We start from the raw sequence: 72,089 nt of genomic DNA, 5'->3' as shown, positions 1-72,089 counted from the left end.
CTTCACAGAACCAGTGTGGATTTGTTCAACAAGGCCATTGAGTGTGTGGATGATAATGGGGAAAGAGGACTTTGCAGGGAAAGAGGAAGCCTACATCAGTAAGGATGGTTATCGCTATGCAAGATAAGCATAGTTTCTAGATAAGGTTGTGTGATGTTTGCAGTACACATTTCTAGTGACAAGGGTAAGGACGTTGAGGATGCGGATGTTTTAAACAGATACCTAGTTTTGCAGTTGTTTCAGGATGTATTTCCTGAGGACATTACAGAGTTTACACCTCACAAGGAGGTAGACTTTTCTATTGTGTTGGTGTCAGGGGCAGCCCCAACATCAAAAGAACCTTATTGGATGAGCACACCTGAGTTGGTTGAGTTAAAGTTGCAGTTGAAGGAAATGTTGGACAAGGGGTACATTAGGCCGAGTGTATTGCCTTAGGGTGCACCATTGTTGTTCGTGAAGAAGAAAAATGTTACTCTTATATTGTGCATTGACTATATGTAGCTATACAAAGTAATGATAAAAAAACATGTACCCTTTGTTTAGGAATGATGATTTGCTTGATCAGTTGAAGGGAGCAACAATGTTCTCTAAGATCTACTTCACATTAGGACACCATCAAGTACGCATCAAGGAAGAGGATATCTTCAAGACTGAGTTTAGGACCAAGTATGGGCATTATGAGTTTTTTGTTGTTTGATTCGGTTTTAATGCTCCAACTACATTTATGTGTTTGATGAAAGTGTGTTGCATCCTTATTTGGACAAGTTTGTTATCGTATTCATTAAAAACATACTGGTATATTCTAAGAATGAGGAATAACATGCCAATGCATTTAGCAACATTGTTGATGTTGCTAAGAGATCATCAGTTGTATTCTAAACTTAGCAAGATAAACTTCTTTCGGATGGAGGTACCTTATTTGGGGCATGTTGTCCCCAAGGATGGAATATTAGTGGATTTAGAAAGATAAGGGATATTATGGAGTGGGTAGATCCTAAGAATGTGGATGAAGTGAGATCTTTAATGGGATTGGTAGCCTACTAGAGGAGGTTCATCAGGAACTTCTCACGCATTGCATATCCTATCACATCATTGCAGTGAAAAGGTAAGAAGTTCGAATGGACAAAAGAATGTGAGGCTAGTTTTGATTAGCTTAAGCAGTTGTTGACCCATGCACGAGTGCTAAACATTTCAGATCCGGACAAGGAGTTTGTAGTGTGTACAAATGCTTGCAAGAGAGGACTTGTTGGAGTTCTCATGCAATAAGGGCAGTTAGTGAGCTATGAGTCACGAAAGTTGAATGAGCATGAGCAGAATTTTCCAACGCATGATCTTGAGCTAGCAACGATTATACACGCAATTAAGATGTGGAGGCACTATCTTCTTGGCAGGAGGTTTACATTGAGAAGCGATCACAGTGGGTTGAGATATTTGTTTGATCAATAGAGTCTGAATGCCAGGCAAGCTATATGGTTGGCTACCCTGAGTGAGTTCGACTTCGAGATCAGATACATCAAAGGGAAAGAGAACCGGGTTGCAGACACTCTTAGTGGGAAGGTACAGGTAAATCATATAGAAATTATGAGCTCTTATGGGAGAGAGTTACAGGATATTATCTTGCAGGCAAGATACCGAGATGACAAATACATGGATATTATGCACAGGTTACAACAGAGCACAGGTACAGTTACAGGTGCAGGTACAAGTGATCAAGATCCAGAACATTGTCTCACGACAGATGGTTTGGTGAGATTTAGAGATAGGATCCATGTGTCGAATTGCAGTGAGCTCAAGAAGCTTATCTAGAGGGTGTTTCACACCGAGCCATACTTGGGTCATCCATGATATCAGAAGACATTGCCGGCAGTGAAGAAATTCTACTATTAACCAAATTTGAAGAAGGAAGGGGCAGAGTTCATGTCTAGATGTTTAGATTGTCAGTAGGTCAAGGCAGAATGTAAGCATCCAGGTGGTTTACTACAACTTATAGCAATTCCGGAATGGAAATGGGAGGCCGTTTCCATTGATTTCATCATAGGTCTTCCGAGGACAATAAAGAAGCATTGAGTAGATTAAGCAAGCTAGCTCACTTCATTCAAGTAAAGAGTACATATTCATCCAATGAGGTAGCACGGGTGTTCATCAGAGAGATAGTGAGACTGCCTGGTGTTCCAAAGAAGATTTTGTCAAACAGGGATGTAAATTTCACTTCCAAGTTTTGGAAGGAGCTATTTGCAGGCTTGGGCACAAAGTTGCCCTTTAGTACAGCTTATCATCCACAGACTGATGGACAAATAGAGAGGGTCAATAGGATCTTAGATGATATGTTAAGGATGTACATGATGCACTAGTAGAAGAAATGGGAGGAGGATCTTCCATTGGTTGAGTTCACATACAACAATGGTTATCAAGAATCATTTAGGATGAGTCCTTTCAAGACATTATATGGATGAAGTTTTAACACTCCCATTAGCTGGAGTGATTGAGTGAATCGGGTACTTATTGGACTAGACATGTTGGCAGACATGAAGCATGAAATGCGGGTTATAAAGAAGAATCTAAAGGTATCACATGGTAGATATAAGAGTTATGCAGATCAACACATGGTGTTCAAGGAGTTTCAAGTTGGGGAGCATGTGTATTTGCGCATCAAGCCTAAGAAAATCTCTTTAAGGATTGGTTCATATGCCAAGTTGGCACCACGATATTGTCGGCCTTTTGAGATCCTTGGGAGGATTGGACCAGTGGGATATCGACTTACACAACCTCCAATAGTGAATGTCCATGATGTTTTCCATATTTCATTGCTTAAGAAGTATATAAAGGATGTTGATCATGTTATTGATTGGTCTGTATTGCAGGTGGAGCAAGAAGGAGAGTTCCAGCCAGAGTCTCAGTGTGTATTGCAGCAGAAACATCTCATGCTCTAGAACAGAGCCATAGAGAAAGTTAAAGTGTAGTCGAAGCACTTTGGGACTGAAGAAGCTACATGGGATATGGCGGATTAGATGCGGGCCCTGTATCCTTCATTATTTGCCAGTTGAGGCAAAGCAGTTTCGGTTTGATGTTGGTATATGTTTGGCAAATGTTTTTTTGATGTTTTGGTATATGTATGTATATGTATATGCATGTAAATACTGCAATGAGCTAAGTTATAAAGCTCCAAGAAGCGGTATGGTTGTTATATTGTCATGTTGTCATGATGTTTTGCTTTTGCGGAGGTTTTTCATTGTAAATACTGCAACAAGCTAAGTTATAAAGCTCCATGGGCAGTATGTTGGGTTTTCAACAATTTTACTGATGTCATGGTGTGGTTTAACACTGAGGATGGTGTTCCCGAAGGGGGGGGATTCTGTCACAACCCTGGTAAAAAATTCATGTAATAAAAGATAATAAAGGCAAAATAAGACCACTATTATAGGACACTTATTCCAAGCTTAATGTTGGGTAAAGATATCTTAGTGGGCACCACTAGATGTGTGTTTTGGTAAGGAAAATTAGCAAAGGCAAAGGCAAAGGCATTAAAAGGCAAAAAAGTATGTTTGGCACATTTATTTATGAAAATAAAGGAAAATAGGAGACAAAGGAACTTAAAACGTCACAGGTTGCATGTGAGGAGGAAATTGAAGGAAAACAATGGAAAATGAAGAAAATAGAGGCCTCATTAATAAAAAGGCTTATAAGGATCAATTGGTAACCTATGAACAGTTCAAGTTTGGAGCTCTCTCATTATTCTCTCTCTCTCTCTCTCTCACTCTTGGGTCACTTAGAGTTTTCTTGTAGCACTCTAGCTTTGGCTCAAGGAAGGAAAAGCAAGCAAAGGAAAATGAAGGAAAAGCAAAAAAAGGGAAAGGAAGGAAAGCAAGGATCAAGGAAGGAGGGAAGGATCAAGCAACTTCAGTAGGAATACTTGCACGTAACCTTTTGCATCTGTGATTTCCCAGCTTGTTTGGACATGCGTGGCTTTGCATGTTGGTGTATGGTTCTCTTGTTGTTGGTGGCATGGTTTTGTTGGGTTATGATAGTGGTTTTCAGCCTAGACTTGCCTTTTTTTGGATGCCATGGTGTTTGGATGTTTATTTCAATTTTGAGCTTTAGTTTGATGGATGGATTTCGTAATCCGGGGCAGAGGTGGTCTCAATGTTCATTCCCAAAGGCCTAGGAATCCCTTAATCGATTTTGGCGAGATACACCGTAAAGCCTGAGGGAGAAGTCTCGGTTTAGGGCCTAATGATCTGAGTTTAGATTATAGTAAAGCCTGAGAGATTGGTCTCGGTTTAGGGCCTGGTGATCCGGGATTGGATTGCGGTAAAGCCTAAGAGACAAGGAGATGAAAAATTCCTCAAGGATAGCGATGGATTCTGGATGACATTCCAAGTTCTGTTCGGTTGTGATTAGAGCAACGGTTTTGTTGTGATCATGGTTTGGTGAGGGTGGAGGTGGTTTAACATATGGATTCCCTTGGTTTTTCTTGAGTTAGTTGTTCTATGAGATCCCACATTCATGCTTGGAATATGGCACAGGGATGACTGGATGAAAGAGAGATATGGGTCAACCATGTATATGGTCGGGTGGTACATGGAAGTCTCAAACTTGGTCGAATTTGCCTATGATTAATAAAAGTTAAGCTCTCTTACTTTTGTATTGTTTATATGTGGATTTAATGGTTGTCATATCTATGATATTTATATGATTTAATGTTGGTTATAAGCATGGTTATGTGACTGGTTCATGTCATGGATATTTCATGTATTTACTTGTAATTGCTAAATGGATGGATGCAAGACCTAATTGATGATATAATAGTCCAATGGAGTAGGCGTTTATCATTCTGCTTATGTTTCATAAGTTCTTTCAGTGATTTATGCTATGTCTTGTATCCTAGACCTGTAGGTTGCATTGAGGCCAAGTGTTTGACAGGATGTCAGTCCCGGTAAGGGATGCTCAAGCCTAGTCCTGAGGTTGATTTTGATTTATCAACATTGTTATCATCTCTTTGATGGATTCTGAAGGTTGTAGCAAGTTTGGGGTAGTGGCCGAGATTCTGGGCTATAAAAGTGGCTCAAATCTAAGGGTCATTGGCACAGGTCTGCTGAGAAAAGTCTATAGTCGCTGACATAGAGGCCTATGACAGTGACTTTTAGTGGACTTGGGAGGTGTTGCAAAAACTACGATGACCATGATCGAGGAGAATGTTCTCAAGTGCAGTTCGATCTGTGAAGAGGATCTTGGTATGATTAACACCTTAAGGGAATAATTGTGTGTCCATGGTAAAAAGGTCGACTCCTTTGGGAAACACCTGCCATGAAAATTCTTGGAGCAATCATGCGCTTATAAGGCACGAAACAACAACGAATTTTGGATCTAAGATCTAAGAGATAACATGAGAAACATCATTACCAATGTATCTTGCCCTGCTTGCCATCGCTAGCACATCTTAATCACAATCTAGACTATTGTTGGTAATGATGGAATTCAAAAATTGTGGCAGACTGTGAAGATAATTATTCTCTCGTGAATTGGGCATGGCATCTTAGATTTGGACGTGATATATGATCGAGCACTGTTGTTGTTTGTATTCACAGTGATACCCAGGTTTTGAAAAAGAATAATATGTGTCAATAATAAAGACTAGGTCGAGTGGAGGATCCACTAAGAAGGATCCACCATTTGCATAGGAATTCTTTCTTCAAGAGACAAGATCAATGATCGATTCACCATCATAAAGGCATTTTTCAATTTCTTAAGAAAATAATTAAATAAAAGTGAAGGTAAATGTAGATCTTTTCCATGGTGTTATTTCTTTTGGCATAAAGAAGAGCCAATGGTAATTTTGAATGGTGGATTGGTTGAAAGCATTGAGAATGCTAATGGTCAAAGAAAGAGGTAATTGTCGATCTTTAAAGAAGGATTTTGGTCTGGTGATATAAGTAAAATACATTGTTGTATATTTGAGTGGTTTTTATATTTAATGAGTGATGTGTAAAGTGATTTTATCCGTTTGTAAAATTATTTTGGTTTGTAGAAGAGAGAGAGAGAGAGAGAGATGCAGAACCACAAAGAACAAACTAACTATCGAACAGGATAATGTGACCCGTCATGCTCAAGGAGAATTAATTACAGGGAGTTCTTAATAAGATTAAGTTGGTGTGACCCATCGTGCTCCAAAAGTGTCAGTACATGTTATTTTATACAATGTCAAGTTGTAGAATTGTCTGTTGAAGACATCTTGTACCGAGAATGTTATCCTAGATAACTGATGAAGCCTACGTAGGGTCATGGATTCAACAAATGGAGGTAGTTCCATAGGATGGTTCAGTATTGAGATTGACTTGTTATGCTCCAGGAGGTCCATAAGCATCAATTCTACAAAGTACATCAACATTGGTCTAAAGCGGTTATGTCTTAAATGGATTAACTGGGAATTTTGCAAGTGTGGTGAAGAAAAGAGCGAAAATAATGATATTTTAGAGTAATCCCAACTTTTCAAGGGCGACAAATGTTCACTTTCATATGTTTCACCATATTAGACAAATGTGACAAATGTGACAACATTTCATTTATTATTGTAATGTGTGTTTTCTATATCTTTTACATGTATGCATTAAGGGAGGGTATTGTAAGTAATGTTTCCATGTGTTCCAGGTTGTCATTAGTTGTAATTGTGAGTTCCTAGGTTATTATTTGTATTAGCTATTTTTAGTAATTTAGATCCACTATTCTCAGATCTAGAAGTTTCATGCGTTCTTATATATGCAAGCTTTGTGAGATCAATAAAATGCAATGTGTGATTCGTTGTGTGCAGAATCTATCTTTGCTCTTCCTTTTTTTCCTTCTATCAGTTCCCTAGTTGGAATCCTAGTAGGTAATTCGAGGTTTGCCTATCTTTAATATTTAGGCATGGGTGTGCACTACTAGGAACACACACACATTCTTATGGGTGTGCATTCCTAATGACCCCATTTCCACTTTTGGGGCTATCATTATCATGGGAGCACCCATCTATGTCTTGACTAATGTAGATAACAAAATAAGCATAACTCTATGGTAGACCTGGGTGTTGGTCAACTTCATAAATCCATTATAGTAAAAGAATTTGTCACCTTAGTGACACTAAGAAGTTTGAAGATGAAAATTCATTTTCTTTTAAATTGTCCATCCTATACTAAACTATATTGAAATTTAAAAAAAAATCACGTTATTGACCTTTTTAACCTTTTAAGTTAGCATATTATGATGATTATGAAATACTTTTCTTATAATTTTTGAAGTATAATTAAACAAAGCATTTTCTATTTTAGTAAATATTAGTCATCATAAAAAATAATTTATTCAAATAATAATTTTAATTTAATTGTAAATTACTTTTAATATTTATTCAAATAATATTTTTTGGGGGAGAAAGTTCAGGGGGGGAGAAAGTTCAGGGGAGATTAGAGAAGATATCATGGCCTTTTCCCCAGTTGCCGCCGCTCCAAGGTCTATTGGCCCCTTCCCCTGCCCTCGAAGTGCTGATGTCGGCTCGAATGGCCGTCGTTGCAGGCCCAACGAAGTCGCCTGGTGGTTTATGGACGCGTCGTTAATGTCTGCCGTTGTTCGTGGCCCGGTGGCTCACGCGGGCTCATGAAGACAGCCACCACTGAGATCTGCGGAAGGTCCCTGATGGACTCTGCGTCGAGGGGTTTAAAGAAGGAAGAAGAAGGCGGCCTCATCGAAAGGGTCATCCCGTGTAGAAGGGCAAGCCGGTTTTTACGAAAATGCTCAGATTGGAGTGATGGCATCCCTGTTGCAGCGGCCAGCATGGTCCAAAGGGAAAGAAGCGGGAGTGTGAGAGACTTAAGAAGCTTGGACATCCAACACCAGGTCCGGTTACCTCTTCTTTTCAGAACCAAGGAGGATGCGGGGCAACTGTTTGACAAAATGCCCCACCGAGTCGTATTCCCTGTTAGGAGCCTGTTTTCACTCTCAGCTCATAAGGAATGTGTTGAAAGGGTTTTAGGTGTCCGGTATAACCCTCAAGACTCTGTGGAGGAATGGCCTATGCACAGAGGCGCGTACACCAGTCCTCTCGGACAGCAGGGTCACAGCGGAAAGCAGAGAACAACTATCTCAGAACCCTTTCAGATTTTGGTAGTACTCATCTCAGGTAAATCAATGCTGCAATGGGTGAGATCCTCAGATCATGTGTAGAACCTCAAGCTACTCCTGGAAGATAAGGCGGGGATTCCCACAATCCATCAGCGTCTCCTCTATGAAGGTAAACAAATGGAGGATTCCTGTCCCTTATCCTTTTATAATATTCAAAGAAATGCATCCATTACCTTATCCCTGCGTCTTAGAGGGGGAGCTGTTGGACAGTCCTCCACAGCTGCAGCCTTTTCTTATAAAGATGCAGTCCATTCTCAGAAACCCAAGGAAAAAGCTCCACCAGGGGGAGCTGCACGACAAACATCCTCATCCAAGGCATTTTCATACAAAGATGCTGTCCATGCATAGAGGCAGGAGAAGACAGCTCCACCAGTTCAGGCTCCCAAACCTTTTCTGGTGGATAAAATGGAGGATACCCCCTCCATTGAAATAGAGCACCCATCGCTGGATGAGCAATCCCAAAAGTTTGCGGAGCATGGCATTATTTGCAGATTCAATGGGCTATGGCCACGCACAGCAGACCTCTACCAGTGGATTCACTCTAACTGGACCAACAATTGTAAGGTCTTGCTATGCTCAAAGGGCTTTTTCATTACAGTGTTTGCTTTTGAGGAGGACTACCAAAGAGCCTTAAAAGCAGGGCCATGGTTTTGGGGGTCAGCAGGTCTCTTCCTCACCCCCTGGTTCCCAGACTTCGATCCATCTACAGCAATCATCACCAAGCTCCCAATTTGGGTCAGACTTCCTAATCTCCCGGCGCATCTATGGCACTTTGCTGTATTCCAAGGGATCGGCAATACTCTAGGCCGCCTTCTAGACACAAACACTTCTAGAGGGGAAAAGGGCCTATACACCTTTGCCAGAATCTGTGCAGAAATAGACATGAGCAAAGGTCTCCCTGACAAGATCAATCTCAAAATTGGAGACTTCCATTGGACTCAGAACTTGGATTATGAGAACACAGCCTTTCGCTACCGCAACTGCCATCACACAGGGCACCTTCAGAGCTCTTGTCCCTCGATGCCTGCCCAAAAGAAGAGAGCCAATCCTAAACAGAAATCCAAAAGCTGGAAGCCTCATGACCCTCCCCCCATGGACGACTTTGATTTCAGCTCGGATGAAGAGGAGGAGAATGAGGAAGACGTGGAAGCAAAGATGGAACATGATCCGCCCTCGGTTGAGCCTGAGGATTTGTATGTCCAGCCAAACTTTCAGAAAAGGAATCATGAATCCTCCACCTCGGATTCAGATAAGGAAACCTCTCAGTCAGCATAGCTCAGTCTGCAAATCATTCCAGCTCAGCAGGGCCCTCCTGAATGGATCAAAGTCAGTAAAAAGAAAGGGAAAAAATGCCGAATAGTTGATTCCTCCCATGTTGGGTAGAATCCTATGCTGTTTTTGCTCCTCGGTTCTTCTAGTTACATCCTGCTCTCTTCTACTCTCTTCTCGTTTCTTCTAGGAGCTGAGGTGGATAGCCTATCCTTTCCGGCTGCCTGTGTTCTTGCTTCTCGTGGCTGTAACTTCATTCTGTACTATACGTTCTCTTAATAGATTTAGTTTTTACCGAGAAAAAAAAAATATTTATTCAAATAATAATTTTAAATTAAATGTAAATTACTTTTAATTCCATTATGTAGCAAGGGAATTTTATAGAAAGATCACATTTTTCTTCAACATAAATATAATAAAAACAAAAGATAAATGTAAACACTAGGTTCTGATCCCAAACTTACATGTGAATAGGCATCTCATCATCCACGTAAGTTTATAGCCAAAAAATATTTTAAAATAAAAAATTGTGTGTACATTCCTAGCACTAAATTGTGCATTTGTTCCTAGTGCTAGGAATGCATGTGTGTTGTTGTAACTAGGAAATTTAACACATGTAAAACGGTTGATGTAGGGTTGAGGGAGAGTGGAAGGGTGAAAGAGGGAGCGATATAAGGACCAACAAAGATAATTGAAATGGGTGGGGGGAGAGAATGAGAGGGTGGCTAAGGGGAAAAGATGGGGTGGGAGAGGGGAGAGTGAGTTAGTGAGAGTTGAAAAGTGAGTGAGAGAGGGAAAGAGGGTGGGGAAGGGAGAGAGGGAGAGTGAGGGATAGAGAAAGTTGTGGGAGACATAGGGAGGAGAGAGATAGAGTTGGAGAGGGCATTTTTATGAAGGAGGGATAGAGAGAGAGGGAGAGGGAGGAGAGAGAGCATGAGTGAATGAGTTAATGAGAGTGGACGCGGGTGGGGGGGAAGAAAGGGAGGGATAAAAAGGAGGGGGAAGAGAGTAGAAGAGTGAGAGAGGGAGAGAGAAGGATAGAGGGAAGGAGATAGAGACAAAGTTATACGGTAGAGAGGGAGAGAGGGGGAAGAGAGAGAAAGAGTTGAAATTTGCAGGGGGTTAGTATGAAGGAAATAGGGAGGGAGGAGGAGAGACAATGAGACAAAGGGAGAGAGAGTGAAGAAGAGAGAGAGAGACAGTGAGGGGGTAGGGGAAAGAGAAAGAGGTGGGAGTTAGAGAGGAAGTGAGAGAGAGAGAGATAAGGAGAGAGGGAAGAAGATATAGACAGAGGTGGAGGTGGGAGAGAGAGGGCAAAAGAGAGAGAGAGTGGGGGGAGGGGTGAGAGAGAGACGTGGGAGTTAGAGGGGAAGTGAGAGAGAGAGAGAGATGGAACTATAGGGGTGGACATAGAGGGAGAGAGGGGGTCAAAGAGGGAATAAGAGAGATATAGAGATATAGAGGTGGAGATATAAATGGAATGGTGGGGGGAGAGAGAGAGAGAGTGAGGGAGGGAGAGGAGAGAGAGGGAGGAGGGGGAGATAGAGAGAAAGTTGAAAGGGTGTTGATTTGGAGGAGGGATTGAGGGAGTGATCAAGGGATAGAGAAAGAGGAGGGAGAGAGAGGGGGTAGTATTTAGGTAGGGAAGAGAGGAGAGGAGGGAGATAGAGGCAAAGTTGGATAATTATTATAAGCTCTTATCCATTAATGTAGGTTGAAGTCATTTAAATGATTTATTACTAATCTATAATAATAAAGACTATCTCTTGAATCGTTACCCTGCTTCCTTATGTCTAAAATGAAAAGTCATGCTTTTACTCAAAATAAAAAATTATGGTTAATAATTTTAAATTAAATAATATCCATTAAAAACCTATTATCTAATTAGAAATTAACTCTTATTCAAAAGAGTGAAAATTTTAAAATAAGTAATTTAGTTAAATTAAAACCAATATCCTCCACGAAAGGGAAAAATCCCTTTGAATTTGATCGTTTTTGTAAGCATGGGATGTCGTGGTAAAACAAAATGTATCGTGTCATTTTTGTCAGTCTTTTGCTTTGCACAATATCAACTCCATATCTCGTCATAAATTCAAGTTAGTGGATAACTTTTAAATATTAATAAACTTTTATTTACTTAACTAATTTATAATATAAGATTAATTAACATATTTAATGGCTAACATTTAAGAGGCAAAACACTAATTTTATAATTAACTGATGTGATGAGGAGTAAGGACACGGAACACGCCACAGCTCTTTTTCATTTTCAAATTAAATTAATTGTTTTGAGGTCATCAAAAAATGTCATTGAAGCTATAAACTAAGATATTAAAAAAATCACATTGTAGCTTCAATAGAAATACATCCAACAAATACATCAATAAGTGCATCTAGATTTAATAGAAATATGTTCAACAAATACATCAATAAGTGCATCGAAAATTATGTGGAGAGAAACATTCATAGGATGCAATAAAGCAACACCAACAAAAAAAGGAATAAATTCTAGCAAAACTCACATAGCTAAAGCGGAAGCTGAAGGAGCGAGCTGATGGAAGCATTACCTAGGTACCGACTTAGTGATGGAGGCATCAACATTAGATAGAACTTGGGCCAAAGGACAATTCAACGACAGAATTGGTGGAATTGATGTTTTGGTTAACAAAAATCACAAATGGAGGCTTTGTGGAGCATTTATGTATGAAAATAATGGAAATTAGGAGAAAAGGAAGGTGAAAGGTCACAGGTTGCATGCGAGGAGGAAAATGAAGGAAAATAATGGAATAATGAAGAAATTAGAGGCCTCATTGATAAAAAGGCTTATGAGGATTAGTTGGCACCTTTTGTCAACTTGCATGTTTGTTTTCCTGTTAGATTTGGCACGCATGGTATTGTATGTGGTTCTTTGTTGTTATGGCATGGGTTTTGCCAGGTGTGATAGTATTTTCAGCCTAGCCTTGCCATTTCTAGATAGCCATGGTGTGATGGGGTTCTCATCTTTTGGTTGAGCTGGATTGTCGGATGGATTCGAATCTAAGTGAGGTGGATCTTTGAATAATAGAACACATGGCCTAGTAACCCTTGAACCAGACTGTGTGTTGTGGTAAACTCGAATTTTGTGTTGCCTCAGTGGGCCTAGGAATCCTTGACCGTTTAATGACGGGATATACGTAAAGCCTAGAGGTGGTTTCCCTTGATTAGGCCTATGAATCCTTGTTGGTGAATGGCGGGATATACGGTAAAGCCTAGAGGTGGTTCCCTTGATTAGGCCTAGGAATCATTATTGGTGAATGGCGGGATATACGGTAAAGCCTAGAGGTGGTTTCCCTTGATTAGGCCTAGGAATCCTTGCTGGTGAATGGAGGGATATACAGTAAAGCCTATAGGATGGAGTCTCGATTTAGGGCCTAGTGATCCCTGGATTAGACTATGGATTGTGGTAAAGCCCGAGAGACTAGGAGACATGAAAATTCCTCACGATGTAGGTGGAGAAATCTGGTGGCATCCATGATTGTTTTGGCCTAGTGATCAGGTGGAGATCATGGTAAAGCCTGTTATTACATGTTTATTGTGTTGGCCTAGTGATCTAGGATGGATTACGGTCAAGGTTGGTTTCTATTGATGAGGGTGAGATGATTTAGCCTCAGAAAGCCTTGGTTGGTTCTTTTGGTTTGAGTTCCACATTCATGCTTGGAATATGGCACAGGGGTGAATGAATGAAGAGAGAGTTGGCTCAACCATTCTATGGTCGGGTGGAATGTCGTAGTCTATTAGGTCCCTATAATACTAGTGATTCCCCCATTACTATTGCTAGTATAGCCCTTATTGTTATTGTTGTATACCTATTGTCCCCATATTTCTATTATTATGCCCCATATAAGCCCACTATTGTTATCGTTGCGCCCTTATATTATTATTGTTATGTCGGCTTTGATTATATTGTGACCCCTTAGACTCCTATATATAGAAAGGATGTTTTGTCATTTGTATCATCCAAGAATTGTTCATTTGTGTAATGTAAAGGAGGTTTCCCACTCGAAGAGGCTGATTTTGAAGGCGTTGATCTATCTTTCCTTCTATTTTGTGAATTGGTTGCATAACATTTGGTCTCAGAGCTTTGGATTCTAGGGTTTCGCTACTCCAAATAGGGCATCATGGAATTTTCCCTATAACTTTTTTTTGCGATATTTCAAAAGCTAAAAAAAAGACCCATTTGATCTGAAATATTGCTCAACCTTGGGACCGAATTTCAAATCTTGTCTCGCCATATGTTCAGATATATGATCCAAATAAGTTAGGTTTTTTGCAGGATCCCGAATTATATCTCAAATAGGTGACCTGGGGAAAATCATCATAACTTTCTTTCTGAGCACCGGATTGAAATTTCGTAAAAATTTATAGAAATAGGACGACCTGTAGTTTTCTATGTATCAGTTTCAGGTCCTAAGGTCGAAACAATGACACGTGGAACGTCCTATAAGTTCACTCTACTGAACCAGTCTATAAATAGGTCATCGAGCGAGATTTGGCATAACTCTTCCTTGGAGAATCCAATCTTGATCAGACTTGCGGGGTTGGGAAGAGGAATTAAAATGCTACCGCAGGATGCAATTTCGGATCTTGAAGATCTGAAATTACAGAGATACAACAGATTCAATATCAAGCTCCTACAAAGTAAAAAAAAGTGTGTAGTTTTTTTTGAAATTTGCATAAGTTTGGTTTGCAAAATTAGTTTGAAGGAATTCAAAGGGCATAGTGAAACATTATTATCATTAATTGATACCTCGAAGAAAGAAAATGGAAACACCTAGTATGCAACCTGAAATATCTAGCATGACTCATGAAGAAGAGGAAGAAACATAACATGATATATCAAAATTACGAGACTAAGTGCAAAAAAATTCACTCTCACAAAAAGTAATGGAAGCTAAGATGGATGGTTTAAAGAAAGGAATGGAAGATAAGATGGATGGTATAGAAGAAAAACTTAAAGGAAACATGAAAGATTTGAAGACAGGAGTAGAAGCTAAGATCGATGATATAAAAGAAAAACTTAAAGGCAACATGGAAGATTTGAAGACAGATTTGACAAATTTTCTACAATAAATGGTTACTAATGGCGAAAGGGTAGAAAAGGAAACTCATGAGGAGAACAAAAGAAATGTTAATCATGATTTCATAGACTCTAATGGCGGATTGAAGACCCACCATGTTCCAAAGATCGATATGAGGAAGTTTGATGGCAAGGATCTTGTAACATGGATACTACAGATGGAGCAATATTTCGATCTCCATAATGTGAAAAACACACAAAAGGTACGCATTGCAACTTTATATTTGGAACCAAATCAATTTTTATGGTATTGATGACTTTGTTATCATAAACAAGTTGTCACTAGGGCAATTTTTACGGAAGAAATGATAACACATTATGAGGATACAAAAAGAAACACTTTTTTTAGCCAATTGATAAATCTCAAACAAAAGGGTTCAATGATGGAGCACATTAAGGACTTCAAAAAATTGAGTATAAGGGTAAGAGATATTCCAAAGGAGCGTAGGATTGATGTGTTCATAGGGATTTTAAAGGAAACATCCACAATGAGGTTCGCCTTTGGGAACATGATCCATTGGAGAAAGCATTCAAGTTGGCAAGAAAAATGGAAAACAAAATTATGGCCACAAGGAAGCCTACCACTCACAACTATAAAGATGGAAGTGTTGTTGCCACTAGCCTTCCACAACCTACAAGGTTGACACCACAACAATTGGAAGAAAAAAGAGCAAAAAAGATTTGTTACAGTTGTGATAGCAAATACATTAAAGGTCATAAGTGTGTTGAGAAGAAATTATTTTAAATAGATTGTGAAGAGAAGGAAGAAAAGGAACAAGAACATCAAAAGAAGAAATGAATCTGACCATATCTTGTAATGCATTGGTCGGAATTACCACTCCTCAGACTATCAAGAGAGAAGGACATATCAAGAAGAAAAAGGTAATAATGTTGATTGATTGAGGAAGTACCCATAATTTTATTCATTGTAAGATAGCCAAGGAATTGAATTGCTTCCTATATCCAACACCAGAGTGTCAAGTGATGGTTGCAAATGGAGGAACCATAAATTGCTCTTGAAAGTTCCATAATATCAATCTATCCATGGGAGAATATGTATTAAATAGCCTAATTCTTTCCATTCCAATGGGTGGTGCTGATGTTTTAGTAGGAGTCCAATGGCTACAATCCTTGGGTAAATAGCTTTTAATTTTCAAGTTTTCATGAAATTTTCTTCGGAAAGAAAGGAAATTGAATTAAGGGGTATCACAGGGAAACCAAGAAAGATAATAAGCTCTAACGGAATGACAAAGCTTCTAAAGAAAGAACAATGAGGTGTAATTGTACAATTATGTTCGCGAGAGGTTCCCACATCGAAGTCATTTATTTATCCAGATCTCCAAAAGTATCAGACAATCATTCCAAGGTATTTGACACTCCCAAAGGCCTCCCACCTATTCATGATCATGATCATGCTATTCATTTGATTCCAGGAAGTGTTCCTCCAAACATCAGGCCTTACAGATATCCCTATGCCCAAAAGAGTGAAATTGAATGTATGGTTGCAGAAATGCTAGAGGCTGGTATAATTCAACCTATTCAAAGTTCTTTCTCTACTCCAGTAGTATTGGTGCACAAGAAGGATGGGTCATGGCGCATGTGTCCGGACTATAGGGAGCTCAACAAGATCACTATTAAAGATAAATTTCCCATTCCTGTCATTGATGAATTATTGGATGAATTGCATGGATCAATTTACTTCACCAAGTTGGATCTTCGTTCAAGATATCATCAAATCAGAATGAAGACTGAAGACATTCCAAAACCAGCATTTAGAACTCATGAGGGTCATTATGAATTTTTGGTCATGCCTTTTGGCCTTACTAATGCACCTTCTACATTTCTAGGTTTGATGAATTCCATTTTCAAACCCTTCCTTAGAAAATTTGTGTTAGTATTTTTTGATGATAGAATAATCTACAACAAGTCTCAGAAGGATCATGTTCAACATGTTGACAGGGTGCTCAAACTATTGGAGGAGAAGCAATTATATGCAAAAAGCCCCAAATGTTTCTTTGGAGTACAAGAGGTGAAATATCTGGGTCATATTGTATCTCATGAAGGTGTGAAGGTAGACCCTAGCAAAATTAAAGCTATTAAGGAATGGGAAATCCCCACATCCATAAAGCATTTGCGAGGATTTCTCGGGTTGACAAGGTATTATCGCAAGTATGTTAAGAATTATGGGCGAATAGCAGCACTTGTAACAACATTATTGAAGAAAGATGCATTTTCATGTACTCCGGAAGCAACGAAGGCCTTTGAACATCTTAAAGAGGCAATGTGCCAAGCACTGATCTTAGTTACGCCAGACTTCACAAAAACCTTTATTGTGGAATGCGATGCCTTAGGAAATGGAATTGGTGATGTTTTAATGCAAGAAGAAAGACCCATTGCTTTCGAAAGTCTTCCAATCAAAGGAAAGTATTTACATAAAGCTATTTATGAGAAGGAAATGTTGGAAATACTACATGCACTTAAGAAATGGCGACCCTACCTAATGGGAAGACACTTCAAGTTAAAAATGGATCATGATAGTCTTAAATACTTTTTAGAACAAAGATTATCTTCAGAAGAGCAGCAAAAATGGGTCACAAAGATGTTGGGTTATGACTTTGAAATCATCAACAAAAAAGGGAAGCAAAATGTTGCAGCAGATGCACTCTCAAGAAGGATGAGGATGTGGAAGCATTGCTTTGCGCCATTTCTATTATTCAACTAGATTGGATAAACAAAGCAAGGGATGAATGGAAGAATTATGAAGAAGTGTGGGCACTCATTCAAAAGATACAACAAGATCCCAATACATCTGATATATTTAGCTGGAAAAATGATTCGTTATGGTACAAAGATCGCTTATACCTATGTAATAATTCCCAACTCAAACAAAAGATTCTTATGGAATTGCACACCTCTCCCTTAGGAGGGCACTCAGGATTTTTAAAAACTTACCACAGGGTTAAGAAGAATTTTTTTTGGGATGACCTTAAATCAGATATTCAGAAGTTTGTGGCGGAATGTTTGGTTTTCCAACAAAATAAAGTTGAAACAATTAAGACCCCAGGTCTATTACAACCTTTATGCATTCCAAGCCAACGTTGGGAGGATGTTGCAATGGATTTTATCATAGGCTTACCCAAGTCCGAAGGAAAGAGTGTCATCATGGTAGTAGTTGAAAAACTTACCAAGTATGCACATTTTTGTGCATTATCGCATCCATTTAAAGTCAGTACAATTTCTACTGCATTTATGGAAACAATTCAAAAGCTACATGGAAACCCAAAGATTATTGTAAGCGACAGAGATCCCATTTTCACTAGAAATTTTTGGACAAAATTATTTTCTTGTCTTAGTACTCAGTCATATCTCATCTTATCATCCTCAATCTGATGGGAAAACTGAGATAGTAAACAAATGTTTGGAAGGATATCTTCGTTTCTTTGTATATGAAAAAAAAAACAATGGGTCAAATGGTTTCCTCTAGTTGAATGGTGGTATAACACTTCCTTCCATACTACAACAAAAATGACCCCATTTATGGCACTTTATGGATATCATCCACCGTCCATCACATCATATTTAAGAGAAAATACTAAGGTGCAAGCAGTGGAAGATCACATCGAGCATCAACAACAAGTTCTCCAACTCTTAAGGATAACCTCACTTTGGCGCAAAATAGAATGAAACAACAGGCATATCAGCATCGCATCGAAAGAAGTTTTGATGTAGGTGATTGGGTATTCCTACGACTACAACCATATAAACAAATGTCCCTCAAGCAATCTAAGAAGGATAATAAATTATCATCAAAGTATTATGGTTCGTACAAGGTGTTGCAAAAGATTGGTACTATGGCATACAAATTGGAGCTTCCTGCAACTTCCCGAGTGCACCTAGTTTTCATGGGTCATGCTTAAAGAAGGCTATAGGTGAAAAATTCCCAGTTCAAACAATACTGCCAGAACTTGATAAGGAAGGAAAAATTATATTGGAACTTGAATCAGTCGCAGAAAAAAGAACTTGACAGCTACGAAATCGATCAATTTCAAAGTATCTCATCAAGTGGAAGAACTTACCCGCTGAAGATTCCACATGGGAGGGTGAGAATTTTATACAAGAGCATCCATAACTACTCAAGCATTGAGGACAACACTTTTTTGAAGGAGAGGGGCATATTAGGTCCCTATAATACTAGTGATTCCCCCATTACTATTGTCAATGTAGCCCTTATTGTTATTGTTGCGCCCCTATTGTCCCCATATTGTTATTATTGTGCCCCATAGAAGCCCACTATTGTTATTGTTGTGCCCTTATATTATTATTATTATGTTGGCTTTGATTATATTGTGACCCCTTAGACTCCTATATATAGAAAGGAGGTTTTGTCATTTGTATCATCCAAGAATTGTTCATTTGTGTAATGTAAAGGAGGTTTCCCCCTCGAAGAGGTTGATTTCATTAAAACTTCCTCATATCGATCTTTGGAACATGGTGGGTATCTGTACCTCGGCTCCGGGCCTGGAAAAGTGGCTCAAATCCCGAAGACGCATGCATAATACTGGGTAAGAAAACTCCCTGTACACATGCATACCCATGTTGTGGGAGCATCTGGAGCCTTCTAGATGCATGCATGCCCATATCAAGAGAGAGTCTGGGGGTTTAATGGTCTAAAACTTCAGTTGGTCTCAGGGGTTGGTTACCTGAGTGGTTGGGTTGGCTCCTGGGAGTTCTGTTTCTGATGTGGAAGGTTTGTGTGATGTGTTTTCGTCAATTCTACTTCCTTAAGGTCACCTAGGAGGTTGAATCATATTATAGTGGCCTCTCGTCGCATATTTGCCCCAGTTGGTCAATTACTTGGGTATATGTGGGATGAGAGTGTTACATAGTGGTGTCATAGCATGGTTCACCCTTAGACTGGATGGGCGGTGTATTGGTCATGCATTCATGTCAGTGGCATATGTGTTCCTTATGCTTGTAGTCCATGTGATTGTTGCATTTGCATGGTGTTGATTATGGTTGTAGTGATGTTGCCATGTGAAAGTTGATGATGTTAATGTGGGGATGATTTAGCCAGGAATACATGTCAGTTGTATATGCATTTGTAATGCATGTAAATGTCCATATGTTGTTATGCATGTGTTGTCATGGTTATGGTTATACATATATGGTAGGTCAGACATGCATTGTGAAGTCATTGTATGCAATTAGATCATCATGATGATATTGGTATGTTATGATGCTAATGTGTTGGCTAAGATAGAGCAGGAGATGCAGACCATCAAATTGAAGTTGCAACATTGGACCTCGAGGCAAGAGCATGTCGTCATATAGGTTTGTATTTTGGGCATGCAAGTATGTAGGTTAAGGATTGCTATATGCATTATGACTATGTGTATGCCTTTCATTCTATTGATATTATGGTTACATGTATGATAAATGCTAGTTGATTAGTGTAGTTATATGCACCTGTGTCAGATAGTCATGAATGATAGTAACCTGGGGTTGTATGCATTTCTATTGTTGTTTTATGTTATATAACTTGATGATCATGTTGTATGTTGTTGATGGGTATGTTATAAGTTAATTTCTGGTTGTTATATGATAGTTAGCTTGATGATTTGGTTATATGTTAACTTATTAATGTTATATGTTAGTTAACTTGATGATTAGGGTTATAGCATTAATATCTTGATGTTATATGTATCATGCTAAATTGGATTGGCCTAAGCAGATGGTTAGGGTTACGACATTCAGGTATGAGTCAACTTATTTGTGATATTTTGTTGTACTAGTCTAGATTGTCCGTGCATATGTGATTGTTATGCATGAATGACAATTGTTTATGAGTTTCTGATGTGAGCATGTTAGCTAGTCATTGTTATGGATATCATGACCTTATTTATGTTTGAATTGATATGTTGTGAAGTTATATCATGCTAACTAGATTGATTGTGCAGAAAAGGTAGCCTCGCCTGAGATACATTAAGGTATGAATTTTCTTATGTAATCTATTTGGTGTTTGAATGTTTTACTATGTCGTTTATTATGAGTGTTTGGTGTCTATTATGTCGTCTATTTGTTCTCCTTATGTTTTATTACTTGAATGATATGAGTATGTTTCTATAAGATTTCTTGCCGAAATGATATTGTTTTAAGATGGTTGTACTAATACATATGTGTTGAGACAATTGATATGTACTTGAGTGTAAGTAGGTGATAGTTGTAGCATTATGTATTATGACTGATGAATGTGAGTTGATTGTTGAGTATGACATGGTTGTTAGACTTTGTAAAGGTTGATTTCAAATTAATATACATGATGTCTTGATATTTGGAATGTGAGACTAACATGTGTGAGCAGTTGTAGGGCAACATGCTTGGTATTAGCTTGACAAGGTAATAGTTGATGTGTTTATATAACTAAAAGTTGGGTGATGTGACAATATATAGTAAGACTCAGTTGTAGAAAGGTAAAGGTAAAAGAAAGGAATTAGGTGAGAATTCCTTTGGCTATGTTTGGAAATTGCAATTCCAAACGAATGCGTGCTTTGCAAACACGAAGTCTTCTTAACCTTAGATTTGTCTGACATTATGAGGATATGTGTTATAATAGGTATTTTACAAGTATAATAGCTGGTTATAGTTATAGCTAGATTCGTCATAGGATTGGAGTACCTTGAGATATGGTGTGGATGTGTTCAGTTGAAAACAACGTGCTTAGCACAACAAAGTAAGATAGCTGGTATATTATATTTGTTTATACACTGAGAATTATGTGTTTATGGAAATATGATGCAAGGGATTGCATGGCAAGGAGATTGCCATGAAATTCTGAAGAAGGCTCAGGTTGAGCTTTTCTTTGGAAGCACTGGGAACCATGGGGATTGAGTCATGGTGTATGTTGAGATTCTTGTGATTTCGATTCTTTGCACTTGATTTGCAACTTTGTTTATGTCTATTGTATGGCCATACCACTTTGTTTGCTATATCATATTGTTATTTGTTTTCATAGTTTTCTTATTGTTTGTGTTTTTCTTGCCTTTTATGTCTCGAGGGCCTTGGGAATTGGTTGGGAAAGAGGAAAGTTAATGGATCTTAGGGAGAGCTGAATGAAACCTAGCAGGTAATGTAAGACCCGAATGAAGCTCGGTGCATGAGTAAGGGAAGTTGAAGGTAAGAATATGGCAACCGGTTGGATTGGTTCGGTCCATTAGTGTAAATGGATAGTGGCAGTATAGTCATGAGAAAGGTAACATGTAAGGTGAATGGATTTGAGGCATCATATGCCTTGGCTATGTTGGGAACTATCGTTCTCAATGTTGTGCATGTGTTGCACGCATAAAGGGAGTTCTCTTAACCCAAACCTTATGATATCTGGTAATTATGTTGTGATCATGATTGTGCTTATGTCTATATATGTATACATGTATGTATATATGTATGTCATTGTCTGACAGGATCATGATTGTTTTATTTTGATTCTTATATGTATATATATATATATATATATATATATATATATATATATATATATATATATATGTATGTATGTATGTATGCATACCGTTGTTTGATAGGGTCATTAGGAATCATTCTTATGGAGGAATGGTTGCTTACATAGGTGAATGGCATGAAGAGGTTCCGGGTCTAACGAGGAACCAATTGGGAATAGTAGCCCTGACAAATCTATGAGGTCAGTATCATGTGGATATGAATTTATATTATGTTATTATAGTATGTTTATGTTATGGAAAAGATAGGTCGAGGGATACATCAGTGGAATGAAAGTAGTGTGGTCTGTGGCATGCTGGAACAAGCATGGCTAAGACACTGGAAGCAAGGTTGTTTGGTAGAGACAATGTGGTTTTGGTTGTGTGATACTACCATTGTGCATATGTTCTATATGGTGTACATGTTGCATCTGTGATGTTGTGCGTATGCAGTGTTGTGTATATATATAGTGTGTGTACATAATGTACTGTGTGCATGATATATATGCGATGTTGTGTGCATATGGTGTTGTGCACATGTTGGATATGCAGTTTTGTGTACATAGAGTGCTATGTACATGTTGTATATGCAGTTGTATGTACATATGGTGTTGTGTGCATCTTGTACATATGGTACTATGTACATATGGTGTTGTGTGCAGGACTGTATATGTGGTGTTGTGTGCATGCAGGGTTGTGTACATGTGGTGTAATGTGCAAGTGGTGTTATGTGCATGTGGCGTTGTGTACATGTGGTGTCGTGTACATGGTGTGCATGTGGTGTTGTGTACATGTGGTATTGTGTACACATTCTACATGTGGAGTGGTGTACATGTGGTATTGTGTACACATTCTACATGTAGTGTAGTGTACATATGGCGCAATGTACACGTTGTGTAGGTGGTGTCATGTACATGTGGTGTTGTGTTCACGTTATGCAAGTGGTGTTGTGTATAGGTGGTACTGTGTACATGTTGTACATATGGTACTGGTGTACATGTAGTATTGTGCGCATGTCATACATGCTATGTTGCGGGCATGCAATACTATGAATGTGCATTGTGTAGCCATGGTATCGTGAGACGTGTATTCATTATGTTGTACTTTGTGTATGTATTATATCCTGTTGTACACTGGGTATAGGTGTATGTATCGTGTTGTGTTATACACCAGGTGTAGGTGTATGTGTTGTGATGTATATCAGGTGTAGGTGTGTGTATTGCATGGTGTTGTATGTCATGTGTGGTTGTATGTGTGTGATGCACACTATGTGTATGTGCACATGGTTGAGGAGAAGGCACTGGGTGTTTGTCAGGTGTGGCAACTGATCTGGTGTGCGTACAAAATAAGGACAAAGGTATAAGCTAAGGATTGATTGGAGGACAAGTATTACTATTTTATTTCAATTTTATAATACATATGACCTATGATTCTGATCTATGATGACTACATGTGATCTATGATTCTGGTTTATGATGGTTACATGTGATTTATGATTTTGATCTATGATGGTTTTGTTTTGAGCTAACCTGATGTGATATGTTTATACATGATGATTTGTTTCAAGATGCTATTTTGACTTGTTGTGACAAGAAGCAAATAGAATTGCAAGTATACCTTATTGATGGGCCACCAATGAGGTATGAATTGAAGTTATTTCAATTTATCTGAATCTAATAGAAATTATGTGCTTGGTACAACAAAGCATGAAATGCCCGATTGGGTGTGTTAGTGTTAGTATTTGCATCTTGCCATCAGTGATAAAAATCCTCTTTTCATATCATATTAGGGCCCCACTCAGAAATTTTTGTCATTCCACTAGGTCATCATTCAAAAATTTACTCACTGATGGTAGTCCTAGTAAAAAAACATCAATCTCCCTTAAATTTCATTACTTGCTGGCACATTGTCATAACTTGTTGAATGTACATCAATCACAAGGTCAAAGTCATCATATCAGTCATGACACCATCAATTCTGGTCAGTCAATGTTACCTTTAGGTCCAAGGTTTTCAAGGTCCAATAAAACACCATTTCCATTGCATAATGTGAGCAAATCTCATAGTGATCAAATAACATCTCTTCACTATTTGAGGATGATTTGTAAACAAAAAATCTTGTTTCAACATGTAATTTTGATTTTAAATGTAATATTTTTTATTTTTCAATGTGTAATTTTATGTCTTTCAAATGTAATAAGCACATGATTTCCAAGCTTCTAATTAAGAATTCCAAAATGCCAAAGGACCAAAAATTCAAAGGTGAAAGTGTTTTCAATGTATATCAAGTGATCAATTTGTCAAAGAAAAAGTCAAGTGTAAAGGTATAGTTTCCAAGAGTAAGGTGAATGACAAAAGGAAGAAAGTGGGTCCCAAGGCCCAAATCATCAATTTCATGAAGCATAAAGACCACCAAGACATCAAAAACAAATTCGTTTTCACTCTCAATGGTCGAGCTCACACTCCCTTGCTTCAACAAAGTCTTGTTTCCTCTTCTACCAAGTAAGTCACACAAATTTTCCACCTCTTTGCACTCCTAAACAACATTTTTTTTAGTGTTTTGGTTCCTAAGCAAAATTGGCACTTGGGCAAGTGATAAAACCCTAAATCCATCCCTATCCCAAATTTTCTGCCCATAGACCCTACAACACCTTCCTACATCACTATTAAACCCATCCCTACCCCTACACTATCATTTCCTAGTCCCTAAACCCTTTTCCCATAAAACCCTAAGACCTAGGTTTCCAAAATTCCTAGGCAGCCTCTACCATAAACCTGTAATTTAATTATCATTCCCAACTCCCTTGACATTTTCACCTCCTATCACCTCCCACAGCTCCATAATCCCTCCCCTCATCTCCTCAAATTTTTATAGCCCTATCCCTATTCCCTAGACCTATTTCCACTTCCCATTCCCACCTACCTTATCCCTAGGGTTTCTTAACCAAAAAAATATGAAGGAAGATATAGACTATGTGGAAGAGGAAGATACACAAGAAGATGAGGATACACAAGAAAGAGGCTCGGGACTAGAGGGCTGAAAAGAGCATTAGAACTAGAGAGACAGAAATAAGCTGAACTAGCTAAGGAGCTTACCTTAGGTGAGAAATTTGCCATAATGATCAATGAAAACAGGGAGCATTGGTTTGAGAGAGTTAACAACCATCTTGAGAATCTCCTAAAGAAATCAAAGAAAGACAATGACATACAGAGGAGAATGGCAAAGTATTATTGCTGAAGAAACCAAATAGCAAGGTCAAAACTCAAGAAAGTGAAGTCAAAGCTTGAAACCCTAAATATGCAAGAGGAGAAGAGAAAACTTGATATCCTTGCTGAGGCGTCTTTCCATGCTTGACATACTTCATAAGCAGTTTATGTATCAATTTTGATAAGTTTCTGGGCATTTTTTGAAATTTTTGGGTTTTTGTACAAACTTTGATAGTTTTTGCACAATTTGACTGTCCTATCCGCAACACCCTAGGCACTCCACACCTTCTGGAGACCTCAAAATGAAAAATCAAGACCACAATTGGATTTAGAAGGCAGTAAACATGCAATTTTGACTATTGCCACACCGAAATTGGGCAATCTAACAGGTAGAAATGGCCAAAAACACCTCAAAAATCACATTTCTGCCCTCTTTTTTCAGCTAGTCGTTGTGCACAGGAGCAGTCTTGGGAGATTGACTTTTTTGGAGGGCCAAATATTACAAAATTTTGGAACGATGTACTTGTTGGGAAACTAGACAAGATAGGCTTTCCAATGAGCTATCTTGATCTCAATTTGGACATCGGGAACCCCTTCAAAACTCAGCTGGAAGATGGAGCTGCGCACAGACCAAAGGTGCTGCGCATAGACCACTGGCGCTGCGCATAGGACCAGAAACTGATATTTTGTTGTTTTTTTCACACTTTCTCAGTTACTTAAGGAATTTTATGAAGTTTTACTGATGTAATTGGTCAAAACAAATGTAATTATGTCTTTTAAAGTTACCTAGGGTAAATACATTAGGTGAAAATTCTTTTTGTCATGTAATGAATCAATTTCCAAAAAGTGAGGGTGATGGGCCTCTAAATTAGACATAAATTAAGGCCCATGCCTCTAATTTAAAACATAAATTAAGGCCTATGACCATCCTTCAGCACATTAAACCTCTCTTTTTGCATTAGATAATTTATTTTTAACTTTAATATATTCATTAGGAAGGTTTATGAATAATTGAATATTTGTGCTTAATATTATTTGTTTTTGTGGAATATTATGAGAATATTGGGCAGGTTATGAAGAGTTGGAGGAGGAGATAATTTAGGGACTTGTTCCCTACTACTGGAGGATCAATAATAAATAATAAGTCAACAAGATATTATGGAATTATGACACAAATTGTGGAACTCCAATGACTGAGAAAATCTAGGAATGTGTTCCACTAATCCAGGGAGCAGATCCACCAACCAAGGGAAAATATCCACTAATCAAGGGATTTCAGTGGGGAAAGCTTCCTCCATCCATGGAGAATGATTCTTAATCATTTTGTATAAGTACCAAGTTGAATTTGCATCTAGGGAATGCTTGAGAAAATCTAGGAATGTGTTCCTTGCCATTTAATGCAAATTCCTAGTATTGGGGACAAGATCCACTAATCAAGGGATTTTGGTGGGGAAATCTTCCTCCATTCACGGGGAATGATTCCTAATCATTTTTTATAAGTACCAAGTTGAATTTTCCTCTAGGGAGAGATTTTCATTAGTGTTATTGTGGAGAGAGTTTGTATTCTTGCAGCTCCATTGTATTTTCTTGCAGGGATGTAATTCTATTGATGAAAATAATGGAGATTGGTGTCATGTTCAGCTTCTAAATCTTGTTCTCTTCCATAGGTCTCTGAGTTTCCTTGGGCTTGGCCATCCCAGGAACCTCAAAGCCCTTTTGTATCATTTTCTTTCCTTCTTTTCATTGCTTATTCACATGCATCTCTAGTTTTTATGTCTTTCTATTTCTGCATTTAGGATTAATAATTTCTTGTTGTATGATTGAGTTAACTGGTTGATGTAAGTTCTTTTGTAGTATCAAAAGCATTATTTAATCCTTGGAAAAGCTTTGGAAGTTCATAATAATCATTGAGTTGCTTGGATTAGTCTTCTCATTCCCAAATCTAGATTGTTGGACCTCCTTTTTAACAAAGAACAATAAATTTCTAATATTTTTTAGAGCATGCTAACGAGATTCAATCAAATTGATTCCACTTGCATTAGATCACAAAAACATTCTAGTTCATAACAAAAATTACCCCATTGCATTTGCACTTGATTTGGTTTGGCATTTTTTTAGATTTACTAGCTCACTAGTTCTCGAATTTCTAGATTTTCAACTAGTAATGTTTTTTATTTTATTTTTTTGCATGGGTTAACATAGGTATTTTTGAGTGATTCCACTTGGAATAGGGACCTAAGACATTATAGTTAATAAAAAAAAAATGTCCCATCCAATTTGGATTTGATTTTCTTGGTCATTAAACCCTCACCAAGTTCATCATTTCACAAAGAAACTTCTCCAAGCGTTTTGAGCGAATCCATCCATCTCCCGACTTTGGTTTTGAGTTCTGAGTGATCCTAGGAATTTTCCCACTCCATTCCACCCATCGCACACCTTTCCTAGGCATCCCATCACCTCCAACACCTCACATTTTTCTTTCGACTGTATCTTGTAGGTTTCATGTAATTCCTACAGGATCATCCTGTAGGTTTTGCTGAAACGGCCTGTTTTGAGGCCGAATTGATGGAAAACCTCTAGGAAGTCCCCAAAAGCCTCCCAAGGGTCTCCCACACCATCCAACCATCTCCTAACCCTTCCATCCAACCTCTAACATCCTTAATTCACCTGCTACATCACCAAAAGAAATTAGTTTGCATACTTGATTTTACATGCAAAGACAAAAAGACAAAAACAGATTTATTTCAGTCCTTTTACTTGCACATTAGTGATGTTTGATTCTTCTTACTTCCATGCTTAGATAGTAGCATTTGGTTCATGATACTTTAGCATTATTGCAAAGCATAGTTTCTTGGCAGTTAATTAGGAAATGGTGTGATTTAGCATTGAATTTCCATCTCTTTCCTTGTACTTTCTTTCTTGCAATAGGTTAAGGTTCCGTTTCGAACATTTAATTTTCTGCAATTAGTTTAGGATTTGACTTCAGTACATGCACTCCATTACATCATGACAGCAAATGAAGGATACATTGTATGCCGCACATATAGTGCTGACACCTCTTAAGTTTGTACGAGCCTCGGGTTGATATTTAAAGTCGGTAGCCTTGGGAGTTGTAGCATTCTTGTTGCAATACCGAGGCCCATCAGAGGGATGAGTCAGTTTGACCTCCCTACACTCTAGGTTTCAGTTCAGATTTTGGTGGAATGACTCCTTAGCTCATGGATTCGACCCCTGAGGATGGGAGAAGTTGTTTGATGACTATATTTATCATTTCTTGACTCATGTCACAGGTTGGATGTTGTTGTATTGATCAGAGACACTAGTGTAATTAGTATTTGGCAGAAATTTAATGAATGAGTTGCAACTATTTTGATGGAATACTTGTGGTATGGCATTTTGACATAGTTTCTTCTTATGTTGCATATGTTTGAATGTTTTGTACTCTCTTGTTTCATTTCACTTCTATGATATGTTGATTTTCAAGTTGATGAGTAGAATACATTTTACATGATTTGTTTTGGGGAAATCTTCATAATTTGTCCATTTTCTTCAATTTAGAAAGAATACATGCTTGTCTTGCTCTTTCTAGCACCTCACTAGTCCGATCCTTTTGTTGATCCACAAGAGGTAATGTTTCATGATTTTCAAGACCCCACGGGAAGTCTTCTGCAAGCATCAGAAAAGGTGGAGATTGTTTTGTTCACTAAAACAGGTTTTGAACTCAGGTTTCATTTTTAGTTTCCATTTACTCAATCTCTCTTTATGCCTGGTGGAGCTGAATACAAGCATCAATCAAGTAGTCATGTACTTGATTGGTTACATTGGATCTTCAACTTCACTTGATCAGATCGTTTATGGATCAGTTAGAGTAGGTAAGTTGTGATGAATAAGCTCAATATTCCAAGCATCTTTTTCAATGTCAATTTCCAGTAGAGTTGGTAGCATTTAGTTATGCTCATTAGTTATTGAGTTTTTGACCGTATAGCCCAATGGATAGACATGTTGGTCTATGGTGTTCTTGACACCTCTTTCAGAGCTGCTGTTGTACCTTAAGAAACCAATTTCCTGGTTGTAGAGAAATTGTGCTTAATACATTAATAAATATTATTTACTGTCACTTATTGTTTGTTGTGTTCTCAAATGAAGGACCTGGCAAACTTGGTCTTTTAACCCTTAATACATGTATGACCGGAACATCTCAGAATGCCATTTGTTGCTAGATATAAATGATGAGTGAAGAAAGCTTGAAGGAGAAGTTAAAGATAATATGCTAGTTTTTCACAGAAACTATTATCTGTAACTTAGAAGAATTATGAAAATGAGAACTGAATCATAGACAATATGTTGCTTAACACAGAAACTACTATCTGTGACTCTTGGAGAAGTTAAAGATAATATGCTGGTCTTTCACAGAAACTATTATCTATAACTTAGAAAGGAAGGTGGAAACTTCAAGTATAGGAGCGCTCTTTTAAGGAATTTTAACTTTATCTACATAAGCAAATAAAGACTTGCAGCTTCATTACTATACTTGAAAGAAGAAAACATAACATGACACATAACAGAGAAGCTTACAAAATTATACCCAACAACTTATGGAAAATTTTGATTCTTTCATTAATCAACGATGATATTAGGAATACAGTGGCCTAGTCTTCGAGTTCTCCAAAATTCCAACGACCCCTTCTTTGTAAATTTTCCTCTTTTTATACATTGTGGAACAATTTTTGATCTTTGAAACTGCGCAAATTATTTAATTGCTTATCTAACTATATGAAGTAAAAACTATTACATAATTTTACAGAGGGTAAAAGACACCTCAAAGAACATAAAATAATAGGAACATAACTGAATTAAGAAGAGGATGATAACTGCTGGCTTGTTCTGTTAATCGGCCACTGAGTTCTTTTGTATATGCCTTAATAATGATTAATCCACTTTAACCATAATTAATTGCATTAAACTTTGACTTATGCGAAGACTAGGGATTACATATATATCAGGTGTGCTTATATTGGCCAAAAGAAAACATGCCCATCTGCCTTTTCTCGAAACTCGACTTTAACATTGATTTTTCCCTTTACCAAGCGAAATTAACGCAAACCTTTGGTAACTGCGGAACTTAAAATGAATTAAATTTGTTGCATAAACTATCAGATCCACCCATTCGCCTTTTAAATATGCCTTAAGACCTTTATGGACTTGATTATACATGGATCTGTATTTAATAATTCATCGGGTCCGAAACCCATCGCAATCGCAATCGCAATCGGCACTTTCAATTGGGGTATCAACCCAAAACCTTAACAAACTGCGATTAGCGGACCCGCCGGAAATATAAAACATGGTATATATAATATCGGGTCTGGATCGCCATCGCAAATCGCAATCGGCATAAGTCATAAACGTTATGCAATGATTGTGGACCTGACGGGAGAATCAAACATAATATATGTTATATCGGGTCCGGATTGCATATCACAATTAGCGAAAACACACACACACACACACACACACACACACACACACACATATATATATATAATATGTTATGTGATATGACGGACCCGCCACACTTATAAAACACGATATATATGTTTTCAGGTCCGGCCTGCGATCGCAAATCGCAATCGGCGTTATCAGCGGAACCAATCATACATATCATTGCGGACCCATCGAACTTTATAAAACACAACTTATAGTATTTCGGGTCTGGCTTTAACCCTTTAACACTTGTTTCTTTTGCGAATCCGATATTTTACTTTGTTTCTTTTTTGTTTCAATGTGCACACACACACACACATATATATATATCGGGTCTAGCTCCATATAACCATTTATATAGTGATTTGTATAGCAACCTTGGCTACTCCAGGGCCAATTCTTTTACAATTATTTTAGCGATTTTGTAATGCCATTATCACTTCTTCATGTTGCTTTTATCTCTTCTTTTTGAAGTATTTTCAAGTGATTGTTAAATGAAAAATGAATATTATAAACAATAAAAATGCCTGTTACAACATCTGGCTCCACCTGGGGATAATGCTTTTGCCATAGAAGCACTAAGAAACATAGATTAGTGCCTTATTCATTAGGCATGGAGTCATATATTGCTTTTCCAAACTTAATTGTGTGAAAATTTTGTACACTGATCCCACGCCGATATCTGCAGTGATAAGATGCTTGCACTTTGATAGCAAAATATTGAGAATCATAGATCAGTAGCCTTAGTTGGGCATGGAGTCCAAAACTGTGAAAACCCTGAAATTTGACAAACTGGAACCTGACAATCTTGAAGTCTGAAGCTTCTGCAAACCAGTTTCCAACTGGGAAAGTCACCCTTATTCATCAACTAATGATTAAACTGAAGAACTGCAATTGGAAAACCAAATGCTCAACACCTGAGCTTATTTATGTACAAGTTCCTACATATGTACATGATTGATCTCCATCAGGTGAAGTCAATCTTCCAATGGTATTAGGTTAGCATTTGAGTGCTTAATCTATAACCATTCTGCCAATGAAAGTTGAAAATGCAATTCATCCTGAATAAAAAACAAATTATGCATAAAAGCAGCTCACAACAAAAATTAAGAGTATATCCACAAAATGATATGTGTAGACTGATGATAAATTATTCCATCTAATTTGCCACAGGATCTTCAAAATTATGAGAAAAGAATATGTTCTTGATCAGCTCCAAAAAAGAAATCTCTATGTATGAAGGTTCCTGCTCAATTGAACCTTCTGTTGGGACAATATGTTCAACATAACAATCAAAAACATCTTTAAGAAAATGATTTATGTCACTTTCATGTCTCCACTTTTCATCTTTAAGCTTTGATTGAAAATAATTTGTAATTCTAACCTCAGGAAGAAAAAGAAATTTTTTCACATCAATATATGAGATACGATCAACTTCAAATAGATTGTTTACCTCTAATCCATGGGCATCCTTATGTTCTTCAATGCAATGATATACAACCTCTTTATCAACTTCCTTTTTACATAAGATAACCTCTTTTTCTATGATAGATGGCTCAATATATTGTTGTCCAACATATCCCACTTGTTGGTTTCTCCCTGTATGTTCAACACCTAACTTATGAACTTGAAGAGCTTCATCATGTTCTCCATTTAAACCATTTTCGTTATAAATAGGAGGGTCATCAAACTTATCAAAATGAGATCTCTGGGGATTTATTTGCAACTTAATTGTTTCTTCCTCTTCTCGATTGCTGAGCAAATATTCTTGATGCATGCTTAAATTTTCCTCCATTTGAATACTCTCTTGATTTGCTCGGAACAGAGTCAACCAATTTTTTTCTTGGGAGATTACTGGAGAGAAATGCTTTATAAACTTCTCCACATCATTTTGAGAAAATGATGCTCGATTTTCTTGGAACATAGTCAACCAATTCTCTGCTTGGGAGTATATTGAAGATAAATACTTTATAAACTCCTCTGCATCATTTTGAGAAAATGATAGTTCCTCGCTTTCAGAGACTTGCTCATAGTTAATCTGGCTATAACTTCTCTAAATTCTTGATATATTATCAACAAGATCATTAGTTTCATCAACAAGTTTATCTTGAGATTTTAAAGTTTCTTTAGAGGCATAATATTCACAACAACCTTTAAAAAGAAACATGTGTGGATAATAAATTCTACAAGAAGAATTGAATGCTAAATGGAAATCTTTCAAAGATGAAATGCTTGAACGAGGCAGAGACCTAAACCAATCCCTAGCTTCTTAGTCCAAAGAAAACATGAACAACTTCATCTTAACATCTTCATGAATGATGCCTTGTTGCTCCATGCATTCATGAAACTCTTGGAGATGCTGAGCTGGATCTTCATATTCCTTTCTACTGAATTTTGGAAGATACTCATCTCGGACATAAAATGCAGGCATATCATGAGGATAGCTGGTGATCCCAGTAAAATCAAATGGATCAAATTTATGGACTAAGAATGCAGGGAGAGCCATTAAAACCCAGAAAAGAGAACTTCAAAGTACAGTGGAGTCGCCAATCAACCAGGTGTGAATGTACAACCAACTACTGAAACTTGTCACTCTCAAGAATCAACTTCAAACTTAATGAACCCAATAGAAAGTGTTCTTATTCTATTGCTTTGCAGGCTGTGGTCTTTGTTACAATGGAGTCGCCGTTTATTGATTTTGTTCAAAACAGCCAAGTATTTCCTCCTCACTGAACAACCAGAGGAAAATAGTGAAAACCCAGGGAAAAGTAATCTTGTCTTCTCTCCCCAGCAGCGGCGCCAATTAATGTTGTACCTTAAGAAACCAATTTCCTGGCTGTAGAGAAATTGTGCTTAAGACATTAATAAATATTATTTACTGTCACTTTATTATTTTTTGTGTCCTCAAATGAAGGACCTGGAGAACTTGGTCTTTAACCCTTAATACATGTATGACCAGAACATCTTAGAATGCCATTTGTTGCTAGATATAAATGATGAATGAAGAATGCTTGAAGGAGAAGTTAAAGATAATATGCTAATCTTTCACAGAATCTACTATCCGTAACTTAGAAGAATTTTGAAACTAAGAACTGAATCATAGACAATATGCTGTTTAACACAGAAACTATTATCTATAACTTAGAAAGGAAGGTGAAAACTTCAAGTATAGGAGTGCTATTTTAAGGAATTTTAACTTTATCTACATAAGCAAATAAATACCTGCAACTTCATTACTATACTTGAAAGAATAAAACATAACATGACACATGATAGAGAAGCTTACAAAATTATACCTAAAAACTCATGGAAACTTCTGATTCTTTCATTAATCAATGTTGATATCAGGAATACAGTGGCCTAGTCTCTGGGTTCTCCAAAATTCCAACCGCCCCTTCTTTGTAATTTTTCCTCCTTTTATACATTGTGGAACAGTTATTGATCTTTGAAACTGCCCAAATTATTTAACTGCTTCTCTAACTATATGAAGTAAAAACTATTACATAAGTTTACAGAGGGTAAAAGACACCTCAAAGAACATGAAATAATAGGAACATAACTGAATTCAGAAGAGGATGATAACTGCTAGCTTGTTCTGTTAATCGGCCGCTGAGTTCTTCTGTATATGCCTTAATAATGATTAATCCGCTTTAACCATAATTAAATGCATTAAACTTTGACTTATGCGAAGACTGGGGCTTGCATATATATCATGTGTGCTTATATTGGCCAAAACACAAATAAAACATGCTCATCTGCCTTTTCTTCAGACTCGGCTTTAACGTTGTTTTTTCCCTTTACCAAGCGAAATTAACGCAAACCTTTGATAACTGCGGAACTTAAAATGAATTAAATATGTTGCATAAACTATCGGATCCGCCCATTTGCCTCTTAAATATGCCTTAATACCTTTACGGACTTTATTATACATAGATCTGTATTTAATAATTCATCAGGTCCGATTCCCATCGCAATCGCAATCGCAATCGGCGCTTTCAATTGGGGTATTAACCCAAAACCTTAACAAACTGTGATTAGCAGACCCGTCAGAAATATAAAACATGGTATATATAATATCGGGTCTGGATCACCATCGCAAATTGCAATCGGCATAAGTCATAAACGTTATGCGATGATCATGGACCCAATGGGAGAATCAAACATAATATATGTTATATCAGGTCCGGATTGCATATCGCAATCGGCGAAACCATAGATATAGATATAGATATAGATATAGATATAGATATATATATATATATCTATATCTATATCTATATCTATATCTATATCTATATCTATATCTATATCTATATCTATATCTATATCTATATCTATATATATATATATATATATATATATATATATATATATATATATATATATATATATATAATATTTGATGTAATATGACAGACCCGCCGCACTTATAAAACACGATATATATGTTTTGGGGTCCGGCCCGCGATCGCAAATCGCAATCGGCGTTATGAGTGGAACCAATCATACATACAATTGCGGACCCGCCGAACTTTATAAAACACAACTTATAGAATTTCGGGTCCGGCTTTAACCCTTTAACACTTGTTTCTTTTGCGAATCTGATATTTTACGATGTTTCTTTCTTGTTTCAATGTGCACACACACACACACACACACATATATATATATCGGGTCTAGCTCCATATAACCATTTATATAGTGATTTCTATAGCAACCTTGGCTACTTCGGGGCCGATTCTTTTACAATTCTTTTAGCGATTCTGTTATGCCATTTTCACTTATTCATCTTGCTTTTATCTCTTATTTTTGAAGTAATTTCAAGTGATTCTTGAATGAAAAATGAATATTATACACAATAAAAATGCATGTTACAACAGCTGCCATCCCCAATAAGGTCAATATTAGTGTTATTCCACTAGGTCATCATTCAAAAATTTACTCACCGATGGTAACCCTAGTAAAAAAACATCACTCTCCCTTAAATTTCATTACTTGCTGGCACATTGTCATACCTTGTTGAATGTACATCAGTCATGAGGTCAAAGTCATCATGTCATCATATCAGTCATGACACCATCAATTCTGGTCAGTCAAGGTTACCATTAGGTCCTAGGGTTTTCAAGGTCCAATAAAACACCATTTCGATTGCATAACGTTAGCAAATCTCATAGTGATCAAATAACATCTCTTCACTATCTGAGGATTATTTGTAAACAAAAAGTATTGTTTCAACATGTAATTTTGATTTTAAATGTAATATTTTTTATTTTTCACTATGTAATTTTATGTCTTTCAAATGTAATAAGCACATGATTTCCAAGTTGCTAATTCAGAGTTCCAAAATGCCAAAGGACCAAAAAGTCAAAGGTCAAAGTGTTCTCAATGTATATCAAGTGATCAATTTATCAAAGAAAAAGTCAAGTGTAAAGGTATGGTTTCCAAGAGTAAGGTGAATGACAAAAGGAAGAAAGTGTGTCCCAAGGCCCAAATCATCAATTTCATGAAGTATAAAGGTCACTAAGACATCAAAAACAAATTCCTTTTCACCCTCAAAGGTTGAGCTCACACTCCCTTGCTTCAACAAAGTCTTGTTTCCTCTTCTACCAAGTAAGTCACACAAATTTTCCACCTCTTTGCACTCCTAAACAACATTTTTTTAAAGTGTTTTGGCTCCTAAGCAAAATTGGCACTTGGGCAAGTGATAAAACCATAAATCCATCCCTATCCCAATTTTTCTGCCTGTAGACCCTACAACACCTTCCTACATCACTATTAAACCCATCCCTACCCCTACACTATCATTTCCTAGTCCCTAAACCCTTTTCCCATAAAACCCTAAGACCCCGGTTTCCAAAATTCCTAGGTAGCCTCTACCATAAACCTATAATTTAACTATCATTCCCAACTCCCTTGACATTTTCACCACCTTTCACCTCCTACATCTCCATAATCCCTCCCCTCATCTCCTCAAATTTTTATAACCCTATCCCTATTCCCTAGACCTATTTCCACTTCCCATTCCCACCTACCTTATCCCTAGGGTTTCTTAACCAAACACTATGGAGGAAGATAGAGACTATGTGGAAGAGGAGGATACACAAGAAGAGGATGATACACAAGAAAGAGACCTGGGACTAGAGGGCTGAAAAGGGCATTAGAACTAGAGAGACAGAAAGAAGCTGAACTAGCCAAGGAGCTTACCTTAGGTGAGCAATTTGCCATAATGATCATTGAAAAGAGGGAGCATTGGTTTGAGAGAGTTAACAACCATCTTGAGAAGCTCTTGAAGAAATAAAAGAAAGACAATGACATATAGAGGAGGATGGCAAAGTATTATTTCCGAAGAAACCAAATAGCAAGGTCAAAACTCAAGAAAGTGAAGTCAAAGCCTGAAACCCTAAATATGAAAGAGGAGAAGAGAGAACTTGATATCCTTGCTGAGGCCTCTTTCCATGCCTGACATGCTTCATCAGCAGTTCATGTATCAATTTTGACAAGTTTCTGGGCATTTTTCGAATTTTTTGGGTTTTTGTGCAAACTTTGACAGTTTTTTCACAATTTGACTGTTCTATGCGCAACACCCTAGGCGTTGCACACCTTCTAGAGGCCTCTGAATGGAAAATCAAGACCACCATTGGATTTAGAAGGCAGTAAACATGTTATTTTGACTATTAGAAGACCAAAATTGGGCAATCTGACAGGGAGAAATGGCCAAAAACACCTCAAAAATCACATTTTTGCCCTCTTTTTCATGTAGGCGCTGCGCACAGGAGCAGTCTTGGGAGATTAAATTTTTGGAGAGTCATATCTTATCATTTTTTTGAATCAAGTACATTTCTGGAAACTAGACAAGATAGGCTTTCTAATGAGCTATCCTGAGCGCATTTTGGATATCGGGAACGCCTTCAAAACTCAGCTGGAAGATGGCGCTATGCACAGACCAAAGGCGATGTGCATAGACCACGAGCGCTGCGCATAGGACCAGAAATTGATATTTTGCTACTTTTTCACAATTTCTCAGTTACTCAAGGAATTTTATGAAGTTTTACTGATGTAATTGGTCAAAACAAATGCAATTATGTCTTTTAAAGTTACCTAGGGTAAATACATTAGGTGAAAACTCTTTTTGTCATGTAATGAATGAGTTTCCAAAAAGTAAGGGATGAGTCAGTTTGACCTCCCTACACTCTCGGTTTCAATTCAGATTTTGGTGGAACGACTCCTTAGGTCATGGATTTGACCCCTGAGGATGGGAGAAGTTGTTTGATGACTATATCTATCATTCTTGACTCATGTCATAGGTTGGATGTTGTTGTATTGATCAGAGACACTAGTGTAATCAATATTTGGCAGAAATTTAATGAATGAGTTGTAGCTATTTTGATGGAATACCTGTGGTATGGAATTTTGACATAGTTTCTTCTTATGTTGCATATGTTTGAATGTTTTGTACTCTCATGTTTCATTTCACTTTTATGATATGTTGATTTTCAAGTTGATGAGAAGAATACATCTTACATGCTTTGTTTTGGGGAAATCTTCATAATTTGTCCATTTTATTTAGTTTAGAAAGAATACATGCTTGTCTTTCTCTTTCTAGCACCTCATCAGTCTGATCCATCTCACTCAAGAACCTTAAAGTGTTTGAGTGTCTACCTACCTCACTCCATTAGATGTCTGCAATCATACCCTTATTGGCCCTGACCTAGTCTCTTTGACCTAATCCTCATCCAGCAACCCAATTTCAAACAATCAAACCATTCTGCACATCATAGCTAGCCTAAAACCCTAATTCATCCAGCCCTCTTGGCTATGATTTTGTAGAGAGAGCCCTCTCCGGCTTCTTAGGGCTAGATACCAAGTCAAAAGGTTGGTCTGTGGTTACCTCAGCTGGACTCTTCCTCAGCCTTGGAGATGCAGAGGAGTGATAACAGGGTGGTCGAAATTGATGGCAAGCATTGGCAACAACAACAAAAAGAATTGGAACATGCAATAATATGCTGTTAAAGCACTTCAAGAGCAAGGTCATTGTGGGACATTGGCACCCAATAGTTTCCATTGATTTCCATGAGCATGCTATGACCGATATGATGGTTTTGACGTAGGTATGTGCCTTGATTGTTTGACCTTCTGATGCGAGGAAGCCTTGCTAAGGGATGGATCGCCGGGGATAGGGGATGTCGGGGAACTTGGAAGGTGAGTAACTACATGAAAGGGGTGATTGGATTGCTCGAGGGACTATGTAGAAGAGAAGGGAAGGTCAGGGATGGATTTGATTTGGTCATTAGCTTTGGCAGATGGAATCAGATGCACATTAGGAGTGCGCCCAAGAACAATGAGGCTGTAACTGTTCGCTAAGAGGAAAAGTGGCACAGGATTGTAGCGCTGGACATAGATGCGACTTTGACTTTGGTAGTGGATTATGGACTTCCTGGGAAGGAAGTGAATCCTTGTACTACTTTTGAGGGTGGAGGTGTGAGCCTCTGGATTCCATTGTTGATTGATACGAGCATCATATCCTTTTATTTTCTAGTTTAGCAAATGTGCATATGTGGTTATTGTAAATACTGTATGAGCTATGTTATAAAGCTCGAGTAAAATGTATGTTTGTCACGTTTCAACAATGGTCATTGTAAATATTGCAACGAACTGTGTTATAAAGCTCCATGGGAAGTATATTTTGTTTTCAATAGTCTTGTTGGTTATAGGTGTCATTGAACACCGAGGATGGTGTTCCCTAAAGTGGGAGGGTTCTGTAACAAACCTGGTTAAGAGTACATGTAAAAAATATAAGCCCATGGTCATGGGACACTTATTCCAAGTTGAATGTTGGGAAAGACATCCTAGTGTGGGTGTTCATTAGTTTATTATGGTTAAGGATATTGGTAGAGGCAATGACAAAGGCTTTGGAAAGGAAAATGGAATTTTTGGCACATTTATTTATGAAAATAATGGAAATTTGGAGAAAAGGAAGGTGAAAGGTCACAGGTTGCACGTGAGGAGAAAAATGAAGGAAAATAATGGAAAATTGAAGAAATTAGAGGCCTCGTTGATAAAGAGGCTTATGAGGATCAATTGGTGATGAGCCTCATCATTAGGTAACTATATGGACCTTAATACACGTCCAAGCTTATTTAAATCAACTCTTCTTATAATTCCTTACATATTTTAATCATATTTTGCTTAATGAGATGAGTAAAAGTAAGATGTTATGTCTAGTGGACTAATGTGCATTGATTGCAGGTTTTGAGACCAAATCATGGAAATTTTGGCTAATTAAGGGCAGAAACTCAAATGAGACAAGCAGGAGATATTGTAGGAGATAGATCCTCCTCATTTAATCCTCACTCATTCGAATATTCCTCCATCAAATCACACTAGCTCGGAGTTGCAAGCAACCGAGTCATGAAGATTAAAAGGCAGCCGGGCCAGTGATAGTTAAAGAGCCAGTTCATCTTGAGTTTGGAAGCCAAGCCTTCCTAGATTTAAGGAAGTCGTTGGAGACTTTAGTCTTATAAATAAGGAGGCCTAGAGCCTCATTAGGATTCAGATTTTTTATGTAAAAGCACTAAGCATTTTCGAGTTCAGGACTTGTGGAAGACATTGTTATGTAATTTTTCTGATATGATAATGAGAATGAGAATTTCCTTGATCCAACACTGAGTTGACACAGAGGGCTGAAGCTCTTGGGTTAGGGCCCAACCCTAGTAGCAAAGGCTCCTCTTCTTGTACTTGTATGTTTAGTTGATTTTATAGATTAATGGTTGAATTTATTTTAACACTATTTCATTGCAAGTAGTTGTGGATTTGAATAGTTTACTTCCATTTGTGCATTGATTTAGCAGTAGCTTGGAAAGATAAAGGAATACCAAAAAGCTAATAGTAGGTAGCTTTTGCCTCACTCCTCCCTTCAGGGACCATGGTTTGAGGAAAGAACTCCTATTTAGCCCCAAAAAGACAGAATTCTGATTTCTCATGGAATTTAGGGTTTTCTGCTACTTAGGCCAGCATCTTTTCAGTATTCAAGAATAGGATTCAATTTTCATTTCTAATATCTTTAGCCTTGTATTAGATCTCATATTGTTTCACATTATTCTGCAAGTGTTTCCATGCATGAACTAGGCAACTAGATAATGAAATTCTGTTTTCTTTAGTTGATTGAAAATCTTTTTTGTTTGACATGATTCATGGATAAATGCCAGTGATCAATGCAGAGCAGGAGTTTCAACAGTGCAAAGAGATCTCATGACCAACAACCCCAATCTAACCTCATCCATCCATGATCATCAAAATACACTGAGTCTGTAACCCAATTCATCATTCCATAAGAACAACTTTCCAGGGTTGTTGAGCAAATCCAACCATCTTACAAACTCCATTTTGAGCTTTGAAGGAGTCCTAGCCACTCCCTTGCCTTATTTCTCCCGCTATTCACCTTCCCTAAGCCCTACTCTACCTTCGAAATCACTCTTATTGTTCTCGACTGGATCTTGTACGAATATAGGGGAACCTATAGGAGCATTAGGACATCCTGTAGGAAGCACTAGGACAACCTGTAGGATGACCTGTAATGGCCTGTTTTGAGGCCGAATTGTGGAAAAATCATCTAGGAAGATAGGAGAATACCCCTACTTGCCTCCCAAGTCACCTGACCTTCCACCACCATCTCTAAACCACCCGCCACATCACCAAGAGGATTTAGCATTCATGTTTTCACACAAAAAAGACAAAAAGGAAAAAGAGTTATTGTGTTCATTTACATGCACAACAGTAGAGTGTTTGGTTATTTCAGATTGCATGCCTAGGACATTAGGATTACACACATGTTAATTTAGCATTCTTTTGAAACAAAGACTCTTAGCAGTTAGTGAGATGAATGGTGTGTTTAAGAATTTGATTTCAGTATTTCCTTACTACAGTCGACAAGATTTCAGCTAGTGCAAATTCCCCTTTTCCTCATTGGTAATCAAGCTTCTTCTGAATCAATAGAAGGATGGTTTGAGAAACCATAGTGGTCTATCACCAACTTAGTAGTGACAAAGAGTGGACCCATCGCATATGCTTGTGTATACAACACTATCACCTCCAAGTTTGTGCAAACCCCGAGTTGATAAAGTAAAGTTGGTAGCCCCATGAGTTGCAACATTCTTGCTGCAACACTGGTGCTCATCAATTTTTGGCGCCATTGTTGGGGAGTTGTTTGAGTAAGATGTGATTTTTTATTTCTTTCTTCCATTTCTTATCTCTGATACTTTGCTATTAGCTTCATTTTTGCAAAAGTAATTGTAAATTGGTTTGCTTTCTTCTCTATTCTGCAACTGAGATTTCATTCAGCAGTTAGTTTCCATTCAGTTTTTTATTTCAGTTATGCAATTAGTCTCAAAGCTTGGAAAGAACCACAAAACAAAACAAAAACACTTCTTTCATGCCTCGTAGGAATAGGGATAACTTAGGAAAATTTCTACCAAATACCCCCACCACTTCAAATAGCCAACCTTGCCTCTTCTTCAGTGGCTATGAATTGGAGGACCCCTTAGTCGAACAACCAGAGATTTTTGAAGAGCCTATAGGGGGAGAAGAAGAAGTAGAACCCATTCTAACTGACCTAATGGCTGAAAATAGGAATGATAGAGGAGATAGAGAAAGAATTGAGGGTGCTTTTCCCATAAGAGAAACTAATGGGAATACCAAGATGAAAAACATAAGCCCCTCTACTCTTCCTCATTTCTATGGCCTGACCTTAGAAGATCCAGATACTTTCTTGTTTGAGTTCGATGTCATATGCAAAACTTATGATTACACCACTAATGAGCAGAATTTGAAATTATTCCCATCCACTCTCAAGGATGCAGCTCTACGTTGGTTCATGGGTTTACCTGGGGATAGCATCACAACCTGGGCTCAGATGTAGCAAGCCTTCAACAACAAGTATCGAGACTACTGCAGGTCCAAAGACACTAAATAGAAAAGTTTTAGGATGAGATTGTGGCATGATGAATCCCTAGAGGATTATGAAGAAAGATTCCAGCTTAGCTACAAAAGGGCCATGTGCACACTTGATCCTGAGTCATTGAAGCTAGTCCTACTTCGAGGGGTAAGGGAAGATCTTATGGATACCCTAAACCTGCTAGTAGGAGGGGACATCTACCAGCTACCCTATGAAGATATCAAGATTGTCTTTAGGAATCATTCTAAGGCAGCTAGGAAAAAGGCTAGGGGTAGTCAACCAATGGCCAACTCATCCTCTTCCAACACATCCGTAAAAGGTGAAATTGGAAATATGCTGGAAGACTTCAAGAGTGAAATGTTGCAAACCCTTTCCCTATAGAGGGACACTATGCACATCAAGAGAAGGCAAGAGGAGGTAGAGAGAGCATTAGCATCTTCTGCCCTAGATGCACAAGGAGGCACCCTAGGAATGAATTTCCATTAAACCTGATTGAAATATGCTCGGTCTGTGAAGAAAACCACTCCACAAACAAGTGCCCTTCTCTACCTTGACTAAAAGTTGTGTATCAGGGAACTGAAGGAGTGACTGAACAACCCTGCTAGATAAATCAAAGGAGATCCCATGGGCCTCGACCATACCTGCAGAGCATGCCAGGGTCATCCCATGCATATTACAACCCTAACTAGAACACATCCATTCCCTCTTGGGCCCCCCCTACTCCTCCCTCCTAGTCTACACCTCCTCCTTGGTCTTTTGCACCTCAGTACCATTCCTAGCCGACCAACCAGTCATTTTAGCCATATACTCTGCCACAACCTCAGTGGAATGCACAACCCTAGGGGTGGAGCCCCCCATACAACAATGCTCCAGATTTATTGCCTTCACCACCTACTCAACCACAGATTTTACACCCTGCTCCACCTAAATAGCCTCAGATGCCTGCCCAGCCAAATCCAAACCCAAACAACAGACAGGCACAACAAATATACAGTGGAGAGACATCCTATCCTGCTTATGCTGTGGAGATTTAGGAAATCAACCTAAGATTTGGGAGAGTACTCTCGGACAACCAACCCCCACCTCCACCTAGGGAGAGTGAGGAGGAAAGAGAGGAAAGCATGCCTAAAGTAAATCCACCACCCTTTCTTGAGAGATTAATTCATCCAGTCCAGCCTACCCCATAAGAGAATGAACTTCTGGGTGAATTGAAAAATCTATGTGTCAAAATTTCACTTCTCCAAGCCATCAATGATGTACCTATTTACAACAAATTGATTAAAGAGACGCGTTTCAAACATCAAGGGAGGCGAAAAAGAGACACCCCTACCATTAATGTCATTGGACAACTGTCCACTTAATGCTGGGGCAGGCAATTCTCCCAAAGCATTTGGACCCTGGAAGCCCTGTAGCAGATGTGCACATCAATGGCACCATTGTCCCACACACTTTAATTTATCTTGGGGTTGCCATTAATGTAATGACTAAGGACACCATGCTCAAACTCAATCTCCAGGGCTCATTAAGAAAGACCACAACAATCTTGCAACTTGCAGACCGTTCCACAGTATCCCCTAAGGGGATTGTTGAGGATGTGATGGTCTCATTGACTCTTGGGAGACCCTGCAGACTTCCTAGTTCTCCAGCCTAAGGCCAAGCTTACTGGTTACCCTCTCATACTTGGGAGGCCTTGGTTAGCCATTGTCGATGCCTACATCAGTTGCAGGGCTGGAAACATGACCATAAAAAATGGGCATTTGTCCAAGCAGTTGGTTTTGTACCCTCCTGCTCAGCCATCCCTAGAACATGACCTACCGTTATGGCTAGAAGAGGAGGAATAAGATGAAATCTACTCAGCCCAACTCTACACCCTAGAAATTGCTATGGGAGGAGGACAACCGGATGAAGATGATTTGATTGAACACATACTCCAAAGTCCAACTCCCAGCGCCTTATCCTTAGAGGAAGTAGTAAAGGAAACCAAGAGAAACCATCAGATTGATCTATGCTTAGCTGATTCAAACCGTACCCATGTCAAAATGATAGAGTTCGGCCCTGAAAGAACTTTGAAAATCAACCCCTCTCTTTCTGTACACCAAGAAGAAAATTTATGCAACATGCTAAGGGGACATCTGGATACCTTTGCTTGGAGTTACAAGGAAATGAAGGTAGTGCACCTCTCGGTGTGTACTCACCACATTTACGTAAAATAAAGTTGCAAACTAATCTGACAACCCCAAAGGAGAATGAATCTAGCTCTCAAGGATGTAGTCAAAGAGGAACTGCAAAAGTTGCTAGATGCAGGATTCATTTACCCTATCTCGGACAGTGAGTGGGTTTCTCCTTTGGTGTTGATTCCAAAGAAAACTGGGAAGTGGAGGGTTTGTGTCGATTACAGAGAGTTAAACAAAGAAACAAAGAAGGACCATTTCCCCCTACCTTTCATTGACCAAGTGCTAGATGGCCTTACAGGGAAAAAGTTTTTCTCTTTCCTAGATGGGTTCAACGGGTACAATCAAATCTAGATTATCCCAAAAGACCAGGATAAAACCACCTTCACCTGTCCTTGGGGTACTTTCGCTTATAGGGTCCTTCCTTTTGGCCTATGTAATGCCCCTGCCACTTTCCATAGGGCAGTCCTGAGTATCTTTGCTGAGCTAGTCCATGATGCAGTAGAAATTTATAAGGCAATCCTGAGTATCTTTTCCGAGCTAGTCCATGATGCAGTAGAAATTTATATGGATGATTTTACACCCTATGGGTGTGATTTCTAGGAGGCTTTGTCCAACTTGGGTAAGGTGTTGAACAAATGCATTGAAATGAACCTGTCCCTTAGTCCCGAAAAATGTGAGTTCTTGATGACTGCAGGGACTGTTCTAGGTCATTCAATATCCCATAAAGGATTGTAGGTGGACCCAAATAAGATAGCCATCATCCAGAGGGTCCCACCTCCGCAAAAACAGAGGGATGTCAAAAGTTTTCTAGGTTTAGCTCGATACTATAAGAGATTTATAAAAGAATTCAACAAGTTAGCTTCTCCTTTATTTGGGTTATTGGCCAAAGAATCTGAATTTCTATGGTTCGAAAGCTATCAAGAGGCCTTGGACATCCTAAAGGACAAGTTGACCATTGATCCTATTCTTCGAGGCCCAAATTGGGCTCTTCCTTTCCATATACATGCTGATGCCTCTCACAAAGCCATAGGAGCAAATCTATGCCAGATAGATGACAAGTTACCTTATGCCATTTACTTCATCAGTAAGAATATGTCAAAAGCCGAACTAAACTACATAGTGATTGAAAAGGAGCTCCTAGCGATTGTGCATTCATTGAACAAATTTAGGCATTACATTATAGGTTACCAAACATTTGTACATACTGACCATGCTGCAACTAAATACTTGATGAATAAACCTGATGTAAATGCCTGGATTATTAGATGGTTACTTTTATTACAACAGTTTGATCTAACTATTATTGATAAGCCTGAAAGGAATGGTTGATGATCAATTACCGGATGAACACTTATTCACCATTTCAGTTCTATCTCCATGGTTTGCTGACATAGCAAATTACTTGGTGTCTACACAGTTTCCACCAAATTTGTCCTCTAAAGAAAAAAGAAAGATTGTGAGGAAGAGCGCCCCATTCACTTGGATTGGGGGCAACCTCTTCAAACTAGGCCCGGATCAAATTTTGAGAAGATGTGTCAGGGAGGAGGAAGTCTTTGACATCCTTCTGACCTGTCATGATGGGCCTTGTGGAGGTCACTTTGCAGCCAAAAGGAAAACATTCAAGGTGCTACAAGCTGGTTATTACTGGCCCACTCTTCACCAGGATGTGAGGAGGTATACTAGTCAGTGTGATCGATGCCAAAGGATGGGGAAACCTACCCCAAGGGATGAAATTCCTCTGCAACCTCAAGTGAATTTCGAGCCATTTGACAGGTGGCGCATGGATTTCATTGGGCCCATTGACCCTCCATCTAGGTAAAAGCAGTACATCATAGTGTGCACTGGCTATTTAATCAAGTGGGCTGAAGCCAAGGCCATCAAAACAACAACAGAGGAGAAGGTGGCTGAGTTCTTAAGGGAAAATGTATTTTATAAGTTTGGGTACCCTAGAGAACTGTTCACTGATCAAGGCAACTAGTTTACATCTCACATGATTGAAAATTTGTTAAGCCAGCACAAGATCAAGCATAGAACATCCACTCCTTACCACCCACAAGCTAATGGGCAAGCGGAGGTAACCAACAGAGCACTGGAAGGCATTCTGACCAAAATGATTAGCAGCAGCAGAAAGGACTGGGCAGATAGATTGGTTGAGCCACTTGGGCCTACAATACCACCTGGAAGACCACCACTGGATTCACTCCTTATGAACTGGTCTATGGGAAGAAGGCCCTGTTGTCCATTGAATTTGAATACAACACCTTAATAATGGCAACACAACTAGATCTAGATCTCACGAGGACCAACAAGAGAGATTGCTCCAGCTGAATGGGTTAGATGAGATTAGAATGCAGGCCCTCCTGCACACAGAGCTGACTCAAGTCCAAAGGAGGAGCTGGCATGACAAGAAAATAAAGGACAAACAATTTCAAGAAGGTTATTGGGATTTGTTGTGTGATTCGAGATATAAGGATTTTAAAGACAAGTTAAGGACTAGATGGTTAGGGCCTTATGTCATAGAAAAATGTCATGATAATGGTTCAATACAGATAAGAACCATTGATGCAGAGGCTATTAAAACATCAATGGCATAATCAAAATATTGATGTTGGTGGAGCAAGTATCAGCTGCTACCCCATCAAGTCCCGAAAACCTCCATGAGGCACCTGAGTCCTCATTGTTGGGTTGAAACCCTCTTGAGGCGGCCTAATGGTGTCGAAAGAAAATGAAAAAATAAAAAGTTCTCTAGGTGAAAACCTCTTTTGAGGCACCTAGAGCAACCAACTAGGATGAAAACCTCTTGTAGGAAGACTATTTGTTAAAAAAAAAAACATATATGTATATATATATATATATATAAGAGAGAAAAGAAAAAATTTGAAAATGTTGTTTGCAGGTTAGCAGGAGGAGGATCAGAGCAATAAGAGAGGAGCGGAAGGACCTATACACTCCATATTTTCATTCCTCCATCCCATATTCTTCATTATCCCATTAATCCCTCTATTTATGAACTCCTTCAGCTCAGTTACACAGGCCCTGTGTTTTCTACAGGATTCCCTGAAAACCTACAGGAGGATCTTGTAGGAATTACAGTGGCATGGGAATCCCAAGAAAAGTGACCGTAGAGCAAAGGGAAGACCATCCCGTGTTAAAAAAAAATGTTCACTCCACCACCTCATTGCCATGCCTCCCGTCACCATGATACCCCTATATTCATCCATTAAGTCAGTTCAAAAAATATTACAGTTAAAAAACAAAACAACTAGAAGAAGATGAGGACAAAGGACAAGGGGACAATACCTGAAGTCTATACCTCTAACCTACCAATCACTAGACCCCTTCTCTACCCATGACAATAATCCTCATGCTCCATAAGTGAAAAAAAGAATGAAAAGTTTAGGGGAGACGCAACTACAGGACATCCTGTAGGTTTCCTGTAGGAAATCCTGTAGCATCCTATCCCACAAAACGCAATTTCACATGTTGCATTCATCTTCAACGTAGAGATCCCAATGTTAAGGAAGCTCCTCCAGAGCTTAGCAGTAGCAGCAGGATCATCAACATCACTCTCCAGTACCTACACATCAAAGGAAACAAGCATCAAAGGAGGCCAATAAAAAAAAATGTAGCAAATACACAACACATGGACATCATTCTCCAACAAGCAGCATCATCAAGGCATCTTACCCATAGGTATGTCATCTTTCTTAAGCTCTCTCGTTAGCATAATATGGCAAAAAATGTAGGATTGTGTAACAGTTGGTTTTATAAGCAAGGGTGGCCAGTTAACTTGGCCACCTTTGGCCAATCAATGAGGAGAATACACTTAGATCACTCCACACGTGGCAACAGTCAAATCAGAGAAAAAGGAGATGAGGCCAAAAATGGTTAAGTTACAGATGATTAAAGTGGGAGATGATTACGAGGTAAGGAGGAATGATGGAGTGGTAGTGGGACCAATGGTCCAAAAGTTGGTGCTTGTACTTAGGTAGGCAGCACACCATCCCACACAATCACCCATATGAGGAAATAAAACATTGATTTCCATGGAAAGGAAGCATTCAAAATCTCGAGGATTAATCGAAGCAAGGTTGGTCTCGGCCTTTGAAGCATCATCTACATGAAAACCAGTGAGCAGTTTTCAGTGCAGGAGCACCTATAGGATCCTACAGGAGAACCTACAGGATATAAAGAAGCCATCTACAGGATTATCAATGGGCATTTAGAGAGGAAGAATCAAATGGTGGCTTCATCAGACAGTAACCAAGAGGTAGTGTTGAAAATAGCAACAAGAAATGCTAGATATAGAAGTGCTAAAAATAGCATTGCTATAAATAGCATTTCGGGATACATTCCAATTCTAGTTAGTCCCTGAACTAAAATTGAGAATTAAAATTCGAATTTGATCTTAGCAGCTGTTTGAAAAATAATTAATTAATTCATCTTGAGTTAATTAGTTGGAGAAAATCAAACATGAAGTCTATGTGAAGACATGCAACAATTATCCCTTTGATTGAGGAAGTTATCCCTTAATTAAGGAGATTAGGATGAGTTGTACTTTGAGTTGTAATTATTTAGCTCGGTTAATTGAGTTAAGTCCAGTTAGATTAGTTCCAACAGTTTATGGAACTGATTGTGAGTTCAGTTAGTTAATGCATGCATGCATGTAACTAGTGTACTTCAGATAACTGAATATTCTCTCATAAATAACTCATGCATGTCAGTTCAGTTAGAGACCCAGTTGAGATCAGAGGATGGGACATTGTACTATTAGTTGCAAGAATATTCCATTGAGGATATCTCTTGCATGCAGAAGGAATTCTACTACTTCAGGATTGCGCAATTATTTCAGAGGTCAGAGCAGTGTGTGAGGGATTATTACACACAGGTGGCAGCTTGAGGACCCAGGAGAAACTGCACAAGGAAATAGGAGGCTTGGAGGAATGAAGGAACACATATGTGTTGTCTATTCTATCTATGAGCAACAATGAGGGATTGGACTGAGAGCTGGATGGCTTGTGAGCTAAAGCTTTGTGTAATCCAGAGATATTTCCACTTGTATGATAATATAGGTAGTGGGGTTTTTAGCTGAGGCTTTCCCCAAAGTATTCTTCTGTGTTTCATGTGTGATTGAATCTTCTTCTTTGTTATATGTGTTCTATTTGATCTTGCTCAAAATCGATTAAGCTTCCATAAGTTTGATTGTAGAAGTAGATTAAGTATTTTGCTTTAGTATATTGCATAATCATATTAATCTACGGTGAAATTTCTACATGGTATCAGAGCTAGCTGATCTATAGAGAAATTTCTACATGGTATCACAACCAAGTTGATCAAAGCGGAGAATAGTATACAAAGAAGGGAGAAGTTTGAAGTTTGAAGTTCCTGATTATAGAAATCGAATTCTTATCACATCTCAAATTTCACCAATGGCATTCAACGGTTTGAGACTCGAGTATGCCCTGGATGGCAGCTCGAATTATATAGCTTGGAAGGATCGCATGGAAGCGGTATTAGAGGACGACAGTTTGAAGGACTTCATTAATCAAGAAGTCCCCAAGACAGCAGCAGCTAATGCCCAAGAATTGGCAGAATGGAAAAAATGTGTGGGTAGAGCAAGGAGGATTCTTCTGGAGGGATTTCGAGACCAAATTGTCTTGAGTCTTCATGGGAAGGAGACACCATTTTCAATGTGGAAAACATTGAAGGATCTATATCAGAATAGAAACGACCAGAGGAAGCTGGCGCTGAAAGACAAGCTTCGGAAAATTAAGTGTGAAAAGGGCGACACGATCTCTACATATATGAACAAGCTCACCACCTGCTGGGATGAGCTTGGAAGTGTAGGAATCACGACAACCCATGATGACATGGCGAGTCTTGCTTTCTGTTAGAGTCGGTATTTTCATCCCTCCGTCAGAGATCAAATCCTCTTGTTGCATTTCATATTAGGTGTCCCGCCCAGTCATTTGCATTCCATTAGGCGCATAGATCATCTGACGGTAGTGGCATTCCTACAGTTTCCCTCATGTTATCTACCTGCTGGCTCATGTTTGTTCATTAAAAACAACATATACAGTCTTATTTTATCTTAAAATTGCAAAGGTTGTCTTTAGGGTTTCATTGTCAATTAGGTCTAGGGTTTCATTAGGGTTTCGTCAAAAAATGTTTCAAAGTGTCCAATAATTACCAGCAGGCCATGAGGAGGTTTCAATATTAATAAATTTCATCGCCAAGTTTTCGAAATTGTGTTTTTCCTCAAAACTCTGTTTTGAGGAAAAAATATAGTATTTAGCTTTTATTGTACAAAAATCATGAAAATTTTGTTTTCCTCATTATAAATTCCTTCATCTGTAATCTTGGTTTCCTCCCTTAGCCCCAGAAGCTCCAACACCTGCAAAACAAGCAAAGCTCAGGTCATTTAGTCATCACAAAACTCAAATAAAGTGAAAAAGTCCAAAAAAACAAAGTTTGAAATAAATTCATTTGTAAAACATTATGAAAGTGGGTTTGGCAAAATTAAATTTGAAAAGCTTCATGTATAAATCATTTCTCCAAATGTTGAAGCTCATTTGCACTCCAAGAGCAAAGAGAAGCAAGGCAAAACGATTTTGGTGAGTAAGAGGGAAGTTAGGGTGAAAATCGTTGCAAGGTACCACCACGGCGCATTGGGCAGGAGGCACGACGCATTGGGCCACATTTCGCAGTGTAAAACAACACAGGCGCGACGCATACGTGGGACGCGGTGCATTGGGATGGATGCACGGCGCATGCAGCCAGAGGGCCCGAAAACTGCTAGAATGTCCTCTAATCGCCAAAAACACACGAATTTGTCTTGTTCCAAGTAGTTAGAGCTCCACCTCTATTGATTATCGAAGTTTTGTGTTTATGTTATGATGATTGATGAATGGTGAGTGTTTAAAAAACAATCAAACCATACCATTTGAAATTCCTCAAAGTAACTTGCTGCCTAGGGTTTTGATTAACTATTTTGCTACCAAGTCTATCATTCCTCCATCACTCCCTTATCCCATTTTTCCCATTGATTTCATTATTCCCTAAGTTCCCCTACCCCTTAAATTCACTAATCCCCTATCCCAAGTTCCCTTTCCCAAAATCCCAATTGTAAAATCCCAAACCCTAATCCTATACAAAAACACCCAAAACATCCCATATTTCCCTAACTAAATCTATCCCAATAGTCCCTAATCCCCCACTATTTTCCCTTCCCTTACAGTCCCTCATTTCACTATTTTCCCTTGGTGGCAGAGGTCAAACACATCATCAAAGGCAGTTCAAGACAGTTTGACATATCAACACCTACTTTTCCAAGATAGTCTATCTACCAGCAGCCATGGCATCTGATCCTTCATATGATTATGAAGAGGAGACCCAAAGTGACTCACCCATAGAGGGACATGCACCGAGGAGGCCTCATAGAGGTGGCAAACATATCAGAGAAGAACCAACCACTCTTGCTAAGTTATAGGCCTGCCCTCTTGCCGTCTTTTGTTTCCAGCATTAGTCATGTTATGAATTTTGTGAGAAGGTTGCTACTATTCGGTTTCATCATGAGTTGGCCCGCTTATTTGTGTTACATTTACATGGTGATCAAGCCACTCTTGCTGGTGTCACTTTCACATTAACACCAGAATCCATTTCATTAGCAACCGACATACCTAACATTGGAGAGCCATGGAACAAGAGGCAGAAAATTGACCAGTAGCATTATGAACCATACATCAAACCCAGTTTTTTGAGATAGCTCAAGAGAGTCTTTCCTTTTCGGTACCTCAAGGATGAATATGCTCCTTTAATGAAACTCATCATGAAGTATTTTAGCTGTGAGGGCCGGTTCTCCCACTTATATGCTTATCACATCAGGCTGCTGATGCATTTTACTCGGGTACAGATGATGAACATTCCTTACTTCATATGCTGAAACATAGAGAAGATGACCACTCTTGTGCAGCACAAGACCCCTCAGCAGCAGTTCAATAGTATTTATCATTTTTCTCTCATCAAAATTGTGGTCGTTCATCAGCTTGGTTTACAGGGCATCACTTGGGATGACTTCATCTCCCGTGAGTTTTTCAGAGCTTCACAGGGAGCTTCAGAGGCTGGGCGTGAGACAGGTGGACCTTCCTATCAGCATGAGGGCCATGAGACTGCTAGTGTGCCGGTGTTCGTCACCTATCAGAAGGGAACTAGACGGTTGTTTGCAGCAACAAAGAGAGTATTATCTCCACCCGGGGTGGGAGGGGCCTCGCTTCCATCGTCAGCACAACAGGTTTAGGACTGAGGCAAGAGGCCACTATAGGAGGAAGGACCATCAGGTGAGCGGGAGACTGATTTCATCCTCATTGAGGGTGATGATACCGATATGGGCGCAAATCTTAAAGAAATCATTAAGGAGCGGCAGGCGGACATTGATGCCTTGTCTACCAACTTGGATAGCGCCCAATGGACTATACAGTACCTAGAGTAGAGGAACAAGCAGCTTGAGGACCAACAGGTGATTATGGAGTTGCAAAACATTCGGGAGAATCACCAAGTTGCCCAAAGGAGGAGGGTGGAATTCACTTCATTGGAGCAAGAGATCAATGCTGATAGGGAGTCATGGCTTGAAAGAGTCAATGTCCACTTGGAGAGGAAGCTGGAGAAGGCAATCAATGAAAAGAATATTCTTAGAAACCTGTCCTATCATTATTTGTCCCGGAACTTGGTGTGCCAAGCAAGAATCAGGAGTTTGAAAGCAAAATTGATGAGAGCATCAAGGAGGAAAAAAGAGGATGAAGGAATTCAGATATTGGCTAAGGCTTCCTTGGCCCAACATGATGCTTGATAAAGAAGACAAAGCCCAAATTTCAAGAAATTTGGAGCAATTTTTGCATTTTGCAAATTTTTGGCACAAAAAACAGGTTTTTTCTGCCTTATGCGTCGTGCCACGTGGCGATCTCTTTTGCTAGGAGCCTCCAAATCACAAAAACTCAGCATTTTTGGATTTTTCATGCAAAATTACACTTGCCTACCTATGGCCAAGAAATTTGGGCAGGTTTTGAGCCCTCAAAAAGGTAAAAAACACTCAGAAAATGACCTCACTGCCCTATTTTGACACACAGGAAGCAGTGTTGGGAGAATGGACTTTTGGAGGAGAAAATGGATACCAAATTGAAAAATTACACTTGGGTTAGAAAGTAGACAGGCAGACCTTTCCAGCAAGCACACCTGGAGTTCATTTGGACATCAAGAAGGCCTCCAAAAGTGGGTCCAAACAGGCGCGACGCATAGAGAATCAGGCGTGGCGCATAGAGGAAAAATTGCCAGTTTAACCAAGTTTTGCTTTGTTTTTCGCCCAGTTTTTCCTAGTTTGACTTTTTCACTTTCCTAATGGAAAATTTATGATGTAATTTGATGAAAATTGATGGATCATGATTTAAATATGTTAGATTTTCACTTGTATAGGTAGATTCATCAGTTTAAAGGTTGTTTGAAACTGAATGATTCAGTTCCCTTGTTTCTAGAGGCATGCTGTTATGTTGCCTAGTTTCTAGTTCTCAATTTAGAATCAGTTGGATCAGCTTCTAAACATGTGAGCTCGACCCCTAGAGGCAAGGATGAGCTATGTTTGTCTATATTATGTTGTTTTTCAGTCACTAGCATGGTTGGACTCTTGAGAAAGCATTGAGCTTCATTGTACACTCCTATTTTCATTTTGGCTAAGGAATTGAGACCAGGATTTGCAGCACTCTTTGGGATTCATGTGGAAATTTGTCTTGGTACAGTGCTTCTCTTTGTAATTGTGAATTTTTTTATGTGATTGCAGCCATTATCTATCTTATTTCTTCTGAACTAAACAAATAAGAGTGTAAGTAGAATTCATTGAAAGTGCAGTGCTCTACTTGAAGTTTGCTTTAGTTATTTTATGTTTTTAGCTGTTTGGGGAGGATCCATGATTGCTCCTGCCCTCTTCAACACCTCACCTATCTACTCCTTCCATCTCACTCAAATTTAAGTGCCAAAACGATTGCCTACCTTTCCCCATTGAGATCTCTGCAGAACTGAGCCTCAATCCCCGCAACCCTAAAATGTGCCTTTCCTTTTGAGCCAACAAAACACTATTTTATCAAATCAACTCTCTTGCACATATGCCTAGCCTAAAATCAGAAGATATTTCAGTCATCTCAAGCCCCATAGATCATTATTTGCTGAGATTGACCCGGAGAGAGCCCTCTCCTGACCTGGTAGGGCTAGCTACCACGCTGAGCGTGGTTTGATGTTGGCCCTGGATCCTACCTTTTCAGCCTGAGGTAAATCTAGGCACTAACACTCTCCTCGGTCTTCCTAAGAGCTGGCATAGCTACAAATACTCGGTAAATGCAAGAGAGAAACTGCTAGATTAGGAACGACTGTGGTCAGATTTGATGAAGAAAATCTAGCCTTACCGAGTAAGGCGAGGAAAGGGAAAGGGAAAGCTTCCCATTCCAAAATGAGTTCTTCCCATGGTGGGAAGAAGATTGTCAAATCGAAAGTGCGATGCTTTCATTGTCATGAGGTGGGCCATTATGCTACGAATTGTCCACAGAAGAAATCCAAGAACGGATTCTCGAAAGGATCAGATGGTGAGGCACTTGCCTCACAGTTTGAATTGGATTTCACCCTCATCGAATGCATGGTTTCATCGATGGTGGGACGTGTTTGGTACCTGGACAGTGGAGCCTCATTCCACATGACCGACGACAAGAGTTTATTCAATACCTTGGAGGAGAAGGACCTCCAGATGCGCATAGAGATGGGTGATGATGGAAAGTACCGTGCTTCAGGTGAAGGTACGGTTGTGTTTTAGAGGGAGCATGGAGCTCCTCTCACCCTGAATGGTGTAAGGTATGTACCTGGTCTGAAGAAGAACCCGGTGTCCGTCGCAATGTTGGAAGACAAAGGCTATGATGTAGTCTTTATTAAAGGAAAGGCATTCCTGAGGCACATTGGCATTGGACAGACCAAGAGGATTGGGGTTCGAGTAAAGAATCTATACAAGCTGGAGGTAGATGATTGTGCTGCATTGAGTTCCAAAGCAGAGTTGGTGCAAAGTCAAGATATTGGCGAGCTATGGCATAGAAGATTGTGCCACTTGTACCATGGGGCCTTGAAGATCATGCAACAGATTTCTACCGAACTTCCCAAGGGTAAACTGGAGCAAGTGGATACATGCAAAGGTTTTACCTTGGGTAAGTATGTAAAATCTTCCTTTCAGGATCGAGACAGTCGAGCTGGAGAAATCCTGGAGCGAGTTCATATAGATGTGTGTGGACCATTCTCGACAGCCTCCGCCGCTAAATAAAGGTACTATGTTATTTTTATTGATGATTTTTCTCGTAGATGTTGGATCTACTTCATGCAGAAGAAGGATCAAACCTTCTCAAGGTTTTGTGAGTTCAAAGCCTTGGTTGAGAAAGAATTTGGAAAGAAAATAAGGGCCTTGCGAAGCGACAATGGTGGAGAGTATGTCTCCCAACAGTTTAAGGACTTCTGTGCAGCAGAAGGAATTAAACGGGAGTTGACGGCACCCCATAACCCACAACAAAATGGGGTGGTGGAAAGGAAGAACAAAATGAATATGGGAGTAGCTCGGGCGATGCTGCATGACCAAGGCCTACCACTTCATTTGTGGGCCGAGGCATGCAGTACAACAGTATACTTGCAGAATAGAAGCCCACATCCTATAGTAGGGATGAAGACACTAGTGGAGGCCTTCCCTGGGAAGAGACCAGATGTGAGTCACTTCAGGATCTTTGGATCATCGGTTTATTGCCATGTGACCAAAGATGTCCGGAAGAAGCTAGAGCCAACAACTAAGTTGGGGATACTTGTGGGGTACATTGATACACCCCACAACTATCAGGTGTTCTTGCCTACCAGTCAGAGGAAAGTGTACGCAGAGATTTGAAGTTGGAAGAGCAGAAGGCCATGCAAGTTTCCCTTGAGAGGGAGCTCAAGTTGCATGCAGAGGAGGAAATTTTGGTTCCTAAGGAGGAGGAGCCTCAGACCGATGCGGAGTAGCCGCATGCAGAGGATCCAGGAGTGGAGACATCCACTCATGTAGAGTCTTCTAGAGATGGGTGGAAACACTCAAGGGAATCTGACAGATTGGTGATAGATGTGAGAGAGAATGTGGGACAACCATCCTCTCAGCGCAGACAGAGGAGATCACCTGAGCGGTACACTGGTTACGTGGCCCTTGTTGGGGAGTGTGTAGAGACTGAACCATGTTCCTTTGAGGAAGCAGTGCAACAGCCAGTCTGCGTTGATGCTATGGTGGAGGAGTGCGACTCCATAGTTCGAAACAGTGTTTGGGATGTTGTCCCAAGACCAGAGGAGAAGTCAGTGGTGAATTCACGATGGATTTACAAGGTAAAGCAAGCAGCTGATGGCAGTGTGGAGAAACACAGGGCAAGGTTTGTTGCCTGTGGTTTCTCACAGGTCAAGGGGATCGACTATGATGAGACTTTTTCTCCTGTAGCAAGGTACTCATCTATTAGATCAATGTTGGCACTATCAACACAGATGGGTTGGAAAATCCATCAGATGGATGTGAAGACTGCGTTCCTCAATGGCAAGATTGAGGAAGAGGTGTACATAGAGCAACCATAAGGATTTGAGACCTTCGATCGTGAGTCACATGTGTGCCGACTCAAGAGAGCTTTGTAGAGGCTGAAGCAAGCATCTCGTGCTTGGTACACCATGATTGACAACTATTTCACCGGGTTGGGCTTCACAAGTGTGAAGCAGATGTGAACCTTTATCGAATCATGGTAGAAGGTAAGCCATTGATCATTGTTCTTTATGTTAATGATCTGATATTGACAGGTGATGATCAGTTGATCAAGTCTTGCAAGGAGGACCTTGCAAGAGAGTTCAAGATGAAATACATGGGTCTCATGCACTACTTTATAGGCATGGAAGTGTGGCAGAAGGATGGGGAAGTGTTTGTGTCTCAAGGCAAGTATGCCAATGAGATACTCAGGAGATTCCACATGGAGAATTACAAGCCCATGCAGACTCCTTTAGCAAGTAACTAGAGGAAGGAGGATGCTACTTCAGGTGAGGTAGTAGCTGCTACTGTTTATCGGCAGCTTGTCGGTTCATTGATGTATTTAGTGAACACACAACCAGATTTGTGCTTTGCGGTGAACCAGCTGAGTCAAGCTATGGTTCAACCTACCAAGCTATTTTGGAAGGTAGCGAAGCATGTGCTGAGATACCTTAGAGGCACATCTAAGTGTGGATTATGGTACAAACGGACAGAGGGAGTGAAGCTTCAGGGCTTCACAGATGCAGATTGGGCAAGGAGTCCATCAGATCGTTAGAGCACTTTAGGAGGAATTTTCAACCTTGGTTCAGCTGCAGTTTCTTGGTACAACAGGAAACAGAGGTCTGTTGCACTTAGCTCAATAGAGGCTGAATACATGGCTGCTAGTTAGGCAACATGTGAGGCCATTTGCATGCGGAAAATTCTAGTTGGATTGTTTGATTAGAGGATGGATCCAACTGTGATCTATTGCGATAATCAGAGGACCTAGGAGAAACTGCGCAAGGAAATAGGAGGCTTGGAGGACTGAAGGAAGGCATATGTGTTGTCTATTCTGTCTATGAGCAGTAGTGAGGGATTGTACTAAGAGCTGGATAGCTTGTGAGCTAAAGCTTTGTGTAATCTAGAGATATTTCCACTTGTATGATAATATAGATAGCGAGGTTTTTAGTTGAGGCTTTCCCCAGAGTATTCCTATGCGTTTCATGTGTGATTGAATCTTCTTCTCTATTATATGTGTTCTATTTGATCTTGCTCAAAATCGATTAAGCTTCCGCAAGTTTGATTGTAGAAGTAGATTAAGTATTTTGCTTTAGTACATTGCATAATCAGATTAATCTACGGTGAAATTTCTACATGGTATCAGAGCTAGCTGATCTATAGAGAAATTTCTACAGGTAGGAAATACACCTTCCCACCTTTTCCAGTTAAAAATATATAGAAAAACCCTCCATTTGGTTAAGGAATTTGTAGTCTAGGGGAATTATATTATAGGGTTGTCACTTAAAATCTCTCACCCACTAGAATTTGGAATTATACCTATACAAGCCCCACAATTACCAAAGGAAAAATGACAGGGGGATTTAACAAGAGGGAACCCACAAACACAACGAGAATTCATCAGCACCCTCCTGTAGTAGAAATATTCACAAGGCACAATTGGATGGGTTTCTTTGAAAAAATGAGGGGATACGATGATGAGGCGGCAAGAGACTTTGCTCTCTCACTCATACCACTAACTGTGACCCATGCCACTGTTGTCGTGAAAGGCCTCTCAGTAGAAATCACCCCTGAAGTCATAAGCAGAATCACCACACTTCCTTTAAGGTTTCCTGGAGAAAGGAATATAAGGGTAACAACACCCTTGCAAAGAATAAATTATTTTTGGAAGGGGAGGACACAATTGAGGACAAAAATGGGGTTAGAAGAGAAAGCCTTCCATACCCTTGGAATGAAATTAGCTACCACCTCATTAAATATATATCATGTGAAGGGAGATACATTGTGGTGTATGAATACCATTTCAAGCTTCTCCAAGAACTGAGATTTGGATTAGACACACCTCCTCAAAGCAGACTAAGTATACCCTACTTTCTTCTTCAATCAATGATATATATGAGCATCAAAGCGTAGGAAGGGAAACATCAATAGCCATCCCATCATGGGTTAATCAAACTTATCCTAGAAGATGCTCTCCAAAACCTAAGGCTCCCTATTACATGGACAACTTTCAGAGACATGTAGGCAGAGGGAGAAATAAAATCTCTTGAATATGACAAAAGCCCGACTGCTAGTGAGACGGATGAAGAGAAACATAGGAGGAAAAAAGAGGAAGAAAAGGAGGAGGAAAATGAAGAAGAGACAGAAGAAGAAGCAAAAGAAGAAACATATGAACAAAGTGAGGAACTAGAGGAAGAAGAGGAAGAGAAAGACAAGGATGAGAAGGAGAATGGAAAAGAGGAAACAAAAGGCAAGGAAGAACAAAGGTCTACAGTTCAAGGAAAAGAAGGGGAAGAATCACCAAGGGTATCTCCAGAACCCACTGAGAAAGAGGCAACAACTGCTCTTACTGCCCTAAGTACACCTATCAAGCAAAAAGGGAAGAGACAAAGACAAACCCCATTGTACTTTAGGACAAGAAAAAGCACAAGAATTAGGCAAGGAAGACCTCAAACACCCACCAAAATTCCTATTGTCATTGAAGACTCACCAAAGCAGCAAGAAAAGGTAGCTCCTCTTGAGAAAAATCAGGGAGAAGGATCATTAGGACAAGCCTCTCCCAAATCTCCCATCACTTATGTTAGGAGGCCTATCACAAGGTCTGCCTCATCAAAGGGAAAAGGTCTCCTACAGGAGACACAGAAGGACCTACAGGAAGTAGAGGCCATCCTATAGGAAACTCTGCTAAACCTACAGGAAACTCATAAAATGGACCAAGAAGGTATCACTTAGCAAGAAACAAAGAAGGAAGATCTAGAACAGAGGGAACCTAGTCCTCAACCCAACCTTGACTCTTTCTACAGGTTCATTGAAGGGGGTAGGGTCATCCCACAGAAATTTTCCATCCCCTTATTCTTTGATCTTGAAAAAGAATGGAAAGAACACATAGGTGGATGAAAATTACCAAATCTAAAGGAGTGGAGGATATAGGCCACATGGAGGAGAAAGTAAAGGAGATGGGCAGAGAACTGAGCAACATAAGGGGCAGAGAGGAAGTGATGAAAGCTTAGTTGGAAGCAGAGAATGCATGGCTAAGGGGACAACTACAAGAAAGAGAAAGTTAGTTGGCAGCTATGGCCATTTATCCCTAGAGGTAATCCAGTGTAGGATGCCAGCAAAGTATTATGCCTTGTATCTTAAGGAGCAATGGCTACAATTCCAAATTAAGACTTTAGTATAGAGAGGCACTATGCCCTTCCAAGACCATAGACAATTTATTGATCTCTGTGATCAAATCACCTTGGATGATAGAGCTAAAATGTCTAAGTTTTACCTACACAACTTAGCCTTGACATATTTGAATGTGTGGGACCCAAATTAAAAACTAGGGGACTTGCAATTGATGACCTTAGCATCATGGATGAATCAGGAGGAGGAAAAAGCTACAGATATGAAGAAGGTAATGGCAAGAGAAGAGACATAACCCCTCATGATAAGAACTAAGAAATTTAACCCAATGGCTGTCATTAGCACGCACAACCTGATTGCAAATGATCCTAAGCTTGCACCTAGGTACCTTGCCACCCAAGAGAAAGTAGTCACACACTTTGAAGACATGTTCAGGTTGTTAGGAGATGACAGCTTGCAAGCTTGCCAAAGGATATGGAACACCTTGCCATACAGCCTAAAAATAAGAGAATACCATTCTCCTCAGAGAATGAGAGAGGCACTAAACAGAACACCCATGAAAAAGAAAGCTCTACAAAGACTCAATGTCAATTGGATTGGCTTGAGACTCAGTCCACCACTGCTCTTAGGAATGTTGGAAGGAAGGAAGGAGAAGGAATAAAGAAAGCAGTGGGAAGAGATAGAGAGGAAGGTAGGATTCTATTCATAGGAAGAGGAAACTACAACAGAAGCATGGGATGTCAGGGAGGCCACTAGTGCAATGAAGGACATGGATATAGATTGAGTTGCTCAGAGGATGAGCAACACTTTCAATAGTGGGGTGATGATGAGCCTCATCATTGGGTAACTATATGGACCTTAATACACCTCCAAGCTTATTTAAATCAACTATTCTCATAATTCCTTACATATTTTAATCATATTTTGCTTAATTAGATGAGTAAAAGTAAGATATGTCTAGTGGACTAATGTGTGTTGATTGCAGTTTTTGAGAGTAAATAATAGAAATTTTGGCTAATTAAGGGTAGAAACTCGAATGAGTCAAGGAGGAGAGACTGTAGGAGATAGATCCTCCTCATTTAATTCTCGCTCATTTGAATATTCCTCCATCAAATCACACTATCTTGGAGTTGCAAGTAGCCGAGTCATGAAGATCAAAAGGCAGCTGAGCCAGTGATAGTTAAAGATCTAGTTCATCTTGAGTTTGGGAGCCCAGCCTCGCTAGATTTAAGGAATTCGTTGGAGACTTTAGTTGTATAAATAAGGAGGCCTAGAGCCGCATTAGGATTCATAATTTTTTTATGTAAAAGCACTAAGCATTTTGAAGTTCAAGACTTGTGGAAGACATTTTTATGTAATTTTTTTGATATGATAATGAGAATGAGCATTTCCTTGATCCAACATTGAGTTGAATTAGGGGGCTGAAGCTCTTGGGTTAGGGCCCAACCCTAGTAGCAAAGGCTCCTTTTCTTGTACTTGTATGTTTAGTTGATTTTATAGCTTAATGGTTGAATGGGTTTTAGCACTGTTTCGTTGCAAGCAGTTGTGGATTTGATTAGTTTGCTTCCATTTGAACATTGCTTTAGCAATAGCTTAGAAAGATAAAGGAATAAAAAAATGATTATAGTAGGTATATTTGGCCTCATTCCTCCCTTCAGGGACCATGGTTTGAGGAAAGAACTCCTATGCAACCCCAAAAAGACAGAATTCCGATTTCTCATGGAATTTAGGGTTTTCTGCTACTTAGGCCAACATCTTTTCAATCTTCAAGAATGGGATTCAATTTTCATTTTTGATATATTCAGCCTTGTATTAGATCTCATAGTGTTTCACATTATTCTCCAAGTGTTTCCATGCATGAACTAGGAAACTAGATAATGAAATTCTGTTTTCTTTAGTTGATTGAAAATCTTTCTTGTTTGACATGATTCATGAATAAATGCTATGATGCAGTGAAGGAGTTTCAATAGTGCAGAGAGAACTCATGACCAGCAACCCCAACCTAACCTCACCCATCCATGATCATCAAAATCCACTAAGTCCCTCACCCAATTCATCATTCCATAAGAACAACTTTCCAGGGTTGTTGAGCAAATCCAGCCATCTTACAAACTTTGTTTTGAGCTCTGAAGGAGTCCTAGCCACTCCCTTGCCTTATTTATCCCACCATTCACCTTCCCTAAGCCCTACACTACCTTCCAAATCACTCTTATTTCTCTCGGACGGATCTTGTAGGAATACAGGGGATCCTGTAGGAGCATTAGGACATCTTGTAGGAAGCACTAGGACATCCTGTAGGACGACCTGTAGTGGCCTATTTTGAGGCCGAATTGTGGAAAAAGCATCTAGGAAGATAGGATAAGACCCCTACTTGCCTCTCAAGTCACCTGACCTTCCACCACCATCTCTAACCCACCTACCACGTCACCAAGGGGATTTAGCATTCACTTTTTCACACAAAAAATACAAAAAGGAAAAAGAGTTATTGTGTTCATTTACATGCACAACAATAGAGTGTTTGGTTATTTTAGATTGCATGCCTAGGATAGTAGGATTACACACATGTTAATTTAGCATTCTTTTGAAACAAAGCCTCTTAGCAGTTAGTTAGATGAATGGTGTGTTTAAGCATTTGATTTCAGTGTTTCCTTAATACAGTAGACAAGATTTCAGCTAGTGTAAATTTCCCTTTTCCTCATTGGTAATCAAGCTTCTTCTGAATCAATAGAAGGTTGGTTTGAGAAACCATAGTGGTTTATCACTAGCTTAGCAGTGACAAAGAGTGGACCCATCACATCTGATTGTGTATACAACACTGTCACCTCCAAGTTTGTACGAACCCCAGGTTGATAAAGTAAAGTTGGTAGCCCTAGAAGTTGCAACATTCTTGCTGCAATACTGGTGCTCATCAGTTGGTACCTTTTGTTAGTTCAGTTTTGGAGCTCTCTCATTATTCTCTCTCTCTCACACACTCTTGGACACTTAATTTTTTCTTGGAGCAGTTTGGCATTGGATCAAGCAAGGCAAAGAAGGAAAGAGGAAGGAAGGAGCAAGCAAGGAAGAGCAAGATTCAAGGAGCTATAGCTGGATTCTTTGCAAGTATTTATTTGCATGTGTGTTTTCCTTGCTAGATTTGGCATGCATGGTATTTCATGTGGTTCTTTGCTATTGTGGCATGGGTTTTTCCAGGTGTGTCAATGTTTTCAGGCTAGCCTTGCCATTTCCTGGTAGCCATGGTGTGATGGGGTTCTCATGTTTTGGTTGAGATGGATTGCCGGATGGATTCGAAGTTGAGTGAGGTGGATATTTGAATAATATAACACATTGCGTAATAACCCTTGAACTAGATTGTGGGTTGCGGTAAATATGGATTTTGTGTTGCCTCGGTGGGCCTAAGAATCCTTGACCGGTGAATGGCGGGATATTTGGTAAAGCCTAGAGGTGGTTACCCTTGATTAGGCCTAGGAATCCTTGTCGATGAATGACATAAAACCTAGAGGGTGGAGTCTTAGTTTAGGGCCTAGTGATCCCTGGATCAAACTGTGGATTGCAGTAAAGGCTGAGAGAATAAGAGACAGGAAAATTCCTCACGGTGTAGGTGGAGAAATCCGATGGCATCCATGCTTGTTTTGGCATAGTGATCTGGTGGAGATCATGGTAAAGTCTGTTATTACATGTTTATTGTGTTGGCCTAGTGATCCAGGATGGATTACTGTAAATCCTGGTTTCTATTGATGAGGGTGAGGTGGTTTAGCCTCTAGATGCCCTAGTTGGATCTTTTGGCTTGAGTCCCACATTCATGCTTGGAATATGGCATGGGGATGAATGGTTGAAGAGAGAATTCACTCAGTCATTCTATGGTCGGGTGGAACGTGGTAGTCCCATCCCAAGTTGGCCTTTATATTCATTAATAAGAGGTTCTTTCCTTGACATCTTATGTGTAAATGTACTGGTGTATGTGTGGATTATATGGCTGGTGTATCCTTGATATTTCTATTGTTATTATGCTGGTTATAAGCATGTGTTTATGACAACTATGATGTATGGATCTCCTCATGTTTTTATTTGCAAATGAATGAAAAATGTATCTATGAAGTAATAGATGATAATGAAACTAATGGTATAGGGGAACAATGCTTCTTAGCGATTCTCAGATAAGTATGAGATCCATATGCTCAGATCTATTATTTAAAATTGTAGATTACATATTCGTGACATGTTTGATGAAATGCATGTCATGGCTAGTAGGGGTCGAGTCTAGAACTTGTCATTGTTTTTGTAATGCATCATTGTTATTTTGTGTAAATTCATTTATGAAAGTGTCATTGAGTTTTGGACAGTGACCTCGACTTTGGGCCTGGAAAAGTGGCTCAAATCCCAAAGACATAGGCACAACACTAGGCAAAAAATTTCCTGGACGCATGCATACCCATGTTATGGGAGTGCCTGGAGCCTCCTAGACGCATGCATGCCCATATCAAGGGAGCGTCTGGGGGTTTAATGGTCTAAAACTTCAGTTGATCTTAGGGGTTGGTTACTTGAGTGGTTGGGATGGCTCTTAGGAGTTCTCTTGCTGATGTGGAAGGATTGTGTGGTGTGTTTCCATCGATTTCGCTTCCTAAAGGTCACCTAGGAGGTTGAATCCCATTATACTGGCCTCTTGTCACATATTTACCTTGGTTGGCCAGTTACTTGGGTAGATGAGAGATGAGGGTGTTACACGACAACATCTCCTCTCTCCACCACTATGCCATTAAAGAGGATTCCATGGCGAGTTTTGAGTCCGGCGGGCGCAACACCCATAGGAAGGGCTGCCCGCTTACCTCCAGGCCTAGTGTCAGCTCTGTCACCTGCGTCCGAGAAATATACGACTCTGATTCAAACGAGATGTAGATAACGGATCGTGGTGTTTGCCGGTCTAACAACTCCACAATCTCAACACCCTAAGGTGTCTGTAAAATGTTATTCATGGAAAGATCAATCTTCGGCCCGACTGCTTAGAAGGGTTTCCCTTCGGCACCAAATATATCAACGTGTCAGATGTATTTTGGCTCCAAATCTACAAAGGTATTAACGAGAATCTTGTCTGTCGACTGCCTTGTGAACTCCATGTGTTGCTCAACGTGGGTTCACACAAAGTTGGGTGTCGCCTAAAAGTTGTTCCTGACATCTGCTACCTTCAGCATAGGCTCCCCCTCATTGCAGCATTTCGATTCCGCACATTTCCACAACAGCACGTTCGTGGGGAAGAAGATGAACGAATAGATGCTGAACTTAGCTGCCACTATGACAGAGCAAATCATGAAAAGGTCATAGATGAGAACAAGGTGTTTGGGAGGCATAAGTCCCCACAATTCATAGTATTCATGGCCATTGAGCTCTGCCATGAGAACCTCCAAAGGCTTCTGCAGTTTCTGTAAACGTGCCCACTGTCAATCACTATGACAAGCCAAAACTATTTCCACATGTAAGTTTGTGACTCGACAAAGGAGTATGAAAATGAGGGATTCTGATTCGATGCAATGAATAGTGTTTGCACATCGAGAGCCCGCAAAGAAAAACACCTTCATCGTAATTATGATAAAAAGGTCAAAGATGAACCCCACTTATATTGGCATCCTAGGTGATATGGAAAGGAGAGCCTATGTACACAAGACAATTGGCCTTGGGAAATTATTGACACAAGGATGGGTTTTCAAAAGTATCATATGTGTTGAAATGTTTTAGGCACGCTTCCTTGTGTGTATATATATAAAACACTGTATGTGCTTTGTTTATTGCATATATGCATTTCTTTATAAATTAGTATCGAGGAGATGTTATAGTGTTCACAAATAAATAAGTGTAAACATTTAAATATTGATTCAATGTCAGAGAGATGTTGTGTGTGTAAAGTGAAACACTATATCAAATAATAATAATAATAAAATATGATGCCAACTCAATTAAAAGTTAATGGAAATTATTATAATATAGCATAGGAAAAACATGAAGAGCATGCAGGCCTTCGAAGTTATGGAGACAGAAGGTCAGAGAAGACAAGTGATGTGCTAGGGTTTGAAATTAACCATCAGGGGGCTCCTCTTCCTGTTAGTAAAAAAGCCTTACCACTTACTGCTTTCACATGACAATTTGTGTTTTCATTATTAATGAAGGCGAGGAGCCAATGGGGTTTTGGTGCATGCATTTTTTCAGATTCTGAACAAGGAGTAAAACAAGGAGAAGTTGTTCCAAGGTCACTTCATTTTGGTGGGTTTGACACCTTCCAATCTGGAATTCTTGGGTAGATTTCAGCTTAGATATGAAGGATTTCGTCAACTATGAAAAGATGAGTGGTGATGGAAGTCCCATTTTTAGAAACTCTAAGGAGCTTATATCTTCCTGGAAAGCAAGGAGACAAGTTGTAGAAGGATCTACCCTCCAATCAACATTTTCGACAGGTCCAGCCTCGGTGGAGGCTCGAGGAGAAGGTATATAATTAGAAGGGTGTTCATCACACACAATGATTAACAATGGATAGAAAGTGGTCATCCCTCCCGACCACTCTAGGGTTGAGTCACTGCTTGAAGGTTTTTGGGGAAAAACTGTGGTTTCTACACCATTTTCTAGGCCTTTGATTCCTCATATGGGTTTGGTTACGAAGGTTTTCACTGAGATAAAAGTTGCCAACTCATCTTTTAGTATCATATCGTAGGGGAAGGGACAACTAGTTATTTGCAAAACTTGATTCAACCATTACAAAATTTCTCAAAACAAGTGCTTAGAGGGTCGATTACGCCATAGGGTTTCAGCCCTATCTCGAGTAGCACTCCAACTCTTATTTATAATCCTTTTGTACCAACCCAAAAGAGTGGGGGTGCTGAAACCCGGGGAGGTGAGAAGGAAGGTCATAGAAGTAAGGGTTTATAATCTCATTCAAGGGCATCAAGTCAAGTTGTTAAGGGAGATCAAGACAAGGTCATTAAAATGAAGAAACACCATACCAAATTCAACTTGAGCCATGGGGTGGATGTGCAATGTCAGAAGTGACTGCGATGGCAGATAAAACTTTAGTTGGCAGAACGTGAGGCCGAAAGTTCAACATAAAAATGTTGGAGGAATAGGTAGCAGCCAAGGTAAGTACCCTGAAGTTTTTTTCTTGGGCAAAGGATGGATACAACTCAACTACAAATCTCATGAAGAAGCTCTAGCCATATCTCAGAGGATATGGAGTATAAATTCAACCCCTATTCTTTTCAAATTCTGGACACACCTCTTTCATGCGAGCCAACAAAGGCTGGATATAGCACCAGTTTGGGTGTGGCTCCTTGATTGGCCTTTGGATTTATGGAAGGAGGAGATTTTCAAAGATGTGGGAAATAGTTCGAGGAATTTCCTACATGCGAATTTCTCTTTTCTCTAGACCAACGACAAATTGATGGCAAGGATCTTAGTAAATATCAAATCAAGGGAGGGTTTATTGGAAGACCTAGATATGGGGGATGGTCGAGGTAGTGTTCAACTTCTGGATTATGAATGGGTTTCGTTCAAATGCCGCAAATTTCATCAATATGGACATACTCCCGAGTTTTGTAAGTTGTCGTTTACAAAGAGCAATAAGTTTCAAAATAATCAAATGTTGAAGGAGTCCACTAAGGCATCCAATGTTAGTATTGATCCTAACTCTCTCAGGAATGAGATCTCTTAGGTACCCTTTGACACTCTAATGGACGACCCTGTGATCCTTCCTTAGTCAGCCAAGGAACCAGCAAAGGAAATCATTTGGACAGTGGAAGGAGGTGATCCAATTTATTCAACACCTACTAGAGTTCCAATGGCCTCCTTTGCTGGTATGTTAGCTTCCGAGCCACTTGTTTCCTCTCTTATTGATTCATTTTATGCATTGGGTCATGAATGGGTGTTAGTTTTAGAGAATTTCTCTTATTTGTTTCCTTATTCCTTAGTCACATGCCTATCCTTGCCTAATTTTTCCTGCACCCTTATTAGGGGTCCTCCTGGGCATTCCTCTCCCTCGATTCATAAATCCCACACTTTCTCAGAGGCAGAGCCGACGACAACTTGATCCTCCACAATATGAGAAATAGGAAAATCTATATTCTTACAAGGGAACAACAAGGAGGATTGGGGAATATTGAGCCCTACTTTAGTGGTAAAAGGGGCAAGGGAAGAAATTCTAATATGCACAAAGCTAAAGAATGGGCTCATTTCGATTTGGTACCTAGTAGACAACAATCAATTTAATATCTCTATGTTGGTAGACAATAATCTTGCCTTGAAACACCTAGTTACTATGCAAAATCCTGATATCATTTTTCTTTGTAGGAAACATTGACGATTGTCTATGATGTAGTTAGACTTCTAGAGTTTTTATTTGGATATTGGAAGCTTGCAGATATTGATGCACAAGGGCATTTAAGAGGCTTAACAATAGGTTGGCATCCTTAGCACATTAAGCCACTGAATTTTTGGAGTATCAAATCTGGTCTCAACCTGAAATTTTACTCCTTGGAATTGGACCTCTCCCTCACCACTGTTAACTTGTATGGTCCAAATGGGGATAGGAGACAATTTTGGGGGGGGGGGGGGGGGGGGGTAATTAAATTTTTCTGTGGGAGATTCAGAGTCTTGGTGACCCAAAGCAACTCTAGATCCTCTCTCGGGCTATTTTATTCATTATTTGGTTGAAAAAAGGCTAATTGATATCGATCCTGTGAACGGGCTAGGTCCAATAGAGTGGCAAAAAGACTAGATCACTTCCTGTTATATGAGCATCTATTGGATAGTCCGACCATGTTTAGACATTGGATAGATGTAGGGGGTGAATCGGATCATTCCCCTATTTATTTGGAAATCAGAGGAAGCAAAAAACAAGCCCTTTCAAAATAAGCACATCCTGGTTATTAGAGGAGGAGTCTATAGATATGGTGAAGACTCATTGGAATAGTTTTGATGAAAGGGACGATAGGCTAGCAGATGAGTAGTTTGAATCAAACCTAAAAAACTTAAAAGACCATATAAAGGCCTAGGCAAAACAAAAGTAAGAAAAGAGGAAGCAAATATATTGAAAATAAGGCAAGAGTTGGAGTCTTTATTAGAGATAGGTGAGGAAGGATTTTCCAACACAGTTTTAAAGGAAGCTCTCCAATCATTGGAAAAAGGAAGAAGACATATTTTGGCCTTGAGAGAAGCAACTTAGTGTCTCAAGAGTAGAGAGGTTTGGCTAGAATGTGGGGATGAAAACACAAAGTTATTTCAGGCGTATGCAAAAGCACAAAAGATGCATAACACAATTTGGAGTATGAAGGATTAGGAAGATAAAGAAGTGTCCTCTTTTGAGGGGTTGACAAAGGTGGGTAATTCACACTTTCAATTGCTCTTCAAGGAAGATCCACAAAAAAATATATTATGGACATATTATGAGTACCTCAATTCTTCTCGGAGGAGGATATAGATGACCTGCAAGAAAAATTTACTCTAGAGTAGTTGAAGGAGGAATTGACAAGTTTTCAAAAAGGAAAAATCATAGGGCTAGACGAGTGGGAAATTGAACCTTTCTCGGCTTTGAGGTGATTGGCCAAGACATGTTGAAAATCGTAAATGAGTTGAAAGAACAGAACTAGAGGTCAACAACTCTATGAAAACAAAACTAGAGGTCAACAAGAGGCCTTAATATGACTGGGCAACATCAAATCGAATGGATGCGATACGTGAAAACTTTGCAAGAAACAAATGTTAGATTAATAGATCAGGAGGATGAATTAACTTGGTCCTTCCCACCCTCTGGGCAATACATTCCAAAGCTAGGATATCTCCACATCAACCTAGTGGGTTAGCCAATCAAGCAAGGATGGTGGTGGAGAACCATCCGCCAAATGAAATTCCCGATGAAGTTTTGGATATTCATATTGTGTCTCCTCATAGGGATGGCACTTATGTGGGATGTGATGCAAAAGCGTTCAAAACTAGGACCTAGGTGGTGTTGTTTATGTAGATAAACAGAAGAATCTGTAAGTCACCTTTTCATTACTGCCCATTCTCGAAGGTGGTCTAGGTAGTATTCAAATCCTATTTGGGACCAATGAGTGTATGAGAGGGTTAGAGTGTGGAAGAATGTCGAAGGGCTTATTATCAAAACCTGACCGCTGCACCTATAAAATCTTTGCCTCTGATAGCCACATGGGGCATTTGGCTAGCCCATAACAAGTGCACTTTCTAGGGAAAAAACACCTTGCCAAACAAGACAACAACCGAGGGAATGGAAATTCTGTCTCATTTCCTTGAGCCCTCAGTCAAATCTCATCTACACTAAATTAGAGCAGAGAATCCTGATAGATCGATTTCATAAGATTTTTTCAATGTAGCCTCCCAGGAGGCAAATCATAAGAGGGGGGCAAATTTTTCCTTTTTCTCACAAATGAGCATAATTTCCATGACAAAATCGGCTTTGGTAGGGGTATAAATGATATAGTTGAGCTTCTAGCCCTCAAAGCCCTCTTAGTATTTGCAAAGGATAATGGATGTGGCTGGATTCAAGTTTATGGTGATTCTCTGATTGTTGTTAACTAGGTAAACAATACCCATTAGTGTTAAAATTTCATCTTTTGCATGTGCTACAAGATATTATGAGGATGAAAAGATATTTTTCTCATTTTTCTTATGCTCATATATACAAGGAAAGTAACCTCACAATGGATATCCTTTCTAAATAGGGTATGGACATGGATAGGGGCCCCTAGTACATCACAAAGCATATATGATATGAACACTACGAGTTCTTTGACAAGCTTTATATGGATGAGGCAGTCTAGGATCTTGCAGCTGAAGGATAAAGCAACATCTTAGAATATGCTCTTTTTTTCTTCTTCTTTATATCTAGTTTATCGGACTCCACACACACACACACACACACACACATCTGTTGTTATTTGAGTTGGCATTGAGGAATATCTATTATTCCTGAACTATATTATGGACTTTTTTCTTTTTTTTACTATGTGATCGCTCTGGTTTAAAGTCACGTTAATGGTTCTGAGGGACATATTAGACATATTTTGGTGTAGATCTCTGCTGGTTTTCTGTGAGGCTTTATATAAGCCTCAAGAATACGATCTTGAAGTGCATAAACATAATGTAATTTTGATCCGAAGGCTTTTTTTTGTAGTAAAAAAAAGGTAATATAAAGTAAAAAGTAATAAAAATAATAAATCAATTCTTTTTTTTGGAAAAAAATCATAATATACATATCGCATTAAAATAATAATGATTTATATTAATACCCATGATATTTCATAACATAAAATTAATAAACACATAAA

The sequence above is a fragment of the Pinus tabuliformis genome, chromosome 2_2, assembly GCF_031772625.1.
Source record: "Pinus tabuliformis cultivar Carrire ecotype Pingquan chromosome 2_2, CPIR1, whole genome shotgun sequence".
In the NCBI taxonomy this organism is placed as follows: Eukaryota; Viridiplantae; Streptophyta; class Pinopsida; order Pinales; family Pinaceae; genus Pinus; species Pinus tabuliformis.
This window is presented reverse-complemented; position numbering follows the sequence as displayed.